Raw genomic sequence first — 72,089 nt, forward strand, 5'->3', positions numbered from 1 at the left:
AATTTTTACTCTTGCCTTGACATCAGAATCTCTTTCCCAAGTAGCTAACCACTCCAAGTTGTTTTGTATGGTTCTAGTGGACCATGTTAAGTCTAAGAAAGGCAATGCTTTTCTATGTTCTGACAACAGACCATCAAACCATGTGCGAACTAGAGGACCATTATCTTCTAGCACCTTCTCAGAAGTGTCATCTATACCACTGTATGCTGCTGCTGACTGGCAAAATCTTTGAGTGTACTCACTAACAGTTTCACCCTTCTTCTGTAAACAACTAGTGATCTTTGACCAGTCAATTTTGGGTCCAACAATGTTCTTCAACGCTTTCAGAACTCCCTCTCTCAATTCATCTTTTCTGGCATGTTGTAGTTCAGAAGTAACAGCAGACTCAAAACTGTTGAATTCAGATTCAGTTAGAATTTGTGACATCAGCTGTGTGACTTCTGCCAACGACATGTCGTAAAGACGCATTTTACTGATCAATGCCCTTCTAAATTCAGAAAAATCTGTGCGTACTGAAGGTAAGCTTTGGGATAGTCTTTCTATGTCTCTAGGTCCGAGTGCTTTGGCAACAGTTTGGTTTTGGACAACAGAAGAGTTGGGAGGAACACTTTCAGTTCTCTCAATTCCCTGAGATCTTCTTGCGACACATACCTTTACTGAATCTACAGGCTTATCAGTTACTGATGGGATGTCTACATCTGTTTCAAAGAATGCTTGTAAGTCAGGATAAATTTCATCTGACTGTTGGTCTTCTGAGTCACATTTGGTTGAGGCCTTGTTATGGCTCACCTTTGTCTTGAAACAGGACACTTGAGTCTGCAATTGTTTGTTTTGTTCATTTAACTTATCAATACACCTAGTTTGTTCTTGTGCAATGGATAAGCTATATTCTCTATGGCAACAGATTATGCCTTTCATGTTTTTCTTTCTGATACATGCACCTAACACCTTCTTGCATTCTTCAATAGACCAAATCTTATCTGGATGAATCTCATATTTCTGTGTTAGTTCTTGTCTAACTTTTTCAGTGACTATTAGATCCATCTGTTCTCCTAACAGTGTTTTAAATTCGCTATCTGACCACAAAGGATTAGCAAGACCACCTTTTTTAGTTGTGGAGATTAGTCTAGCACTTTTCTTAATCATTTTGTGGATTTCTTTGTTACCACACAAACAAACACTAAAAGTTATCTGATCCACAGAAGGGTACACTCGTTAACACAGATTACTGTTGTTAATGCTAACCTTCTCTGCCTAAAGCAAAGGATACACAAATTACTAGCAATTTATGCTAAAATCTTCCCTGCCTGAAAAAAACATTTGCCTCTTCCCTGGCAAAGCAGAGGATAAAACAATATTAACACGTACGTTAATCTTCCCTGCCTGAAAACAGAGGGTACAATATATTAGCACTTGATGCTAATCTTCCCTAATTTCAAAGAGGATAAAACAAACAAAAACACTAAATCTTCTCTGATCAAAAGAGGCTACACTCGATAACACAGTTAACCTTCCTTGCCCAGAGCAAAGGGTAACACACAAAATATTAGCACGTTACACTAATCTTCTCTAAAAGGAAATGCAAAGGATCTTTCACCTTCCTAACTTTTAGAGGATAAACACATCCCTGTTTGAACAGAGGTTCACCAATATTAACACGTAATGTTAACCTTCCCTGCCTGAAAACAGAGGGTACAATATATTAGCACTTGATGCTAATCTTCCCTAATTTTATAAAGGATAAAACACTTCCCTGGCAAAGCAGAGGGTAAACAGTATTAACATGTACGTTAATCTTCCCTGCCTGAAAAACAGAGGATACATTTCATCTCTAAAGCAACTTTAGAGGATAACTTTAGTTAACAAACCCTACAGCTGTCTGTTAACTTCTTCTCTGGCGGCACAGAGGAATGACAAATTTGTACTGGTCTTCAGTTGTTCTTTGAATAGAGTGAAACTCACCAAATCTTTAGTTGTACGGAAAGATTCCATCTGGATCTCAGACAGAAAGATAATTCTTTGTTGAAATCTTTGTTGAGCTTGAAGTTTCAAAATTCAGTCTGGAATTCAGTCAGAAGTTCATTCTTTGTTGAGATTCTTTTTTGAGCTTGAAGTTTCAAGATTCAGTCTGGAATTCAGTCTTTGTTGAAATCTTTTGTTGAGATTCAGTTCTGGATTCAGGTGTTTCAGCTCCATCCGGCTCACGGCACCATCTGTTGTAAACTTCTTCCTTCTTCAGTGTAGAAAAAAACTCAGAAGCGAAAACCAGGAGACTTATTTAAGCAGGATTCTTTATTTGCTGTAGTCTGCTTCGTACCCAAGTCAAGTCAAGTCTAACTAAAGCAGTATACATTTAGTTCATATAGCCTTTCAGGGGGAGGAGTTACATAAAGGTGGAAACAAAAGCATGTAAATGAGGCATACGGGTTAAGGAATGTGCCCTAGACTGAGAGTGTTACCAATCCTAATCCAATCAGCATAACAGTGTAATGTAAATATCCTAATACAATCAGCCAGACTCTTCACCGATACCTTCACATTATCTTAATGGCCAGGCAGTGCATAAAGACAAAAGGTGATAGTCTCAGTGCTCTGACCAATTTGAGAGCTGGACAGACAGGAACAGGCAGGTTTGTGACATCATTTACCTTAGATACAAAATTCACACTAATAAACTTTCTTAGTTTCTATACTATTGTATTGGAAGCTCAATTAAACATTTAAATACAATTTGTAATCCTACAACACATATTTTAACTGTTCATTTTTAATGTTCGCTTTTCATTATATCATCTCTAAAAAGATTTAAATTTTAAGTAAGATTTTAAACTTCACATTTTACTGTAGCTTTTACCTAATTTTACATGGTCTCTTAACCAGTTACAAAGCATGTCTGTTCATTATTCATTTCATCTTAGCAAAGTCAGCTGGGTTGTTTTGGTTCATTATCACTATTTTGTTCTTTAGCAGGCCGATAACAAAAAGACAGACACAGTTACTATCCCTTCCTCCACTCAAGCAGTCTCTCTCACTATAAACAAATAATCTTTTCAACAGCCTCCTAAGACTGTAATTTAGACAAAATGTAATATTAAAGTCATTACATTAACCTTTTACCATTCACCTTTGTTATCCAGACTCTTCTCAAATCTACAAAAGCCTGTCTTCATCTTTAGCCACCACCATGCCTAACGACCTTCAGGAGTTAAAACTATGTTATAGACATATTAGCTCAAAATTAACTCTTCTATACATTTTACTTGCCCATATGGCAACCAACATCATGTCCCTCATATAATTAAGTTTTGTTACTGTCTCCGCAGCAAATAATGGCAATCACCTCATGGAATCAGCTGGCTTTTGAAAGTCCACTCCCGCTAGCTATTTATCTTTAATTTTCTTCTCTTCAGGGTGTCGTCCCCTGGCATAGTTGCAGACACTTGTCACAATGAAAAACAAGCCATACAATCAATGCGGTTTCTGGTGAGTGGTATAGAGGAACTCACATTTCTGGGTCAGACTGCCGTAACATTAATTTTCACCTCACAGCCCATCTCACCTCTCAATGCTCTGCTGACCCCGGTGGCCTCCAGTAATCAGCGCTCAACTCTCATACCTTTCTCACAAATAACACCTCCATCCGGAGTTGCCCAATGGTCGTGACCCCCTGCGTTGGGCTGTCCCCTGGCCAGGAAGATCATCCCGTCATTGAGTAGCCACTCGTACAAACGTACACACTGGTGACCGCTCATTCCCAATACAATCAGTTTTCTTCAACAGAACTCAGCTGTTTTCTGGAGCTTAGGAAAGGCACGTTCAAGAGTCACCAGAGCCATTCCGATTGCCTAATAGTGTTCACAGGGAGACAGGTTAATAACAACAGTATTTAATCACTTAAATCCATTAACTATCTTAAAAGCAGCAACCTAGCTACTTAGACTATACTCAGTGAATTTAGATCACAACCGTACATTCAGTGTACTTCATCTGTAGCCGGAGCAATCGGTCCTGAATGGTGGAGACTAAAATGAGACAAAGTTGTTACTGGTCCTAAAATACGCTAATCAAAATGTCACCTCTATCGTTTAAGGTCTGTATTATTATTTTAAAGACTTCTTTAAAGTCATTCAGTTTTACATTTAAAACATTTACAAATACAAATTGCCCTCTGAACGGCATGATTTCTTTTAACCTCTCCATGTCTATGATTTTCAACTGAAACACTGTGCTTTACTATCAATAATTTATTTTCACTTATGACACAGGCTCAGATAACAGCTTTTAGCTGACATTGAATAAGAGAGACTCTGAGGCATTCAGGACTGGTACACTGCATTTTCATAAAACTTTTAACATCAAACTTTATCTACCATCTTTTAACTCTAGCCCAGCTTAAGGCATCTTTGCCAGAAACTACAAACATTTTCAAATAAACATAATTTTATAGTTGTCTTTTGCCCATACATCAGGGAATTTAGACATTATAAATTTCCACTCAGATTGAGTCTCTGTCGCCCTGGCACTTTCAGCCACAGCACACACCAGATTCAGATAAGCGAACTGTTTCAGCCAAATCACAAGCTTATCTTTTAAAAGCAAAGCATCAGCTTCTAGTTCTTTCATGGTCAACACTTTTCAAGCTGTTTGTTTAATCAAATGCCTTTCTATACATTTTACATTTAGTAAATGTTAACCCAGTACTACTGCTTCTGCTTATTTGATCTTAAATAAAAATAATTATTCTAGTTCTCAATAACATTTCCCATTTTATCTCAATTACCATAGTTTAATATCTGACTTCAAAGTTTTCCTAGGAGTTTATCAATCTCCAATCGGGATTCACACTAACCTTTACGTATCTGTAATTTTACCTCAACCTTTATTCATCAATTCACTTATCAAAATTATTATTATAGATCTTTTCTTCAAAAGGATTCACTTTAAGACTTCAATCCTTTGACCTTGTTTTTATCTCTAGTTCTTTCTCAGACGAAAATGTTAATATCATCATATTAAACACTGATCTACTTTCAAGCCCACATTAACACCAGAAATTTATATCACTTTATTACACTTTGTTTTTTACACCTTCTCGGTGGGCATTTACAGTTACGTGTTAAATTGTCCTGCTGACCACAATTAAAGCACTCTCAGTCGGCTCCAACTTACTGCACACTCTTGAAGCAGTGCGTCCCATTCAGGAATGCAAACAGAGCCACTGATAAGCAGTTCTCTGTATTCTTTTACAGTCCACCAGTGGCGGATTCAATCCCAATAGCCGAATCATATAATCTTTATCATTATTTTTGGCAGAACATTAATTTTCATAAGCTGCATCGAAATGCTCAAAATATTCTAAGTTGTTTTCACAAAGTTTTCGTTTAACTTTAGTCATACTTGTCCAGGGAAATTATCCTGACCCATAATTTCATTTATAAAACAAACAATATCTTTTGCTTCAATGACTTAATATCAACAAAATATCCAACATTATACATTATTGATTTCCAGAATCTTTGGTCAAAGTTGTCTTTACATTTTACTAATTTGGTATTATCATCAACAACCCTAATTACAGAACAAGTACTTTTATCTAACATCCGGAAACCGGGCTGAATAAGCAAACCCTGTTGCTGTACCCCCAGCATAGCTGGACCCTAGGTTCAAACCACAATGGTTGTCAAACTAAAACTAAACCTAATTTCAATCATTATTTTAACATTAAAATATAGAATTTTTCCCCATTTTGCTTAATGAAACATTCCTTATCTTTATATCACATTAATCCCCGTTAATCATACTCAATGCCTAATTTTTATTCTGAAACTCATTTTTCATACCATTTAAACAGTTAATTTGACTTCCATAAATTCTGTCAGACATTTTATTTTCATCACATATAGTTTTCTACTATATTTCTTCCATCTTTCCCTACATGCCAGTTCCTTCTGCATCCTCTGTTCTACATGCTAATTCTTTCTTTTCTCTACATACCAGTTCCTTCATTATCTAACCAGTACATTATTGTTTGCTTACAATCCCCACACACATATCTCACACACCAACCTTTTTGTTTTTCACTTCCCTCTTCCATCAAGTCTCTCACTTACAGTTCCCTCTATTTCACACAGACAGCCTTATAGCTGCTTGCTACTTCAATCCTTATCATGTACATTTAAGTTCTCAGACATCTAATGTCATGCTTCCATTTACTGGATGAAGAAGTAAAAACTTTATTTCTCCTGGCAGTTCAACTTTTTTTATCTGCCTAATCACACATGTTGAATGCAGCCATAACAACCTTTTTGTTTCTCACTACCCTGTTCAATCGATTCCCGCACTACTTTTAATCTCGTAGCGCTCAATGTTCCCTCACCTTGGAAAATCATGATATTAGGTTAAACTTTTCAATGCCCTGCATTCATTTTCTCCCCATAATTCTTTCAGCATTTGACAGAAAACCGGTATATCTAATTTTGGCAAGCTTATTTTGAGATTTCCCCATACTGGCTGTTTTCTGTTCCCTGTGGATTTTGTTCGACGCTCGTCTAGTAATCTGTCAGACGTCTCCGACAGATCCGATTTTTAACCTAAAATCGGACAGGGGTCATTAATTATGGTTCACCCAAAATCAGTATTTCAGTTAGCCTTAATTAACTTTTGGTGTGGCAAAATCTCTTGACCTGTTCGTAGGTCTCAATTTCCCACTTTTGGTGTGGCAAAACCTCTTGACCTGTTTAAAGGTCTCAATTTCCCCCTTTTGGTGTGGCAAAACCTCTTGACCTGTTTAAAGGTCTCAATTTCCCACTTTTGCGAGAGCTCAATCCTTGGTCAAAACTTCTTGACTCAGCCTCAGTTTAGAAAATCTCTTGACCTGTTTAAGGGTCTCAATTTCTTGGTCGAGGACCTCTTGCCTCAGTCTATGCCTTAAATCTCTTGATCTCGCACCATAGAAAACAGTCTCAGCCAGCATGGTTCACTCACTCTTATACCAAAAGAAAAATATTTTACCCCAAAAGAAAATATTTTAGCCGTCTCTTACCAGAGATGTTTTGGGTTGCCACGGGTTCGCTTTCATTCAATTCCAGTGGAGTTTCTCCTGGCCCTGATAGCGGTCGGCCCCTCTCTCTAAAGCTTACGAGGTAGAGCTGGAACTGCTCAGTCCAGGATGATCAATCACCGTCCGCTCTCAGGTCCAGAAGGCACTTCCAAGGAATCCCACTTCTGACACCAAATTGTTGTGGCAAAAATTCTGTTAAACATCATCACTGCGTAAGAGACACTCAGAGTCAAATTAATAAAAAGAAAAGTATTTATTCTTGCAAGAATAGGTTCAGTCTAGTACACAGAAGTTACGCTGTGCAAGAGAGTGACACACAACAGGAAGATATGAGACAGCCTTTATACTCTTTTCAAGGTTCCTCCTCACCCGCTGTACCTTTCACCCACTCAGATAAGGTCCTTACTGCTGTTCAGTTTCTACTTAAAGACACAAACTGGTACTGAAATAAACTGGCCAAACTGACCGTCTCTAAGGTCTGAGGTCCTGTCCCATATGTTCCTGAAAAGTCACGCACAAGCACGTACACACATATACTTTTATACATTGAATAGGTTCTTTCTCTTATGATACCTGTTTGGGATCAATGACTATTAAAATTTCCACTACACCTGCTTTGGTCCTTTATGTTCCTCAGTTCTTGCAATAATAAATGACTCTTTATCATCCGGCGAAGTGCCAGCAGCACTTAAAACTGCTGTGGTTACTCCGGTTTAAAAAAAGCAAAATTCTGAGGTGAAAAATCTGTCAAATTATCGCCCAATCTCAAATCTCTCATTTCTGTCAAAAATCTTGGAGGGTGTGGTCACAGCACAACTAAACAAGCACTTAATTGAAAATAAACTATTTGAGCCTCATCAATCAGGATTTCGAAAATTACACAGCACTGAGACTGCATTGGTGAAAGTCGCTAATGACTTACTAATTGCCTCTGACTCCGGCTCCACGTCTATTCTCATTCTCTTGGATCCCAGTTCAGCCTTCGACACTATTGACCATGCCCTATTACTCAATCGCCTCGAACATGTTTTTGATTTATCAGAGACTGTTCTTGACTGGTTCAAGTCCTATTTCACTGACCGCAGTCAATTTGTTTTTATGGGTGGTTATAGGTCCAAAGTTGGTTCTGTTCATACGGGTGTTCCACAAGGATCAGTCTTGGGTCCTTTACTCTTTAGTATGTACATCTATCCACTTGGTCAATTACTACATTCTCTCAACCTTAACTATCACTGTAATGCTGACGATACACAGATTTATATACATACTAGACCGGGTCAGCAAGTGAACGTTGGGCATCTTTCTAACTGTATTGCTGAGATAAAGACTTGGATGTCGGAATAATTTTGGAACAATTTTCTGTCACTAAACGGCTCAAAAAACAGAAGTCATGCTCCTTGGATCTCCTCATCAACTGCGAAAGGTTGGGTCCCCTACTCTATCTGTTGCTGCCGTTGCATTTGAGTTTAAGACCAAATTAAAAAATCTGGGTGTCATATTTGACGCCACACTGTCATTTGAGCCTTTTATCAAAAATACAGTTAAAACATCATTTTATCACCTCAGAAATATAGTCCGGCTACGTCCCATGCTGTCCTTCTCGGTAGCTGAGAGGTTGATAAACCCGTTTGTCTTTTTGCGCATTGACTACTGCAATGGTCTTCTAGCTGGGGTATCTAAATAATCATTGGATTAATTGCAATATCTTCAAAATTCAGCTGATAGAGTACTGTCTGGGGTCAGGGCCAGGGACCATATAACCCCGGTCTTGGAGTGCCTGCACTGGCTACCTGTTAGGTACCATATTGATTTTAAAATCCTTATGCTGGCCTATAAATCTCTGCACAATCTGGCACCTCAGTATTTGACAAATTTATTAATCCCTTACTCACCACGTCACAATCTTCCCTCCTCGCAGAGTGGTCTTTTGGTTGTTCCGAAGACACGGCTTCATACGTGGGGTGAGCGAGCATTTTCTGTCTATGCTCCTAAGCTCTGGAATTCTCTTCCGGCCGGCATCAGGGAAGCAAAAACTTTAGTGACTTTTAAATCTCTTCTTAAAACATTTTATTTTAGGATTGCTTTTACATGATCATAATGTTATGTGTTTATTTTTTGTATTTTCATTGTCTTACTCCTCTGCTTTTATGTCTGTCTGTAAAGTGCTTTGAGAAAGCTACTTAGACGCTATATAAAATAAATATATTATTAAGTAGGAGTCCTTCGTCCGTGCTAGTCTCACGACAGGGAGCTCAGACTTACGCAGGGCACTGGAAGACAGCCGAGGTGGCGTGATTAGACTGGAAACCCCATTCGTCATCACAAATTAACTCATATTGACTACGAAAGGGAACGTCTCGGTTACGTATGTAACCCTCGTTCCCTGAGTAGGGAACAGAGACGTTACGTCTCCCTGCCACTTCCGCTGTACCGCCTGTACATCCTGAGTTCAGTCTCGGCTCCTCAGCAGGTAACATAATTGCGTGTTGCCAGCGTACTTCCTTATATACCAACGAGGTGGGGCAGAGTTATGCTACGCAAATTCCGCAGACCCATGGCATTTCCTTGCCATTAGCTAATTTTGTAATACTCAAAGTTAATAGGCTTTCTAAGCGAAACCCCATTCGTCGCCACGACTTAACGTCTCCGTTCCCTACTCGGAACGAGTGTTACATACATTACCATGACATTGTCGCGCATACTAATGGCCATTTCACAACACAAGCGTCAGCGGTGCGTGCATATTAATCAATGAGTGCATTCACACCGGGAGCAGGAGCAACGTGTTTTTTTTTTTTTTTTTTTGCGGAGTTTGCAGTCTTGTAAACATATCGAAAGTGATTGAAACGACAAGATTGGAGCTGTTCCCTTTAGAGAGAATTCGAACTGCGTCGACTACGACACTTTGGGGACCTCAGCTTAATGTATCTGAAGTATGAATGAAACTAATCCAATCCTGATTGGTGTGGCGTCATGACGTAACATGTGACGGCATACACGGAAGCTACAAAGGGACGCCGGCACATAACAGAGTTAGCTTTTTGCTCTTCAGCATGCGCTCTGTGTCAAACTGTCTGTACTATTTGGTGGTGTTTGTCCGATGAATTGTCCTAAATAAAGGTCTGCATTGCAATACAGAATCTAGAGGCTCGGATCTCGCTTTTGCCGAGGCAGCCCGTTGATTATGGGACTACTGTACAATAACGATTCTGTGACTGGGATCTCGCGTTGTCGAGGCAGCGCGTAGATTAACGCTCTGGGGTCTAAGGTGTTTTTGGGGTCCTTGAGATGTTTTGAAATGCCCTGACATATGTGCTTTTTTCAGTTGCTTATAAACATATTACCATGTTAACATGGCAAAGGTGTCATTACACTCTATTTAGCACAAACAGGGCTACCATAATATGTGAGCAACATGTATGTACATGTTTGTATTTTTGAGAGGATATTGTTTATGCATGGTTGTTGAAAAAACTAAAACTTAAAGTTTCTGAAATAAGGCCATAAAACACATTCTAAATATGTGTCCACAAGACTTTTGACTAATGGGTGTTGTCGGCTAGATTCTTTGCTTCAAAATGATCTGAAAATCATCCTGTCTAACCATTCACACAAAACAATACATAGATTTGAATTTTATAAGACCCTTTTTGTTTGGAAATGCAATATGCGTGGAGGCGTGTTCACACCTGAGAAGACAATGGCCGCATAATGAGCTGCATAATGAGCTGCATAATGAGCTTTATGATGCATAATGAGCTTTGGTACCCACTGGGTACAAAAGAATGCGAGGACAAAAGCAATTATATATATATATATATATATATATATATATATATATATATATATATATATATATATATATATATATATATATATATCTGTGAAATAATACTGTTTGGGTGCGAGGCATTCACAGTCAGCTCCTGAGGGTGCTGGCAGCTGTTCATTGAGAAATATCTCGACGCGTATATCCGTGCGCTGTCGGATGTTTCAGCCTCGCACCTGTTGACTTTCTTCTTGAGGGATGAAAGCCAAATATATTGTAACGACTCAAATCTCGCATTTGCCAAGGCAGCGTGTAGATTACGTGTAGTATAACACATATTAAAACAGTATTGTCTGGTAATTATGGCTGCATTTAATTTTAAGAAATTAAAATGATTAAATATTATCTGACTTTAGGAAGTTAGATATTTTAAATCAGCCTACCATTCAGACCGCGTTTCACTTATACAGTGTTTATGGCTGCATTTAACCCTCTGAAACCGACGGCATCGTCGACGACGCCACACGACTCCTCCGATAAATATTGATATTATTTGATGAAAAATTGATCGATTTCCTTACCGTTTTTTGCAGCAGAAAGCTAACACGCTAGCCGTCACGGGGGTGTATTTAGTGTCTTTCTAGCCTTTTCAGAAGGTTTTCTATCCAGCCTGGAACTTGTGCGTCCTTTCAGAGTGTTTCAGTAATAAATCCATATGTGTATATCCCAGTTTTGATCTCTGAAGTCCATAATTTATAAATTTTCCGTCATATTTGCTGCTAGCTTGATGCAAGCTGCCATTTTGGACATCTCGCGATGCTTTGCGTGAGGTTGTTGACCAATGACAGGCTGATCCGTCGTCCACGTTGGTGTGCGTCATTACGCATGAACCAAGGGTGATATTTTGGAAAGAGAGAGACGCACGGCACAGTGGTTTCGAGGAGAGAGAGAGAGAGACGCACAGAGAGACGCGAGTTTTGAATAATACACAGAGAAACACGGAGAATAATGGATCCTCAGAGATTGAGAAACATGGATGTAAATCAAGCACTGGCCTTTTTTGATGCCATGGAGGATGATGGATTTTCTGGAGAAGAGAGCTTTTTGACTGATGAGGAACTTGATTACCAGAATCGTCTAGACCCTGCTGAAGAGTAAGTTACATTTATTTATTTACTGTAAAAGTATAAAAATAAACAAAAACTAATATGATAAAATATACATTTTCTAAATATGGAAAAATAAGTTATGTAAAAGTAGTATTTCGTTTTTCTGTGTGTGTTACAGAGTAGTAAGAGTTGTAGATTACACTCTTTGTCTCTCAACCATTGTATGTCTGAGTTTATTTACTGTAAAAAGTATAAAAAAAGAAGAAAAAACTAATATGATAAAATATAAATTTTCTAAATATGTAAAAATAAGTTCTGTAAAAGTAGTATTTCATTTGTTTATGTTTGTTACAGAGTTGTGGATTACACTTTGTCTCTCAGCCATTGTTTGTCTGAGTTTACCTAGAGATACAAACAAAGGATGTTGTAGTGGGGGGTTGGTCACACCTTTTACCTGTGGAGAGAATAGTGGGGGGCCGGTCACACCTTTTGGCTGGAAAGCGAATGGTCATATTATAGCTGTGGTGGGTTGGGGGTACAGTAGCAATCTCAGCCATTGTAATCTTATGTGAAAAATCAAATACAAAAACAGTAATTGATCTAATTTGTATGATCTAATATTTTGCTTTATTTATTTGTTTTACAGTTGTGATAATGATGAAGACACCAGCCCACCCACCCAAGCCAGACAGGAAAGCTCCCATTCTTCCACTGAGGAGGGCCCTTCCACTTCTGCTGCAGCATCCCAGCAGCTGCCAGGAATAGGTCATGGACGGCTGCTGCAGTTTTTTACTTCACAAGGAAGTTTGTGCAGAGAAGCAGCAACAGCCCATGACCCACAGGGCTTTTCTGGAGGAGCTGACAGCCCAACTCTGTGGTGTTACAGTTGCTGTTCCTCCCACCCAGCAACAAAGTAACCATGTACCCGTCCAAACATCGGAACAAACTGAAGCAAGCAAGAAGGCCACCTATGGTAGAAGGCAATGTGTGAACTGCAAACAGACAAGGCAGGTGAAACAGGCCACCCCCTGGAAATGCAAAGCCTGTGATGTGGCACTCTGTGTGATTCCTGATAGGAACTGTTTTGAGGCTTGGCATCAGTGATTTTCATGAGGCCCAAAACGCCTGGACTTCCTTTGGAAAAATTTAAATATTTTTTGTTCTGTTCAAGTTATAATGTTCATTCCTGTGCTCCAGGACTCCAAAGACTTGAACAAACTGTTTTCCAGAGGAAAATTGCTTAGCTTTTATTTATTTGTGTGTGATTTCAATAAATATTTCAGTGATTCAATTTCCGATTTATTTTTTCATTTGTCTTTGTGGTCCCATAACTTATTTTACATTCAGGTGACATCAATGAAACACAAATAAGCTGAAAGTTCAATTTGTCCTGAAAAAAAAGATGTGTGTCAATTGTCTGTGCACAAAAGTGTTGATGTTTTACAAGCTTTTTTAGTGAATAACACCAGACGAAAAATTTATTGTAAAAATACCCTTAGGTCTCAGAGGGTTAATTCTGAGGAACACATTGCTCTTTCTGCCCCACAGACCTGCGGCCATGCAGTGTTCCTTCTGCACATCGAAAATCGTTTTTCGATTTCATTCATACTTCAGATGCGTTACGCTAAGAGAGTTCCCCAAAGTGTCGTGGTCGATGCGGTGTCTCGTTCCCTTCTCAGGGAACAAGAGTTACAGTCATAACGGAGACGTTTTCTGGGTTGATTTGTTGTTTATCATGTATATGCGAATGTTGTACTCCATCTCCTCCCCATAACAAACTTTCAAGACTATCAATTTTATAAATTACCAACTTCTAAAAACTAAATTATAGTTGTCTTTGTAAAGAATTGCTCTCTTATATGTGTAGTTTTGGAGCCGCTGCTGTGACACTGTACAAACACTTCCAATGTGAATACTCTCGCCTCTCACGCTTGTGGTGTGAAACGGCCGTAAGACACTGAAGATCCAGTATTGTTTCTTTCATTATATTGATTTCTTCAGTGACTTTTATTTGTTCAGTTGTGTTGTGATGGTTGATATTTTGGTTTGCAGTTCATTGTTATTCTTTTGCAATGATTTGATTTGTGTTTGACTGAATTCCAAACTTGCCTTTAAGTCTTTTATGTCTTGGTGTAATAATTCAAGGATTGACAGTTTATTGATTGATTCCAGTACACATTTATCTACACTCACTTAAAGGATTATTAGGAACACCTGTTCAATTTCTCATTAATGCAATTATCTAATCAACCAATCACATGGCAGTTGCTTCGATGCATTTAGGGGTGTGGTCCTGTTCAAGACAATCTCCTGAACTCCAAACTGAATGTCAGAATGGGAAAGAAAGGTGATTTAAGCAATTTTGAGCGTGGCATGGTTGTTGGTGCCAGACGGGCCGGTCTGAGTATTTCAGTATCTGCTTAGGATTTTCACGCACAACCATTCCTAGGGTTTACAATAATCGTGTGAAAAGGGAAAAACATCCAATATGCAGCAGTCCTGTGGGCGAAAATGCTTTGTTGATGCTAGAGGTCAGAGGAGAATGGGCCAACTGATTCAAGCTGATAGAAGAGCAACTTTGACTGAAATAACCACTCGTTACAACCGAGGTATGCACCAAAGCATTTGTGAAGCCACAACACGCACAACCTTGAGGCGGATGGACTAAAACAGCAGAAGACCCCACCGGATACCACTCATCTCCACCACAAATAGGAAAAAGAGGCTACAATTTGCAAGAGCTCGCCAAAATTGGACAGTTGAAGACTGGACAAATGTTGCCTGGTCTGATGAGTCTCGATTTCTGTTGAGACATTCAGATGGTAGAGTCAGAATTTGGCGTAAACAGAATGAGAACATGGATCCATCATGCCTTGTTACCACTGTGCAGGCTGGTGGTGATGGTGTAATGCAGTGTTACTCATTGCGCGGCTCGCGAGCCGCATGCGGCTCGCCAAGCTTTCATTTGTGGCTCGCATGGCGGTAAATAATACAGTGATATGATCAAGCAGTCACTACAGTTATTTCATAAAAACATTTATAAAGAAGTAGGACTATAACACAACCCATTAAAAACTCAAAGTGTCAGCTCTATTTTCAAATAATTTTGATCGGATTGAAAGGGGTGGTTTATCGAGAGAACGTGTTCACTTGATCGATTGAAAACCGAAACTGAAAGGACGCCGTCCGTCGGTTTGAACGCGCTGTTCTTCTGATGTATAAAGTGTCGTATAAACGAGTGTCACGTCGTTCTATAATTCTCCTTTCACTCAGTATCTGTGAAGTGAAGCAGGACAACGGCTCACCAGTCCTTGTTTCAGATTCTCATCCACAGACAACTGATTTTGGGCATTTTTACTGCATGATCAATACAAACAGCACGGCATAACGGTTCATCATAGTCTCCAAATTATGACCAGAATTTGATATTAAGTCTGCTCTTTAAAACAAATAAAGAATCAATGTAGGAAAATGGTTATTACGCAACAACAGCGGGACACTTTGTATATTTGTGCAGTGTGCGAATGTCAAAAAACCTATTCCCAATTTAAATCTTTTGACTTATAAACGTGCACATCACCCCGATCATGCATCATATCACGATGTTAAGCATTCATGTAAACTACAATACGTTCAGATTAATCAATCAAAATGAATTCAGACCGATTGAAACAAAAGTTGTGCATGTAAACATATCTTGTCTAACAAGTTGCCAGTTATGGCGGTATTTCCAGCTCTTAACGCCGCATGTGCTCTTGGATGATTAGATACATGAGGGGCTAATGTAGAAAAAAATAACTTAATGTCATTCTGGGATGAATCTATTCTGGAAATCCTGTTTTTTTTGTCATTAAGGGAAATCATCTTGTCTCAGTTACAAATTTGACTGATAAATCATTAAAAAATATATATTTATTGCATTGCATATTGAATGTTCAGGGGTGACATTAATAAACAGACATGGTATTTATGACTGGATGTAACTTGTTATACTTTCCTGTAAAAATGGCTCTCCTACTGACTTTGTCCTATCAGTGCGGCTCTCATGAAAAAAATAGTGAAGACCACTGGTGTAATGGTATGGGGGATGTTTTCTTGGCAAACTTTAGGCCCCTTAGTGCCAATTGGGCATCGTTTAAATGCCACGGCCTACCTGAGCATTGTTTCTGACCATGTCCATCCCTTTATGGCCACCATGTACCCATTATCTGATGGCTACTTCCAGCAGAAAGGGGGTCAAACACAGTATTAGTATGGTGTTCCTAATAATCCTTTAGGTGAGTGTATGTTAGTTGTGTTGTATTCTGATTCTGCGCAGTCTTCCCAGGGTGGTTGGTTTTTTTTCCCCCGGCTGGGGCATGGTGAGTAATCCAACAAAATAACTGTCTATAAAGTGTTTGAGGTGCTCCAACGTTTCTGTGGCTTCCGTGGTGTTTAATGTTGTGGCTTGTAAAAGGAGAGTGTATAGACATCGGGTTTACTTTCAGCGCATTGCCATATTGGATTTTGTCCCTCTTCTCGCAAGTTCTCAGTATTCACGCATCCCTCAGTGTTCTTGTTGGTTTCTCACGTTGGTTTCCTAATGTCTAGCATTTGATGGCTTCTCTGTCAAGTCTTCACTGTCAGTTAGGGACCTGGGTGTGCTGTTTGATACCAATCTTTCGTTTGAAAGTTACATTTCAAGCATTTGTAAAACCGCATTTATTTCCCCCATTTTAAAAATATATCTAAATTACAACATATGCTCTCAATGATAAAAGCAGAAAAGTTAGTTCATGCGTTCATGACCTCAAGGCTAGATTATTGTAATGTTCTACAGGGTGGTTGTCCTGCACGCTTAATAAAAAAACTCCAGCTGGTCCAAAATGCTGCAGCTAGAGTTCTTACTACAACCAGGACGTTTGACCATATTATCCCAGTTCTGTCAACACTGCATTGGCTTTGCACTGCAACAGTGCATTGCACTGCATTAATTTTATTATTAATAATAAAAGATAAGCTAATGTGGATTGTAAACGTCAGTAATTTATCTTTTTTGACTCATTCTTTTTATAAAAATGATTAAAAGGCTGAAATATGCAAGGTTTCTTTTTATAAATCTTTTTTGTCAAAACTTTATTTGAACTTGTAGGTTACATACTAGTAGATAACATGTCCAGTACTCCTTTAAAATCTGGCCATCCTTTTTAATGTTGTTATTTTAATGTTTATGTAAAAAAGAAGTGCATATTAATGCTAAATATATTTGTTATTTGCTGGTTTTCGACATAAAACTTGGTGAATTTATTTTATTGTGTAGTATTAGTACTTTTTGAACAGGATTCTGTGATAATTTTTGGCTGTTCCTGATCCTGATCGATTGCTCCTGTCTGCCTAGCTGCCTGCTGTGTTTTGTTTGCTTCAAGGCTGTAAGCTCCATCTAAGCCTCGTATAAGCTTTGTATTTCTTTCTGTTTTGAACCATCATTTACTACCATTTCTAGTTGTTTCTGCTACTAAATACAGCTTAGACAACATCTCAGATTAACCTGACATCGCTAGCTTCCGTTATTGTTAGAACAACACGCTAGTAACTCGCTAGCCTGTTAACGCGCCACCCATGCGCTCAGTTATTTATTTATTTTTCTCTCGCGCGCCTGCGCCTCTGAGTTCATAAAAAGCCCAGGTGAGTAAGAATCAGTCAACAAACACGGTGAGTAATGTCTTGTCCTGTTATTGTCGGCAATATAGGGTTTATGTGATAAATGCAAGGAAACAGTCAGGCTGACGGAGAATATTTCAGAATTAGAAACACGCATCCAAACTTTAATTGAGGATAGTAACTGTACTAGAGCTTTAGATTCTACTTTGGATGCGCCCAGCATAGTGAACTCTTTACATGATTCGGTTCCGGCTGAATTATTGCCTGTGCAGCCAGGCAGATGGGTGACAGTGAGGGATCGCTCTAGTCACGGATCAAAAAACCACTCTTCCGTTCCGATTACCACAACAAATCTATTTGCCCCACTCAGTGAAACACCCACTGAGAATTCTGTTGATTGTGCCCTGGTAATTGGCGATTCTATTAAACGGAACATGAAAATAGGGACACCAGCCAACATAGTCACATGTTTGCCGGGAGCCAGAGCGCCTGACATCAAAGCAAATGTAAAAGTGCTGGCTAATGCTAATCGTAAATTCTCTAAGATTGTTATTCACGTCGGCACTAATGATGTTCGACTCCGCCAGTCGGAGATCACTAAAATTAATATTAAAGAGGTGTTTGAACTCGCAAGTACGATGTCAGGCACTGTAATTTGCTCTGGCCCCCTTCCTGTTCGAAGGAGTGATGAGATAGTTAGCAGATTGTCATCACTCAATGGCTGGCTGTCTAAGTGGTGTCCGCAAAATAATATAGAATTCATGGACAATTGGAAAAGTTTTTGGGGCAAACCTGACCTGTTGAAGAGAGATGGTATTCATCCACCTGGGATGGTGCTGCTCTTCTCTCTAGTAATTTGGCTCATAGTCTTAGAGACAAAACATGACAATCTGGGGCTCAGGTCAGGAAGCAGACAAACTGGCTAAACCGACCGTGTGCTAGCGGCCTCGCGTCACCAAAGTCAGATAAATCCCATCACATAGAGGCTCTTTCACCTAGATATCATCATATAGAGACAGTGTCATGTCTGCTGCAAGGAATACTGGAAGCAAAAGCGAGTTACTATTTTATTTATGAAATAGTCAGAAAAACACGGGAACAGCAACAGTGCAGCCGATGGTGAGTGACGCAGGGACTAGATGATCAGGATCCGTGGTAGGGTGCAGTGAAGAGGTGAAGACAACGAAGACTCAAAACCCACACGACACAATGACGAAGACGATGATGGTGAAGACGACGAAGAACTGGAAAATCAAACCTTCCCAGTCCACCAAGTACTGAAATCCGCATCCCCTCCGTCTAGAGTCCAGAATACGATTGACCGAATATGTGGTCTCTCCATCTACGAGCCGCGGTGGAGGAGGGACCGGGACAGGCGGGTTAATGTGTGAATGAAACACTGGTTTAATTTTGGAAACATGAAACACGGAATGAACCCTCCTGTACGCTGGAGGTAATTTGAGGCGGACTGCCACCGGGCTAAGGATCTTAGTGACAGTAAACGGGCAATGAATTTGGGTGCTAGTTTATTAGACACGGTACGGAGAGGAATATTTTTAGTAGAAAGCCACACTTTTTGAGCAACGACGTATACGGGAGGCCTTGACCGGTGGCGATCGGCCTTGGCCTTGGTGCGCGCTCCCACCTGGAGTAGAGTCTCTCGGGCTCTAGTCCACGTGCGGTGACACCTCTGGACGAAGGCGTGAGCGGAGGGGATCACAACCTCGGATTCCAGACTGGGAAATAAAGGTGGCTGGTAACCTACACTACACTCAAACGGAGATAGGCCCGTAGCCGATACTGGTAACGTGTTGTGTGCGTACTCAACCATAGACAGTTGTTGGCTCCACGAGGAAGGATTCTTGGAGACCAAACATCGCAACACTCTCTCCAAATCCTGGTTGGCTCTCTCGGTTTGACCATTGCTCTGGGGGTAAAACCCAGAGGTCAAACTAACCATCGCCCCCAGTAACCTACAAAACTCTTGCCAAAATTTGGACACAAATTGGGGACCCCTGTCGGAAACCACGTCTGTCGGGAGGCCATGTAACCGAAAGACGTGATCTACGACTGCCACCGCCGTTTCCTTAGCTGAGGGTAATTTGGGTAAGGGAACAAAGTGAGCCGCCTTCGAGAACCGGTCCACCACAGTTAAAACCACTGTGTTACCCTGAGAGGGTGGGAGGGCGGTAACAAAATCTAGAGCGATATGGGACCAGGGTCTCGAGGGGACCGGCAGTGGCTGAAGTAACCCGTCTGGAGGTCGATTGGAAGTCTTACCAGTGGCACAAACCGAGCAAGCCAAAACAAAACTGTGAATGTCCCGAGCCATAAGTGGCCACCAGAATCGTTGCTTGACTAAAAACTTAGTCCGATTAACTCCTGGATGGCAAGAACCATGACCCCACTGAATAACGTCAGACCGTAATCCCTCCGGCACAAACAATCGATTCGGTGGACAACCGGGCGGAGGCGTTACCCCTTCTAGGGCTTTAGTGACCCTCGATTCGACCTCCCATGTGAGTGTTGAAACAAATAGGGTTTCAGGCAAAATACACTCGGGAGTAGACGGGCGCTCCGAAAAATCAAATATACGGGATAGTGCGTCGGGTTTGATGTTCTTAGACCCCGGCCGATAGGACAAGGAAAAATCAAAATTCTCCAAACGACCGAAAAACAGAGCCCACCGAGCCTGCCTGGAGTTCAATCTTTTAGCGGTTCTAATGTATTCAAGGTTCTTATGATCGGTCCAGACAATAAAAGGTACCCCCGACCCTTCTAACCAGTGGCGCCATTCCTCCAACGCTAACTTAACAGCCAACAACTCTCTGTTACCAATGTCGTAATTACGTTCGGTGGGTGATAGTCGATGTGAAAAAAACGCGCAAGGATGCATCTTGTCATCCACAGGAGAACGTTGGGACAGCACTGCACCTACTCCCACCTCTGATGCTCCCACCCTCCTCTGCAGGGCCTTGCGGGAATCTGGGTTTGGCCACTCCACCACAGCCTTAATCTTCTCAGGGTCCATACGCATTCCTTCAGACGACACAATGTAACCTAAGAAAGGGACAGACTGTGCATGAAAATCGCATTTCTCCGCCTTGACAAAAAGCCCATTCTCTAGCAACCTCTGAAGCACTCGTCTAACGTGTTGCACATGTTCCTGGAGAGAAGAGGAAAAAATCAATATGTCATCCAGGTAGACATATATGAACTGATCGATCATATCTCGCAACAAGTCGTTGACCAGTGCTTGGAAAACCACTGGGGAGTTGGACAGTCCGAACGGCATGACCAAGTATTCAAAATGCCCCCTGGGGGTGTTAAAAGCAGTTTTCCACTCATCCCCCTCCCTAATGCGAACCAAATGATAAGCGTTATGCAAATCCAATTTTGTGAAGATGGACGCTCCCTGTAATCTCTCGGAGGCTGAAGACATCAACGGCAAAGGATAAGTATTATTTACCGTGATGTTGTTCAGCCCCCGGTAGTCAATACAAGGTCGCAGAGAGCCGTCCTTCTTCCCCACAAAAAACAACCCCGCCCCCGCTGGAGAAGAGGAAGGACGGATGAACTTGGTTGCTAGAGAATCAGAAATGTATTTCTCCATAGCCTCTCTCTCCGGAATAGAGAGAGCATATAACTTGCCTTTAGGCGGAGACTTACCTGGCAGTAAATCTATAGCACAGTCGTAGGGACGATGCGGAGGTAGAGAAGCAGCACGAGACTTATTGAACACTTCCTTCAGGTCCAGGTACTCCATGGGCACGTTAGATAGATCCCCTGCTTCCTCCTGTAACACAGACATAGGCACAGACGAACAAGCAGACACAAGACAAGACTTATGACACTCCTTGCTCCACTCCAACACGGATTTGTGATGCCAGTCCACTCGGGGATTGTGTTGGATGAGCCAAGGGTGTCCCAGGACAACAGGTGACAGGGGTGAGTCCATAATATAAAATGAAATAGTCTCGGAATGATTGCCAGAGGTAATGAGGGTGACGTCTTCAGTGGAAAGGGAGATGGTGGGTAGTTCTTGTCCGGTGAGGGCGTGAACAGCGATCTTGTGAGTGAGTGGTTTGCAGGGAATCTGAAACTTTTTAGCAAAACTGTAGTCCATAAAATTACCTTCGGCGCCTGAATCCAGTAGTGCGTGACAGTCGTGCTGGTGGACTGACTATCTTAGTCTTAACGGGAGAAGGGTGGAGGTAGATGTCACAGCTGATGAGGTCTTCCTGGCGGAGATCCCACCCGATAGTAGCCTCAAGTTTACTACCGGGCTGGGCCTTTTACTGGTAAGTTGTGGCCAAAATGTCCTGATCCTCCACAATAGAGACAAAGGCCCTGGGACCTCCGCTTCTCCCTCTCCTCCCGGGCAAGCCGAGCTCGACCCACCTGCATGGGCTCTGGATCGTAGTTGGGGCTGACCACGTCCCTGCCACTGGACCGAGGAACATCGATACCAACGAGGGTACGGGTGGACTGGGCTCGACGTTCGACCCTGGACAAACGAGCGTCCACCCGCAGAGCCAGGTCTATCAGTCCATTAAGGGTGGTGGGTAGGTCCAGGGCGTAGATCTCCTTCTGGACGTTATCAGCCAGCCCATGCAGGAACATGTCCCACTGCGCCTCCTCATTCCAGCCGCACTCCGCCGCCAAGGTCCGGAACTCTATCGAAAAATCAGAAACAGATCTTCCTCCCTGTCGCAGCTCTGCCAGAGTTCGGGCTGCCTCACGACCCGAAGCAGACCGGTCGAACACCTTCCTCATCTCGGCGGCGAGGGTCTGGAACGAGGCGCAGCATGGGTTTTGGTTTTCCCACACCGCCGTCCCCCATAAAGCCGCTCTCCCAGTCAGCAGGGTTAGCGTGAAGGCTACTTTGGCTTGTTCTGTATTAAACGTGCGAGGTTGCAGTGCGAAGTGCATGGAACATCGGGTGATGAATGCTCTGCAATAATTAGGATCTCCTCCATAAGCCTCGGGTACAGGTAGGCGTGGTTCTGACTGGGATGGGTTGTCTGGTGGTGTGGGGGGAACGGCCGGTGTGGGCGGCGCAGTGGGAACATGCAGGTGTTGGAGCTGCCGGGTGAGCTCGGACACCTGCGTCACTAAGGCTTGCACTGCGCGACCCGTGTCGCCGATCTCTCTTTCCTGGGCGTCCATTTGCCGAATGCTGTGGTGGATAAAATCCTCTAATGAAGACGGTGATGCGCTCACTGCTTCCATTTGACGGTCAGATCGTTCTGTCATGTCTGCTGCAAGGAATACTGGAAGCAAAAGCGAGTTACTCTTTTATTTATGAAATAGTCCGAAAAACACGGGAACAGCAACAGTGCAGCCGATGGTGAGTGACGCAGGGACTAGATTATCAGGATCCGTGGTAGGGTGCAGTGAAGAGGTGAAGACAACGAAGACTCAAAACCCACACGACACGATGACGAAGACGATGATGGTGAAGACGACGAAGAACTGGAACATCAGGCAGGACAGGATACAGGAACACCAACACCGAGGACATCAAGACAAACGATCTGACAATGATGAGGAAACAGTGGTAAGAATATATAGGGTGATGATATTGCGTACAGCTGGTGACGAAAGGATGATCAGCTGGAGCGGATCAGGAGTGCCAATCATTCACGCCCACACGCACGTGCAATCATACAACAACATAAACACAAGACTAGAAGAGAGCAGAAAATACATCTACCGTGACAGACAGTGTCTGTTCCCCGAATTTGGAAATCCCAAAAACGTCCAAACCGATCTAAGGTTAAAAATGTAATTGATATTCAACAAATAAAAAATAGATATAATACAGATGAGCAAACGATAAAGCTTGGGTTGCTGAATATTCGATCCCTTACTTCAAAAGCACTCATAGTTAATGATATGATTTCAGATTATAACCTAGATGTGCTGTGTATGAAAGAAACCTGGCTAAAACCAGACGATTACATTACTTTAAATGCGTCCACCCCCCATGATTACTGTTATAAACATGAACCTCGCCTGAAAGGCAAAGGGGGAGGTGTTGCTGTAATTTATAGTAATATTTTCAAAACCACAAAAAAATCTAGTTTAAAATATAATTCTTTTGAAGTGTTGGTGCTTAATGTAAAAATATATAATGTAAACGATAAATCGTTTGAGAAGTTTGAGAATTCTGCTGGCAACTGTCTACAGGCCACCAGGGCACCATAAAGATTTTATCAAAGAATTTGCTGACTTTCTATCAGAATTAGTATTGACTATAGATAAAGTCCTAATTGTTGGTGATTTTAATATACATGTAGATAATGGAAAAGATGCAATGGGATTGGCATTTAAAGACATTCTTAACTCTATTGGAGTTAGACAACACATGTCAGGACCTACTCATTGTCGTAATCATACTCTAGATCTAATATTATCACATGGAATCAATGTTGATGCTGTTGAAATTCTGCAGCAGAGCGACGACATCTCAGATCATTATCTAGTCTCATGTAAATTAAATTTAGCCAAGGCTGCAAAGCTGCCTACACTAATGAAAGTGGCTACACTAATGAAAAAGAAAGCTTCAAGCCCAGAAGTTTCCAAGAAACACAGCAGTAATGACTTTATGAACTTCTTCACTTATAAGATTGATAATATTAGGGACAAAATTATAACTATGCAACCGTCTACTACAGCATCACATCAGGGAGTGCATTATAGTCTCCCCGAGGTAAAATTTGATTCATTTGTTGCCATAGGAAGGAAGAATTTTGCAAACTCGTTAATTCATCTAAATCGACAACATGTATGTTAGACCCTATACCGACTAAACTACTGAAAGAGATGCTTCCAGAAGTCATAGATCCTCTTCTTAACATCATTAATTCATCTTTGTCTCTAGGATACGTACCAAAAACCTTTAAGCTGGCTATGATTAAACCGCTTGTTAAAAAAACGCAACTTGATCCTACAGAATTAGTCAATTACAGGCCGATCTCAAATCTACCTTTTCTGTCAAAGATACTAGAAAAGGCAGTATCCTCACAACTGTGTTCCTTTCTTAAAAGAAATGGTATCTGCGAGGATTTCCAGTCAGGATTTAGACCGCACCATAGCACTGAGACTGCTCTCATTAAAGTCACAAATGATTTGCTCTTATCATCCGATCGTGGTTGTATCTCTCTATTAGTGTTACTTGATCTTAGTGCTGCATTTGACACCATTGACCACAACATTCTCTTAAATAGACTAGAAAACTATGTTGGCATTAGTGGAATTGCACTAGCATGGTTTAAATCATATTTATCTGACCGCTATCAGTTTGTAGCAGTAAATGAAGAGATGTCTTATCGATCACAAGTTCAGTATGGCGTACCACAAGGCTCAGTACTAGGACCGCTGCTGTTCACTCTGTACATGCTACCTTTAGGAGATATCATTAGGAAACATGGAATTAGCTTTCACTGTTATGCTGACAATACTCAGCTCTATATTTCTTCCAAACCTAACGAAACTCACCAATTCACAAAATTATCGGAATGCTTAGTTGATATTAAAAATTGGATGACTAGTAATTTCCTACTACTAAATTCTGAAAAAACAGAGATTCTAATTATTGGACAAAAAACTTCCACACGTAATAACCTAGAATATCGTCTAACACTTGATGGCTGCTCTGTTAAGTCTTCGTCGTCAGTTAGGAACCTGGGTGTGCTCTTTGATACCAATCTTTCATTTGAAAGTCACGTGTCTAGTGTCTGTAAAACCGCATTTTTCCATCTTAAAAATATATCTAAATTACGTCATATGCTCTCATTGACAAATGCGAACCAACTAGTTCATGCGTTCATGGCATCAAGGCTAGATTATTGTAATGCTCTACTGGGTGGTTGCCCTGCACGCTTAATAAACAAACTACAGCTAGTTCAAAACGCAGCCGCTAGAGTTCTTACCAGAACCAGGAAGTACGACCACGTCAACACTTTATTGGCTCCCTATTAAACATCGTATAAATTTTAAAATATTGCTGATTACTTACAAAGCACTAAATGGTTTAGCTCCCCAGTACTTGAGCGAGCTCTTAACGCATTATAGGCCTTCACGTCTATTGCGATCTCAAAACTCCGGCCAGTTGATAATACCTAGAATATATAAATCGACTGCTGGCGGTAGAACCTTTTCCTATTTAGCACCAAAACTTTGGAACAATCTTCCTAACATTGTCCGGGAAGCAGACACAGTCTGTCAGTTCAAAGCTAGACTAAGAACACATCTCTTTGACCTAGCATTCACATAACACTCTATAGACTTCTATAATTCAATATTAGGCTGCTTAGATTAGGTCAGCCGGAACTGGGAACACTTCCCTCAAATCCTGATGTACTCGTTACATCATAAGAAGAATGGCATCTACGCTAATTTTAGTGTCTTTGTTTATCCCGAGGTTTTCCCGCAGCCTGCTGGATCCAGGCCGTTTCCAGATCTGACGAAGGACTTTCGCCTGGACCCGATGACAATGCAGTGCTGAAGTGCCAACTAGCCTCTCCCTATGGAGGATCCCTATACCACTCTACAGATAAAGCGTTGTGGAATTTTTCGGTTCGCGTACCTACCCAAAGTGATAAGATAAAATAAAAATTCTGCATCCAAATTTATAGACAAGTAGTTTGTTTAGGCATGGTTTGTAAGGAATTACAAACCTGCGCACATATATTCAAATGCACATAACTATAGAATAAATTCTTAATGCGCATGTGAACGCCATCAGCGTCTATCACAGGTTCACGTTTAAAGTCTGTTTAGAGAGAACGGTGTCGTCTTACCGGCCCCTAATTTAATAACAAATGATCATTTAGACGGAAGTGAATCAATCAAAACTAACTTTAGCTGGAAAAAACATTTTTCAAGAGCCACTATAAAACCAAACCAATCTCTGTTACCTTAAATTATATCTTTATCTCTGTAAAGCTGCTTTGAAACAATCTACATTGTTAAAAGCGCTATATAAATGAGGATGACTTGACTTGACTTGATAACCGTGATTATTTTGGTCACTATAATCATGAAATGAAATTTCCATTCCATTTCATCTCGTTAAGATGCACTATAAAATCAACTATAATTATGTTTTGTTTTTACAGTATAATATGCAAAGTACAATTTTCTTTAAAAATGTGTCTCTGATTCTGTTCTTTTCTCTGACATTTAAGGGTGACATATATGGGCCTACAAAAACTCCTTTAGTCAAGTCAAGTCAAGTCATCCTCATTTATATAGCGCTTTTAACAATGTAGATTCTTTCAAAGCAGCTTTACAGAGATAAACATATAATTTAAGGTAACAGAGATTGGTTTAGTTTTATAGTGGTTCTTGAAAAATACAAACCATGCCTAAACAAACTACTTGTCTTGTCTATAAATTTTGATGCAGAATTCTATTTTATCTTATCACTTCGGGTAGGTACGCGAACGTCTCGGTTACGTATGTAACCCTCGTTCCCTGAGTAGGGAACGGAGACGTTACGTTGGATGACGACGATTGGGGGTTTCGCTTAGAACACCTATCGACTTCGAGTATTACAAAACGAGCCAATGGCGATGAAATGCCATGGGTCTGCGGAATTTGCATAGCGTATCTCCGCCCCACCGCGTGGGTATGAAAGGAGGACGCCGGCAACATGCAGGTATGTCTTCGCAGAGGAGCCGAGACTGAACTCAGGCGTCTGCCCAGCAGTACAGCGGAAGTGGCAGGGATACGTAACGTCTCCGTTCCCTACTCAGGGAACGAGGGTTACATACGTAACCGAGACGTTCCCTTTCGTAGTCACTCCGAGTTACGTCGGATGACGACGAATGGGGGTCCCCGTGAAATCACGCCACCTTCACAGCTGTCTTCCAGTGCCCTGCGAAAGTCTGATCCCCCTGTCGTGATACTGGCATGGACGAAGGAGTCCTACTTAACACAGGAATACCAAGGTACACTGGGAAGCATATCTCAGAGGAGATATGCCGCAGCATGCCTACCCGTAGGGGGGACTTAAGAACACACATAAGGCCGGAGGGCTTCATATGGAGGAACGCTGGAGTGACCAGCCCGAGGGGTGGCAACTTTCAACTCCAGGAGTGGCAAGGTGGCTTGCCAAGGGAAGACACATGCTCAAGGAGGCATACAGTGGAAATACACATGTGGGGGTTACTCAGGGAGGAGCCATACACACGGAGGCACCTAGCCGACACACAGTCAATAGACACTGGCGCCAGCGTCAACAGTGCTGGAGGAACTCAGGGCTTCAGAGAGGAAGGCTCACCTGAGGAATAATCGCACGTATCCAGTCCGTGGAGTGGAATGGCGAGCAAGCGAAGACACCTGAGCAGGTCCAGTACTAGCTGACTGAAGCAAGTACACGAGAGGACACAGGCTCCACTCGGAGATTATAAAATCTGGCGAATGTGTTGGGTGTCGCCCAGCCTGCAGCTCTACAGATGTCTGCCAGCGAGGCGCCATGCGCTAGAGCCCAAAGGGAAACCACACTCCGGGTGGAGTGGGCTGTCACACCAAGGGGGCACGGTCGGCCTTGCTGTTGGTAAGCCAAAGCAATGGCGTCCACTATCCAGTGGGACAACCTCTGCTTTGAGAGAGCCTTTCCCTTCAGTCTCCCACCATAACAGACAAAGAGCTGATCTGAGGTCCTGAAACACTGCGTCCTGTCTACGTAGGCACGGAGAGCGCGTACTGGACAGAGCAGTGCCAAGGCTGGGTCTGCCTCCTCCAGGGGCAGCGCTTGCAGGTTCACCACCAGCTCCCGGAAGGGAGTAGTGGGAACCTTGGGGACATATCCAGGCCGGGGTCTCAGGATCACGTGAGAGTGACCGGGCCCGAATTCCAGGCACGCTTCATCAACGGAGAATGCGTGCAGGTCCCCTACCCTCTTGATGGAGGCCAATGCAACCAGGAGCGCTGTCTTTATAGACAGGAATTTAAGCTCAACTGATTGCAGAGGCTCAAAGGGAGGCCTCTGTAAGGCATTTAACACCACTGAGAGGTCCCAAGAGGGAAAGAGAGGAGGACGAGGAGGATTCAGTCTCCTCGCTCCTCTCAGGAACCTGACGATCAGGTCGTGCTTCCCCAGAGACTTACCTTCAACTGCTTCGTGATATGCGCCGATAGCGGCCACATACACCTTCAGGGTGGAGGGAGTCAGCCTTCGCTCCAGCCCATCTTGCAGGAAGGAAGCACGACAGTGATCGGGCATCTCCTGGGGTCTTCTCGGCGAGAAGAGCACCAGTTGACGAAGAGGTTCCACTTCAACGCATAGACATGTCTCGTGAACGATGCTCTAGCGGAAGTGATGGTAGCCGCCACCGCAGGTGGCAGGGTACTCAAACCTGCCTCGTCCCATCCAGAAGCCACACGTGGAGCCTCCAAAGATCGGGTCGAGGGTGCCAGAGGGTGCCCCGTCAATAAGAAAGGAGATCCTTCCTCTTAGGAATTGGCCAAGGAGGTGCTGTCGCGAGGAGTATCAGTTCGGAGAACCAGGTCCGGGCGGGCCAGTACGGCGCGACCAGAATGACCTTTGATACCAATCTTTCATTTGAAAGTCATGTGTCTAGTGTCTGTAAAACCACATTTTTCCATCTTAAAAATATATCTAAATTACGTCATATGCTCTCATTAACAAATGCGGAACAACTAGTTCATGCGTTCATGACATCAAGGCTAGATTATTGTAATGCTCTACTGGGTGGTTGCCCTGCACGCTTAATAAACAAACTACAGCTAGTCCAAAACGCAGCCGCTAGAGTTCTTAACAGAACCAGGAAGTACGACCATATTAGCCCGGTTCTGTCAACACTGCATTGGCTCCCTATTAAACATTGTATAAATTTTAAAATATTGCTGATTACTTACAAAGCACTAAATGGTTTAGCTCCCCAGTACTTGAGCGAGCTCTTAACGCATTATAGTCCTTCACGTCTATTGCGATCTCAAAACTCCGGCCAGTTGATAATACCTAGAATATATAAATCGACTGCTGGCGGTAGATCTTTTTCCTATTTAGCACCAAAACTTTGGAACAATCTTCCTAACATTGTCCGGGAAGCAGACACAGTCTGTCAGTTCAAAGCTAGACTAAAAACACATCTTCTATAATTTAATATTAGGCTGCTTAGATTAGGTCAGCCGGAACTGGGAACACTTCCCTCAAATCATGATGTACTCGTTACATCATAAGAAGAATGGCATCTACGCTAATTTTAGTGTCTTTGTTTATCCCGAGGTTTTCCCACAGCCTGCCGGATCCAGGCCGTTTCCAGATCTGACGAAGGACTTTCGCCTGGACCCGATGACAATGCAGTGCTGAAGTGCCAACTAGCCTCTCCCTATGGAGGATCCCTATACCACTCTACAGATAAAGCGTTATGGAATTTTTCGGTTCGCGTACCTACCCAAAGTGATAAGATAAAATAAAAATTCTGCATCAAAATTTATAGACAAGTAGTTTGTTTAGGCATGGTTTGTAAGGAATTATAAACCTGCGCACATATATTCAAACGCACATAACTATAGAATAAATTCTTAATGCGCATGTGAACGCCATCAGCGTCTATCACAGGTTCACGTTTAAAGTCTGTTTAGAGAGAACGGTGTCGTTTTAGCGGCCCCTAATTTAATAACAAACTATCATTTAGACAGAAGTGAATCAATCAAAACTAACTTTAGCTGGAAAAAACATTTTTCAAGAGCCACTATAAAACCACTACAAAAAGAGATTGGTTATCTCTGTTACCTTAAATTATATCTTTATCTCTGTAAAGCTGCTTTGAAACAATCTACATTGTTAAAAGCGCTATATAAATGAGGATGACTTGACTTGACTTGACTTGCTCCTCGTCCTCCTTGATCTTGCACAGGGTCCGTGTGAGAAGGCTCACTGGGGGAAACGCATATTTGCGTAGGCCCCGCGGCCAGCTGTGCGCCAGTGCATCCGTGCCGAGGGTGCCCTCGGACATGGAGTAATACAGGGCGCAATGGGATGAGTCGTGGGAGGCAAACAGGTCTATCTGTGCGTCCCCGAACTGGTCCCAGATCAGCTGGACCGACTGGGGATAGAGTCGCCATTCGCCGGGAACGGGCCGAAACCGTGACAGCTCGTCGGCTGCAAAGTTCCGATCTCCCGGAAAGTAGATAGCACGAAGGGACCTCAGGTGCTTCTGACTCCATAAGAGGAGGTGGCGTGCGAGTTGCGACATACGGCGGGAGCGTAGACCACCCTGACGGTTGATGTACGCTACTGTCGCGGTATTGTCTGAAAGGACTAGTATGTGTTGACCCTTGAGCAACGTGCGAAAACGGTGCAGGGCAAGGCGTACTGCCGGCAACTCGAGGCAATTGACATGCAGAAGGCGCTGGGGTCCTGTCCAGGAGCCCGCGGCAGCATGTCCGTTGCACATGGTGCCCCAGCCCGTGGTATATGCATCTGTGGAGACAACAACATGCCTGGAAACTCGTTATAGGGGAACACCGGCCCGTAGAAAACTGAGATTCCTCCACGGGGTGAAGGTCTGACGGCAGGTCAGAGTTACTGGAACTCGGAGCGTGACATGATGCCATGCCCACCAGGGGACTCGATCGCGAAGCCACAGCTGAAGCGGTCTCATATGAAGCAATCCGAGCGGCGTTGCCGCGGCTGCAGAAGCCATATGCCCCAGGAGCCTCTGAAACAATTTCAGTGGGACCGCACTCTTGCCATCAAACTGTCGAAGACAAGTCAGCAGTGAGTGTGCGCGCTCGCTCGTAAGCTGCGCTGACATAGCGATCTAGTCGATCTCCAAACCGAGAAAAGAGATCCACTGCACGGGGCAGAGTTTGCTCTTCTCCCAGTTGACCCGAAGGCCCAGACGGGCTAGGTGCCGGAGCACTAAGTCTCTGTGTTCGCAAACCTGATCTCGAGAGTGAGCCAATATTAGCCAGTCGTCGAGGTAATTCAGGATGCGAACCCCGTGTTCACGTAGGGGAACAAGGGCTGCCTCAACGACTTTCGTAAAGACATCATCCTCTGTAGCTTCAAATGAAAACACACGGGCCACCCGAGGGTAGACTCGTGGAATCATCAATTCGCTAGCGGGCACCGTCATTAAAGAGGGGGGCTGGGGTCGCGGACACAGAGTTTGCGCCTTGTTCCAGACCAACACCCTCAGGTCACCCTGGCCACTAGCCGAAGATCGGGTGGTGGATGAGGGGACTCTCACTCTTGCGAGTTCACCGAGTCTCGACCTATATATGACGCGATGATCACGTTCCCAGAGAGAACATGAGTGATCCACGAGCGCTGTTCAAGCATGATCAAAGCCCAAACACAGTAGACAGCGCTCGTGCCCATCAGAGTCCGATACCAGTCCGCTGCAACTAGAAATGCACGGGCGAGCCGTCTTTAAAAAGACGCGCCGCGTGCAAGCTCTTTTATGAGAGGGGAAAAAACTCTGCGATGTTGAAGCGCACAGGGAGACACACACACACACTGGCAGATCACTGCACAGATCAGCAGGCACTGTGAGCTCGCTGCAGATCGGCGTCACACCAACACCGGAGAGAGAAGCTCGTCTCGTAGAGCGAAGTCAGAGATGATTGTGGAGTAAAGAAATATTCTTGGCTCCGAAGCGAAAACATACCTGCATGTTGCCGGCGTCCTCCTTTTATACCCACGCGGTGGGGCGGAGATACGCTATGCAAATTCCGCAGACCCATGGCATTTCATCGCCATTGGCTCGTTTTGTAATACTCGAAGTCGATAGGTGTTCTAAGCGAGACCCCCATTCGTCGTCATCCGACGTAACTCGAAGTGACTACGAAAGGGAACCAAAAAAATCCACAATGCTTTATCTTTAGAGTGGTATAGGGATCCTCCATAGGGAGAGGCTAGTTGGCACTTCAGCACTGCATTGTCATCAGGTCCAGGCGAAAGTCCTTCGTCAGATCTGGAAACGGCCTGGATCCGGCAGGCTGCGGGAAGACCTCGGGATAAACAAAGACACTAAAATTAGCGTAGATGCCATTCTTCTTATGATGTAATGAGTACATCAGGATTTAAGGGAAGTGTTCCCAGTTCTAATCTTAGCAGCCTAATATTGAATTATAGAAGTCGATAGACTGTTATGTGAATGCTAGATCAAAGAGATGTGTTTTTAGTCTAGCTTTGAACTGACAGACTGTGTCTGCTTCCCGGACAATGTTAGGACGATTGTTCCAAAGTTTTGGTGCTAAATAGGAAAAGGATCTACCGCAAGCAGTCGATTTATATATTTTAGGTATTATCAACTGGCCAGAACTTTGAGATTGCAATAGACGTGAAGGACTATAATGCGTTAAGAGCTCGCTGAAGGACTGGGGAGCTAAACCATTTAGTGCTTTGTAAGTAATCAGCAATATTTTAAAATGTATACCATGTTTAATAGGGAGCCAATGCAGTGTTGACAGAACCGGGCTAATATGGTCATACTTCCTGGTTCTGGTAAGAACTCTAGCGGCTGCGTTTTGAACTAGCTGTAGTTTGTTTATTAAGCGTGCAGGGCAACCACCCAGTAGAGCATTACAATAATCTAGCCTTGATGCCATGAACGCATGAACTAGTTGGTTCGCATTTGTCAATGAGAGCATATGACGTAATTTAGATATATTTTTAAGATGGAAAAATGCGGTTTTACAGACACTAGACACGTGACTTTCAAATGAAAGATTGGTATCAAAGAGCACACCCAGGTTCCTAACTGACGACGAAGACTTAACAGAGCAGCCATCAAGTGTTAAACAGTATTCTAGGTTATTATGTGTGGAAGTTTTTTGTTCCAACTATTAGAATCTCTGTTTTTTTTCAGAATTTAGTAGTAGGAAATTACTAGTCATCCAATTTTTTATATCAACTATGCATTCCGATAATTTTGTGAATTGGTGAGTTTCGTTAGGTTTGGAAGAAATAGAGAGCTGAGTATCATCAGCATAACAGTGAAAGCTAATTCCATGTTTCCTAATGATATGTCCTAAAGGTAGCATGTACAGAGTGAAAAGCAGTGGTCCGAGAACTGAGCCTTGTGGTACGCCATACTGAACTTGTGATCGATAAGACATCTCTTCATTTACTGCTACAAACTGATAGCGTTTTTATGTCTAAAACAGGTCCTTAGAGCTTTCAGACCTTTAGACCATTAGACCTTTTAGGTCTTAAACAGTTTAGATAGTTGTTAATATGAGAGTTATGAGACATTATTTAAGCGATTAAAGTATTGTATTACATGAGTAGCTCTCGGCCACTATCTTTTTTCATTTGAGAGCTACTGTTAGTAGCTCTCAAATAAAAAAAGGTTGGAGACCCCTGATCTAGAATATGAAAATATAGATCCTTTTCCTATTTAGCACCCACACTCTGGAACAGTCTTCTTAGCCTTGTTCGGGAAGCAGAAAAACTCACCACATGATTACATAACTTTGTTCATTATGTGCTCATGATGAGTCTGACAAACAGTATATAAACAAACTCATTATCATTAGAAGAGTATGGGAGGTCCAGAGTCTCTGTGATGCTTGTCTTTGGGTTCTTGCTGCTCTGCAGCATTGAAACAAAGGGGGAAAAGGCTAACTGTAGTATTATAGGGCAACCAGAGTACCCCCTGCTGTCCAAAGACGGAGAAATTATCATCGGAGGAGCTTTTTCAATTCACGGCAAAATAAATTTGGAAATGCCATCATTTACAGAAAAACCTCATCGTCTATTGTGCACCAGGTTGGCCACTTCTCTGCTTCTAGTTTATTAATTTAACAGTGTAAATATGATATGTCCTATGCAATGTATTTTATTTTGTGAAATAAGACATTAGTTAATATTTTAATTAGTTAATATAAGACAATCTTCCAACCTTACTGCAATTTTTTAAAATATTTTTGTTAAATCTCTCTCTCTCTCTCTCTCTCTCTCTCTCTCTCTCTCTCTCTCTCTCTCTCTCTCTCTCTCTCTCTCTCTCTCAACAAATTAGCCTTGATTTGAGAGAATTCCGCTTTGCTCAGACCATGATCTTTGCCATTGAGGAAATTAACAGCAATCAGATGTTGCTCCCAAACATTTCATTTGGATACCAAATATTTGACAGCTGTGGTTCCACGTTAGCCTCTATGAGGTCATCAATGGCTCTGATAAATGGCCAGGATTTGACAGCAGAACACACCTGCTCTGGAAAAACAGCAGTTAAAGCTATTATTGGAGAATCTGAGTCTTCCTCAACCATTGTACTGTCCAGAGCAACAGGGCCCTTCAAGATTCCTGTGGTGAAATAAATATACATAATATGTCCTATTGTAAGCTATATGTGGATAAAAATAAATATATTTTCCCATTCCTTTTATCTGTTCTGTTTGACAGATTAGCCATTTTGCTACCTGTGCCTGCCTGAGCAACAGAAAGCAGTTTCCTTCTTTCTTCAGGACTATTCCAAGTGATTACTACCAGAGCAGAGCACTGGCACAGCTAGTCAAACACTTCGGCTGGACATGGGTTGGAGCAGTGAGAAGTGATAATGACTATGGAAACAATGGCATGGCAAACTTTGTAGAGATAGCAGAGAGAGAAGGAGTATGCATCGAGTATTCAGATACCATATCGAGGACAAATTCCAAAGAGAAGACTGCTAAGGTTGTTGAAGTAATAAAAAAGGGCACTGCTAAAGTACTTGTGGCATTTCTGGCACAGGGTGAAATGGATGTGTTACTGGAGGAAATTATCAGGCAAAATGTAACTGGGCTACAGTGGGTAGGCAGTGAATCCTGGATAACAGCGAGATACTTGGCAACTGAAAGAGTTTCAAAAGTTCTTGGTGGAGCAGTTGGCTTTACAATTAGCAAGTCAAAAATCCCAGGGCTGAAAGAATTTCTGCTTAAAGTAAATCCATCTCAGAACCCTTCAAATGCTCTTCTGAGGGAATTTTGGGAGATGACATTTGGATGCCGTCTCTCTTCGACAATCAGTTCTAGATTTGAGTATGTCAAGTTTTGTGATGGATCTGAAAATCTGAGTAATGTGAGTAATGCGTTCACAGATGTATCAGAGCTACGGATTTCAAATAATGTATATAAGGCAGTCTATGCTGTAGCTTATGCACTTCATAACACAATTGCTTGCAAAACCTCAAACAGTTCATACAGTGAAAACATAACATGTGGAAATAAGGATTTAATGGTTTCCAGCCAAGTAAGTACATATTGGAAATATGTAATTTTATGTTTTTATTTATTTATTTATTTATTTATTTATTTATTATTATTAACACATTTTGGTTTTAATAATGTTAACAGGTACTGCATTCCCTTCAAAGTGTGAATTTCACAATGGCTTCCGGTCAGACGGTATACTTTGACCAAAATGGAGATCCTATGGCAAGATATGAGTTAATAAACTGGCAAAAAAACGGAGCAGGGGAAACAAAATTTATCACTGTAGGACACTATGATGCCGCACTACCTAGTGAACAGCAGTTTGTCATGAATTCTATCAATATAATTTGGGAAGGAGACAGTTACACGGTATGTACAAAATAACATTAGTATGTTGAGTGCCTGGTATATGTCAGTTAAATAAGAAAAAAATAAAGTGCAATAAAGTAAGAATGTGTAAACATGGCAGAAACCAAGCTCAGTGTGCAGTGAGAGATGCCAGCCAGGTTTCAGACAAGCTGTGATCAAAAGCAGACCAATATGCTGCTTTGAATGTTTGCAGTGCCCTTCTGGAGAAATCAGCAACACTACTGGTGAGATGACCATCACTATGATAGAAAGTGACAAACACATTTTAATGTGCAAATATATGAAAGTCACACCAATAAATAGATGTACTTATTCCCACAATGTCATATATACCAGATTAGGCTGAATGTATGAGGAAAAACATAATAATGTTATGCTCTATTTGTCTTTTTAGATTCTGCTGATTGCGTAAAATGTCCTTTAGAGTACTGGTCAAACGAAAACCACAGTATGTGTGTTCTTAAGAAGGTGGAGTTCCTTTCATTCGAGGAAAACATGGGAATACTGTTGACTGCATTCTCATTAACCGGGGTGTCTTTAACAACTGCAGTAGCACTGGTGTTTTACAGCTTCCTAGACACACCTCTTGTGAAGGCCAGCAATGCAGAGCTGAGCTTCCTGCTTCTCTTCTCATTGTCTCTGTGTTTTCTTTGTTCACTTACTTTTATTGGTCGGCCTACTGAGTGGTCCTGTATGTTGCGTCACACAGTATTCGGGATCACTTTTGCCCTTTGTATGTCTTGTGTTCTGGCAAGGACCATAGCAGTGGTAATGGCTTTTAAGGCTACAGTGCCTGGATCAATTGTCCCTCAGTGTTCACTGCCCTTACAAAGAATTAGCGTTTTCTGTTGTACTCTTTTTCAGGTAATAATATGTACCCTGTGGCTGGTATTAGCCCCTCCAATGCCATTTAAAAATATTACTCATTCATTAGATAAAATAATATTAGAATGTGATCTAGGCTCAGCTATAGGTTTCTGGGCTGTACTGGTTTATATTGGGTTGCTCTCTGTCATATGTTTCATTTTGGCTTTTCTGGCTCAAAACCTGCCAGATAACTTCAATGAAGCCAAATTCATCACATTCAGTATCCTTATTTTTTGTGCTGTTTGGATCACATTTATCCCAGCCTATGTCAGTTCTCCTGGAAAATTCACTGTAGCTGTGGAGATATTTGCCATCTTAGCTTCTAGCTTTGGTTTGTTATTCTGTATATTTACACCAAAGTGCTACATTATCTTACTCAAGCCAGATAAAAACACAAGGAAACATATCATGGGCAAAACCCATAATAAATCACAATAAACTAATTATCCACTTTCAAAGAAATTTACTCTAGAACTATGTAATTTAACTTTAAATACAAGTGTAATAATGTGTCACTATATTTTGATAGTCCCAAGTGGAAAAAAAGTATACTTTATTGTATTTGAAATATATTCCTTTTTTCAATAGTACATTGCAAATATAATAACAAAAAACGTGCTATCTTTACATACTGTATATTAAAAGTATATTAGCATCATACTTTTACCTATTTTAACAAAACAACTTTTAACACACTTTAAAATAATTGTACTTTAGTATATTTTCTTAAATATATTTAAAACAAGCATACTTTTAACATATTTCTAAAAAGTGCACTATAAGTACATTTGTAATAAATATATGCTTAGGTACACTTTTAAGAAATATGCTAACCACAAGCATACTTTTAATATATTTCTTGAAAGTGAATTAGAAGTACATTGGTAATAAATATATGTTTAAATGTACTTTTAAGAAATATTCTAAAAACAAGCATACTTGTAATATATTTCTAAAAAGTGCACTATAAGTACATTGGTAATAAATTATGCTTAGTTACAATTTTAAGAAATATGCTAACCACAAGCATACTTTTAATATATTTCTTACTAGTGCACTAGAAGTACATAGGTAATAAATATATGCTTAACTGTACTTTTAAGAAATACTCTAAAAACAAGCATACTTTTAATATATTTCAAAAAAGTGCACTATAAGTACATTGGTAATAAATATATGCTTAGTTACACTTTTAAGAAATATGCTAAACACAAGCATACATTTAGTGGAGTTTTAGTGTATTTAAAGAAAACATGCTTATGTTGCTCTTACTTAAAATACATTTTATGAGTACTTTCATGGGCGTAGGTTTGGTCTCAGGTTTGGTCTCAGCTTTGGTGGGACTTCCCCCCCATTCTATTCTTAAAAAAAAGTCCATTAGATTAAACTGGGAAGGGTCATAAAACTTGCATATTGTTATCCTAGGTTTACTGCTTCTATTGTTCTCAATTGTAAGTCGCTTTGGATAAAAAGTGTCTGCTAAATGAATAAATGTAAATCGGTTGTGGTTTGATGCGGTCTTTCCTGCATACAAAATGGTTAATTCATTTTGTAGTCTATCCTATGGCTAGCAAGTTTAACCCTCCTACCAGATATTGTTATTTGGATATTATCAATCAAGTAATGATTCATTATATTTGAATAACCAACAGTGTTCACTTTCGCTTTTTTAACATTGCCAACATGTTTTTCCAGCACATGTGTCTAGCAAGTGGGCTACACTCACAAATACATTACATAAACAGAATGTAGAAACGAAAAATGTCTCAGATGATCCACTGTTTATGACTGCAAGATTCGAAGTTAAGGTAGGCTAATTAACATTCAGTGACTTCGTAGCATTCTATCATGATAGCGCAACTTCTATGAGTCTATCCGTGCTGCACACCCCTAATTAATGCTCCTAACCTTGAAAGATTGCAGAAGCTAGGTTTAACTGTAACAATATCCTGGGTAACCAGGATCACCAGTTAATACTATTTTCCACAGTAGAATCTCCATTTGAAAGCCTGGTCAGTCACTGCTACTGCTAGTTATTTGTGTGGCTAGTTATTTTTGCCTACTTACACTCTGCTTTATGAAAAAGCTTCGTATGTCCCTTCTTCTTCTTGGGTGACATAGCTGATCTACAAAGTACAAAAAGGGGCAAAAAAACGGAATATTAAAATGTTTTACTCTGGCCTTTATATATGGCAGGCAGAGAGACAGCCCTGGTAACTTACCATCGGCGTCGTCACGCGCGCACACACGCATAAACCACCCGCTCGCTGCCAGTGAGTGCAAGCACAAAAAGTAGTCCCGGCCCGCGCGTGTAGCCTGCCCGTCAGATAACCCGCCGCCAATCAAATTACGGCGTATCTTGTACTGTCGTCGTCCTGGCCGTTGGAATCGATCCAAATGCAGCGCAAATATCAAACTAGCAGTTCAAAGGAGCTTGCTAAATATTGGTGGGGACAAATTTGTCATCTCAAAATATTGATTGGGACTAGTACCCAGCGTCCCCCCCTAAACCTACGCCCTTGAGTACTTTGTGTAAGAGCATAGCAAAATTAGTAAGCTTTTAGTGTTTAAAATATATGTACTTTATAAGCACTTCACTACTGCAATATATTTTAATTATTTATGTATTTATTATTTTAATATTTTGGAGAAAAAATTACAATATATTACTTATAATGTATTAGAAACACTTGTCAACTATTATTTAGCATTGCAATAAGCATACCTAAAATTAATGTTGTTCACTTTTATTTGTTTGTAAGTTACTGTAAAAGTCTACTTAAAAGGCTGTTGTCCATTACATGATACGTTGTGTAGTACTGAAATTCCCACAAGGATTTCAACATAATATTATTTGAAATGCATCATAGATATATTTTCCAAAGAAGTTTAAAAAAGTTGGTACTTGTTTAAATATAAACAATAGCATAATACACGTGACTAGTCCTGATTGGTTCCAGAGTCGTTGAATGGTTGTGATTGGTTCTTATGATAATGAGCTCGCTCGCACCTCACTCAGAGTTTATCTGATATGCTCTGCGTGCGTGTGTATACATTACTTGAATGTGATTAGATTTAGAAGTCTAAATCTAACCTGTTACAAATATATAGTGCGGCCGTGTCTCTTTAGAGGACTAGGAGGAAACCAAGCGATTCATATGGATTAGGTGATGTTTTTTGCGATTAACGATGCAATGTAAATCTCTCAGGGTTAATTAAAATATGTCAGTTTTTCTTAAATGGTTTGGAACTACTTACTTGTACCCAGCTTCTTCAAGTTTGCATGGCGTGTGACATTTGGAAACTCATTATATTGTTATTCTAGTTAAGATATGTATTACATTATTAATGTTACTTGTCGGTGTCATTCGTATTTTTGACAAAGTGTAACAACACGTCTTTTTCAGTTCAGCTACATTCAATTTGACCAATCGCAGCCAAGCTTTTCAAGTCGAAGTCGAAGCAGACTCGGGGCCCTATCTTGCACCCGGCGCAAATGACTTTGTACACTGACGCATGTATCATTCCTATTTTGCACCCGCGCAAAGCGGACTTTTCCCTCCACAGACACATGTCGGTTAACTAAGAAATACACTTGCGCTCGCCGGGGCGGTTCAGCGCAAAGAGGAGGCGTGTTCCGGCGCAAACTTTTCCCTCATGCTATTTTGCTGTTCTATAAAACAATTGCGCCACTGACCAGAAAAAAAACCTAGTCCAAAGTCCGTGGAGCGTTGCCTGTTGTTCATTATGCTATTTTAAGGGCGCTTGCTTGACCATAATGTATAGCATGCACAACGCGCATACACTTTGCTCATGTAATCTACACAGATGCAACAGTTATTTTTGCAAATCATAAATTGTTACAATAAAAAATATTAACACATGAGATGACGGAAATCATTGTAGTGTGCACGAAAATGTGAAAAAAAATCGGAAGACTGTGAAATCACCTTTAATGTAAGTACATTAAAAACCTTAGTCTTCAACTTACCAGTTAAGTTGAGCTTGCTCATATTTTTTTCTTTTGCACAATGAGATGGAGTATGTCTTGGGAAAAATAATTAGACGCCGGAGGGAGAGGGTAAACCGGCCCAGACAGACCTATCTCTCCCTCAGTGAGGAGGAATGCATACATAAGTTACGCCTGACCCGCCAGGCTGTGACAGACATCTGCCATCTCCTGGCAGATGAGCTGGGGACTGATGCAGCCTGTCCCTATGCCTTTCCCATTGCAGTAAAGGTTACAGCGGCATTGTATTTCTATGCATCTGGGTAGTTCCAGCACCCCATTAGCTCCATTGGAGGCACTTCACAATCTGCCATAAGTTCGGCTATACATGCAGTTACATCAGGTCTAGTCCGACATGCTGGGGAATACATCAAATTCCCCGTCACACCTGACAGCCAGGAAAGAGCAAAGCAGGCATTTTGTGCGAAGTATGGGTTCCCTGGTGTCCTTGCTGTTATAGACTGCACCCATGTGCAGCTACGTGCCCCATCAGAAAACGCACTTGTATACATCAACCGCAAGGGAACCTATTCAATCAGCGTACAAGTCATTTGCGATTGCTTACAGTAAAATCACCCATGTCTTTGGGAATTATCCTGGCTCGAGCCACGACTCATTCATGCTGGCAAACTCTGCCATTCCTGCCATCTTCGAGGGGAATCCCCCGTTGGATGGGTGGCTGTTAGGGGACAATGGGTATCCGTTAAAGACATGGCTGATGACACCATTTTTGATGCCAGCAACAATTCGTCAAATGCAGTTTAATTGAAAACACACACAAACACGCTGTGTAATTGAACGAACGTTCGGCATACTGAAAATGCGCTTCAGGTGTTTGGATAGATCAGGAGGCACTTTACAGTACAGTCCTCAAAAAGTCGCAGCATTCTTTGTGGCGTGTTGTGTTTTACACAACATTTCCATAAATCAAGGTTGTGTTGTTGAAATAGATGAGGAAATAGTAGAGGAGTTAAGGAGACGTGATGGTGAACTGCAGGTGCCGATGCCACTTAACCTAAATGCCCCAGCAGCAGCACGGGAGAGGAGAGCTTATTTGGCAGAAGAGCTGCTGCATCGTCTATAGTGAGGTAAGCAAAGTTATCTCGGTCTAATGTTATAGCCTACTACATTGAAAAAATATAACCATACTCGTGATTCAGAGAGAACGAGTCCAAAACATTCAAAAGTATTTATTTGTGACATTTCTTTATATTTTGTCAAAAAGAAAAATCAAAAGCAAACAGTAATTGATAAAAAAAAAATACAAATGGAAAATGAGGTTAAAAATATTTAAACAGAAAAACTTTATTTCTTTTTCCCTCCTCTGGTAGTTTTGCGACGCGCGCCACTGCGGGATTGGACACCTGAGGGTCCGGGAATGGCATTGTGCGATGTGTGCCTGGTGGAACGGGTGGACGGAGATGGAGTGGGCGAAGGAGGAAGAGGCACCACCGGAGGTGGTGGTGCGCTTAAAGGCCACGCTCCATGGCTGCAGCAATCCTCTCCAAGCTTGAGGAGATGCGCCCGAGAGGCCGCAACAACATCCCCATCCGATCAAGACGGTCATTCACACTTTGCCGCATCCCAGACAGCTCCCGCTCCAGCAGTTCAAATCCAGTTTGCTGGCGCTGCAGGAATGGGTGGTCCTCCGGTCTAGCGATGCTGCCACGGCGTGTAGTGGGTCTGGACCTTGATGGTTGCGCTGTTCCCTCCTCAGATGGCCCGTGCGCACGGCTCGCGAGGCCAGGGTCTTCCTGCGAAGCTGTTACATAGTTTTTATTTATTGTGTGGCTGCGTAAAATTTTTTTCATGTAAATAACGATTAAAATATTTTCATAAGAAACCTTAATGTATGTGAACTTGTGTACCTTGGGGTTGGACTGCTTGCGTTTCTGGTTGGGTGCCGATTTCAAAGCCCCCAAATCCTTCAACGCTTTCAGCGGTGAGGGTGGACGCAGCGATGTCCTCTGCTGGCGTCAGGTCCTGAGTAGATGCAGATCCACCTCCCGTTACACGGCGTGCCCGATTGATGCTGGCAAGCTTGGACTTCCCCCGTCTTCTGATGTCATTGTAGCGCTTGCGGCACTGGTGCGACGTCCTGGGGATGCCAGTTGATGAAACAATTGTGGCTATTTCCTCCCACGCCTGTTTAACCGACGCTGATTTGGGTTGATTTCTCCCATCCCCATACAACATAACTTCTCTAGCTTTCACTGCTCTTACAAGAACATCAGTGTCCTCGGCTGTGAACCGCTCCTGGCGTGCGCCTGGTAAATCCGCCATAATAATAGCAATCTGTAATGGAACTTGCGCACCTGCTCTTAAAGGGAATGTGAGATGACGCTCTGATTGGTTTATTTCACGTTACGGCCAAACCACACCTATGAATAATGAAGCTACTTCAGACCAACCCCTTTTAGATTTGCGCCAGGCGCAAGAGGCATTTATCCCACCGGGAAAATAGCAATAGCGCCGGGATCCACTTACAAAGTTACTTGCGCTTTGACACTTGCATTTCAGATCGTTAAAATAGGGCCCTCGGAGTTGAAGATCTGCCCTCAGAAGTTACTGGTAAGTTTTATTTGCTGTTTGCATAAATAAATAACTCACTGTTTAGTTTTTTCCTAGGTAGATAGGTCTGCTATGCATTTGCTAATATGAGTTACACGAGGAATACTGATGTTAACCGCCGTAACATGAGGCTGACACTGATTTCTGACTTAAGCACTGGGTATTTAGTAAAAGTCTTAAGTCTTTGATAAATGTGTTTAAAATCTATGTGGATACATTTGTCTGATGTTATCAACATAAGGTTACTTTGTCTTGAGAGGAACTGCCAATTATGGTACTGTGTGTTGATTGGTGTTTATATCTGTTTAAGCTTGACAACCTTATTGCCTTTTTGATTACTTTCTAAGTATATATTTATAATTATATACAAATTACAAATAAGTACAAATATTAAATTGTTAAAATGGATGCTTATGAGAGAGCATACATTTGAAACTGCTGAGTCTGTGAAGGGTTTTGATTATATTACCCACCAAGTACATTGTACTCAGCGTAATGTCATTCTTACAAAGAAAACAATTTTTACCAAAAAAAGAATTTGCCTGCCTTGTGTGTATGTGTGTCTGTGTGTATATATAATCTCTCCTTTTTTCATATTAATATTTGTTGTTTTTCAAGCCAGCTGCTATAGAAGAAAAACTGAAATCTGAGTGCAGAGACAAGCAAAGAAGAGAGTAGTAAGTAGTAAGTGTTGGGCTTCTTCTAATCTCATGTTCAATGTAACGTACTCGGTTACCTAACGTAACCTCGGTTCTCTCTAGAAGAGGGAACGAGCATTGCGTAAGTATAGCTTACGCTACGGGAAAGATTCATCTTTTCGAGATATTGAAGCCAAAAAATTATCCTTAATTTTTGTATCCATTGTCAACGCAGTGCAGCAGCTAGCAGACCTAGAGCAGGCTGTCTAGCGTGCTCATAGGCTGCCCTGCGGGAACTTCAGCAGCCTATCACTGAACCCATCGTGACGTCACGTCCAATGAAGGTGCTCGCGTCTTCACAGTGTTAAAGCCCGCCAATATGGGCGTGGCTTAGCGTATATAAGCAGGGTTCGTAGGCTGTTTTCACTGGTTTTCATCGACTGAAGCAAAAAACGTTCGTGGCGCAAGCACGGCAGGCTACGCAATAACCGTTCCCTCTTCTAGAGAGAACCGAGGTTACGTTAGGTAACGAAGTACGTTCTCTTACGAGAGGTTCTCTCGTATTGCGTAAGTATAGCTTACGCTACGGGAAGCCCTTGTCAACGCCGTGCGCGCCAGCATCCACTTATGAGTCCCAGAAAAATCCGGGGATCCCAGATCAGCGGGAATAAGCGCATGTGTACATATAAGCGCATGTATATAAGCACTCACAGGGAATACAGAGCGGCGATGCTGGTCAATGTATAAGCATAAAGCACATAACCTGATACAGTGCAGCTCATCCAGAAGAGCTAAGCCATATGAGAGTAGTTTGCGCACGATAGTACCTGGGCAGAAATGACCTCTCACTTAGACTGATAGTAGTTTTCCAAACTTCCAGATTATAGAAACTGACAAAGGTGGAAGCGGAGGCCCAGCCCGCCGCCACACATATGTCATGAATAGAAATTCCATTGGACCATACCCACGAAGAGCCCACGCCTCTGGTGGAATGAGCCCCGACGCCCAAGGGGTATTGCAGCCCTTTTGCTGTATAAGCAGCTGCAATCACGTCTATTATCCATCTAGATAGACTCTGTTTCGAGGCGGCGAGACTTCTGGTGCGCCCACCAAACGAAACAAAAAGCTGCTCAGAACGCCTGAAAGGGGCGGAGCGGATAATGTAAACTCTCAGCGCCCTGACAGGGCAGAGGAGATTAACATCACTCTCACTATCGGATGCTGGCAGAACCAGAACGACAGAGCGATCAGAAAAACGTTTTTAAGTGATAAGTATTTTAGATCCGCAGAGTCTAAAGTTTCAAAGGGGTATGCTTTCAGGGCCTCAAGGACCAAAGAAAGATCCCGCATAGGAACTGAAGGGGGGCGCGGGGGATTCATCCTCCTGGCTCCTCTGAGGAAGCGGATGATGAGCTCGTTCCTGCTTATTGACTGGCCGCGCGTCGATTCTGAGAACGCTGCGACGGCTGCCACATAGACTTTGAGCGTGGAAGGGGACCTTCCTTTTTCCAACAGCTCTTGAAGGAAACTAAGCAACCGCGAAACCCCTCACTTCCCTGGGTCCAGATTTTTGTCAGCGCACCATTTAGAGAAAACAGACCATTTAGATGCGTAGAGCCTTCTGGTAGAAGGAGCTCTAGACTGCGTGATTGTGTTTTCATTACTGCGTCTGGCAGGGCAATGGGTAACCGTTGGTCAACCATACGAGCAGAGACCAGCGCTCTGGATGGGGCTGCCAGATCAAGCCGCGAGCTTGAGAGAGGTGATTTCTGCTCTCACCGGAATTGGCCACAGGGCTGTCTGTGACAGCTGCGTCAGCTCCGGGAACCAAGTCTGGTTCTCCCAACGCGGGGCTATGAGGAGCACTGATTGGCGCGTTTCCCTGATTCTCTTGATCACCTGTGGTAACAGAAAGACCGGAGGGAAAGCATATAGTGGGCGGCTGGGCCAGGTCTGGGCCAGTGCGTCCTCGTTCTTTGAAAAGAACTTTGGGCAGTGAGTGTTGTCCTGTGACGCAAATAGGTCGATCTGCTTTGCCAAAAAGGCGCTATAGCAACTGGACTGTTTCGGGGTGCAGGGACCATTCCCCCGGGGGAACATTGTTCCTGGACAGTCTGTGCCGTTGTTCAGATGGCCTGGCACGTGCGCCGCTCTCAGCGAGCGCAGATGGTGCTGAGACCAAACGAGGAGGTGTTCTGCCAGATTGCAGAGATTTCTCGATCTGACACCGCCCTGGCGGTTCACGTAGGACACTACAGACATGTTGTCCGAGTGGACTAGAACATGGTGGCCCTGCATAAACGGGAGGAAATGCTTCAGCGCATTCTCGACCACTATCATTTCCAGACAGTTTATATGGTATATATGGAGAGGTTTTTCCCGGTCTGACCACAGGCTAAAGACTGGTCTGCCCTCGAAGAGCGTGCCCCAACCCGTGTTGGACGCGTCTGACGAGATGACCTTCCGGTATGAGACAGTTCCCATGACTGTGATACAGCTCTGAGTCACTCTGATCCGGGAGCAGCCTGACTCCCAAGCTCAGTGAGACACACGAGCGGCCAGCCAGCATTGTAGCGGGTGCATACGTAGCAAACCCAGCTGAAGTACCGCAACAGCTGAAGCCATGTAACCCAGCATCCTCTGGAATGTCTTCAGAGGGGCGGTGCTGTACTTCTGGAAAGACGCGGCCAGTTGCTGAACACAGCGCGAGCGCTGTGTTGACAAGCGGGCCGTCATAGCCACGGAGTCCAGTTCTAGTCCTAAAAAGGAAATTGACTGACTGGGCATTAATAAGCTATTGGTCCAGTTGACCGTGAGACCCAGGCTTTCCAGGTGACTGAGGAGCACAGCTCTGTGAGACAGTATTTCTCACTCTGATTGTGCTAGAACCAGCCAATCGTCCAGATAGTTCAGAATTCGTATGCCCTGATTTCTCAAGGGGGCGAGTTCCGCGTCCATGAACTTCGTGAATGTGTGGGGTGTAAAGGACAGACCGAACGGCAGGACGGTGTACTGATAAACCTGACCGTCGAAGGCGAATCTCAAGAATGGCCTGTGACAGGGTATTATCTGAATCTGAAAATAGGCATATTTTAGATCGAGAGATATAAACCAGTCTCTCGGGCGAACGTGCGCTAGGAGTTGTCTGGTTGTAAGCATTTTGAACAGTCTTTTCATAAGAGCTTTGTTCAAATGTCTAAGATCTAGTATGGATCTGAGACCCCCGTCCTTCTTGGGCACGAGAAAATAACGGCTGTAAAAGCCTGACTCGCTCAGAGAAGGCGGTACCAGTTCTATGCCCTTTTGCACAGTAGTTTTGCTATTTCTGAGCGAAGTAGATTCCGCATTCACTGTTGTTGCGGTCCGTGCTCGAAAGCGTGGGGGACGGCGAGCGAACTGTAATGCATAGCCCTGCTTTATTGTGCTTAGCACCCATTCTGATACCCCTGGAATCGCTTCCCATGCTTTTATATGTGTAGCTAGGGGCAGAATGGCTTCTGGGTTCTGATCGCCGCGCTGTGCGGGCTCGAGAAACTGGACCGGAGGAATGAGCGTGGTGCGCGCGCTCTCTGTGCTAGAATGGGGCGGCTCGCTGACAGCAACAGCAGGCTGTTTCATATATAGCGTCCCGATAGCTGTGAATGGGGAGCGCTTTATAATAACTTTATGATGCGGGAGCGGAGCCATGGGTGGCGTGTATATTAGTAAGCGGGCTCGTGAGTGGGCACGGGACTTACATTCATAACTTGACCGATATGAGGCTGCACTTTGTGACACGCGTTTAACGCCGTGGGCGAAGTGCATGTTAGTAAGCGTGAGCGCTTGCAAGCAGGCACGAGACTTACGTTCATATTCCTACTCATATAAGGCTGCACTTCGTAGTGCGCGCGTTGCGCTGCGTGCGAAGTGCTTGTTAGTAAGCGTGAGCGCTTGCGAGTGGGCACAAGACTTACATCCACAACTTGATTGATATGAGTCTGCACTTTGTGATGTGCGTGACTTGGCCGTGTAATAGAGCGGGCAGATAGTAGATGTGGGCACGGACACGTGGGCACATCTCCTGCAGTCAACACTCGAGCGGCATTTGCCTGCTTTATGAGAGTGGGCTCTGTGGGTGACACAGGAAGTGCTGTGTTTGAGTGTAGGGGTGAGCACTGTGGTTTGGGCACTTTTTCTACACTTAAAACACCACCGGCGTGAGACGGATAACCAGACATTATGCTCTTTTTGAGATTTCTCTGGTTCGCCGTGAAAACGGTGGTTGCGAGCAGGCGAGCGGGTTGTGTTACCGACTCGTTGGCTGCTAAATGACTCACTGCAGTAGCCTGTGTTAAGGGGACTGACAGGGCGAAAAGCTTTGAGCTGCAGCCTTGGTAGCACGAAGGGAAAGATCCGTCGCGCTTCTCAGGTCCGTTATGGCAGCTGGATCTCGGCCTTTCTCGTCCCATTCACGGAGGAGATCGGCTTGTAGGATATGTAAGACAGCCATGGAGTGCAGGGCGGAAGCTGCTTGTCGACAAGAGAGGATGTGGTCCTGCAGGCTTTAGACGGCAAAGCAGACTTTGAATAGCAAAGGTGTGCCGCAACCGCTTCCTCAACATTGGGGATTGAGCTGTATCCTTTCTCGGCGGCGCCGTCCACTTGGGAGAGCGACGCGGAGACAGAGGATTGGAGCCTTGCGGAGAATGGAGTGTTCCACGATTTAGAAAAGCTCAGAGTGCAGCTCTGGGAGGAAGGGTGCAGGCCTGGCAGCGGGCGCTTGACGGCGGTGACTCTGGAGAAAGCAGCCGTCGAGTCTGTTGTGCGCGGGCTCCTTAGGCGGCGACCACTCGAGCCTGAGGCGGTCAACGGCCTGCGAGAGGAGGCGCATCAGCTCAGCGTCCACTCAGGCACGGGTCCTGCCGGATATTCTCGATCGAGGAGGCGGCGGAGTGCTGAGAACTCGACCATTCCTCACAATCAGAAGCCAGGATAGAACAGCTGTCAATAGCGGCGGGTCCTTCCGCCTCATCATCAGACGCGGGGGCAGAGCAGGCCGTAGCCGGCGGCTGCGCGTCGGTGAGGGGCGGCGGAGAAGGCAAGGCTCGAGGGAGGGACTCCGACGAGCGTGTCGCAGCGGCCGCAGGCTCAATGTCTTTGGGAATGGTGATAGTGATAGGCTGCTGCAGTTCCCGCAGGGCACCTTATGAGCATGCTAGACAGCCTGCTCTAGGTCTGTTAGCTTCTGCACTGCGTTGACAATGGATACAAAAATTAAGGATAATTTTTTGGCTTCAATATCTCGAAAAGATGAATCTTTCCCGTAGCGTAAGCTATACTTACGCAATACGAGAGAACCTCCCGTAAGAGAACTCATAGAGTGTTGTATAGTGACGACAGACAACAGGATAAAAATGGACATTCATGTCTAGCTTGATTAGGATATAGCTAAAGCTTTTAAAGGTAAACTGAGAAGTCAACTGAACCACAAGCCCTCAGTTGCATAAAATGAGACGTACTCAAAGAAATGGCCGTCCACTTGAAGATGAAGATGTGACATTCAAACTCTTCTGTGTATTTGGTTCAGCCATTTGTAGGCCTAAGTTTGTAAATAATGCATTATTCACTTCTGCAAATTGGTTTTCTGTAACTTTTATTTTTATTTTTTCAGAAAATTGCATTGTGATTTAGTGATGTAATATTCATAGTGTACTCTCAGTAATACAGGTATAACTGAAATGTTCTAGAAAAAATATATAAATATAGCTCTGCCATTGCATTTCATTGATCTTTGTTATGTATTTTGTTCAAGACACTATATATGCTGCTGTACTTTTTTAATGTACTCTTTTGTATTCATTTTGTAATTAACACAAAAAGATACTATATTAAAGTTTTCTTGATTTGAAAGTCTTTATGTCTTCACATTTATATTTAACTAAGTTGGCTTGACAAAGCCAACTTACTGAAATCATATTCAAACTTATTAAGTTGGCTTGTGAAAGCCAACTTACTGAAATCCTATTTAAACTTATTAAGTTGGCTTGTGAAAGCCAACTTACTGAAATCCTATTTAAACTTCTTCTTTTTCTTCTTCTTCTTTTTCTTCTTCTTCTTCTTCTTCTTCTTCTTCTTCTTCTTCTTCTTCTTCTTCTTCTTCTTCTTCACCAAAATTTTCTGACTCTAACTCCTCCAAGAGTTTTAACTCTACAAACTCCAAACTCGGGTCAGACCTTCAGACTGTTCTGACTCGAGTTGCTATATCTTTTCAGACTGATTTGACTTTCAGTTTTCTTAAAAATTAATATTAAAAACCATAAAAATCCCATTGACTTTCATTGCAACAGTTCAAATTGAGCCAAGGCTACGGTGGCCCAGTAGTGTACAACACATAAAGTCAAATCTAAGCTCCCTGAAGCCCTAGATTCAATTAAACAACCATTCTATATGTACTAATGAACATATCTATCTATCTATCTATCTATCTATCTATCTATCTATCTATCTATCTATCTATCTCTTTCTTTCTTTCTAACTAATCTATCTATCTTTCTTTCTAACTAATTTTTCTTTCTTTCTTTCTTTCTTTCTTTCTTTCTTTCTTTCTTTCTTTCTTTCTACTTTATCTTTCTTTCTAACTAATCGATCTATTTTTCTTTCTAACTAAGCTATCTTTCTTTCTAACTAATCTTTCTTTCTTTTTAACTAATCTATCTATCTTTCTTTCTAACTAACTAATCTTTCTTTCTTTCTAACTAATACATCTTTCTTTCTAACTAATCTTTATTTCTTTCGAACTAATCTTTCTTTCTTTTTAACTAATCTATCTATCTTTCTTTCTGACTAATCTATCTATCTTTCTTTCTAACTAATTTTTTTTTCTAACTAATCTTTCTTTCTTTCTAACCAATCTATCTTTCTTTCTTTCTAACTAATCTATCTTTCTTTCTAACTAATCTATCTTTCTTTCTTTCTAACTAATCTTTCTTTCTTTCTTTCTTTCTTTATACTTATCTATCTTTCTTTCTTTCTAACTAATCTATCTTTCTTTCTCTTTCTTTCTTTCTAACTTATCTTTCTTTCTTTCTAACTAATCTTTATTTCTTTCGAGCTAATCTTTCTTTCTTTTTAACTAATCTATCTATCTTTCTTTCTAACTAATCTTTCTATCTTTCTTTCTAACTAACTAATCTTTCTTTCTTTCTAACTAATCTATCTATCTTTCTTTTTAACTAATCTTTCTTTCTTTCTAACCAATCTATCTTTCTTTCTTTCTAACTAATCTATCTTTCTTTCTAACTAATCTATCTTTCTTTCTTTCTAACTAATCTTTCTTTCTTTCTTTCTTTCTTTCTACTTATCTATCTTTCTTTCTTTCTAACTAATCTATCTTTCTTTCTCTTTCTTTCTTTCTAACTTATCTATCTTTCTTTCTAACTAATCTTTATTTCTTTCGAGCTAATCTTTCTTTCTTTTTAACTAATCTATCTATCTTTCTTTCTAACTAATCTTTCTATCTTTCTTTCTAACTAACTAATCTTTCTTTCTTTCTAACTAATCTATCTATCTTTCTTTTTAACTAATCTTTCTTTCTTTCTAACCAATCTATCTTTCTTTCTTTCTAACTAATCCATCTTTCTTTCTCTTTCTTTCTTTCTAACTTATCTATCTTCCTTTCTAACTAATCCATCTTTCTTTCTAACTAATCTATCTATCTTTCTTTTTAACTAATCTATCTATTTTTCGTTCTTAATAAATCTATCTATCTTTCTTTCTAACTAATACATCTTTCTTTCTAACCAATCTATCTTTCTTTCTTTCTAACTAATCTATCTTTCTTTCTTTCTAACTAATCTATCTTTCTTTCTTTTTAACTAATCAATCTTTCTTTCTCTTTCTTTCTTTCTTTCTTTCTTTCCTTCTACTTAATCTATCTTTCTTTCTAACTAATCTCTCAATCTTTCTTTCTAACTAATCTATCTTTCTTTCTCTTTCTTTCTTTCTAACTTATCTATCTTCCTTTTTTCTAACTAATCTTTCTTTCTTTCTTTCTAACTAATCTTTCTTTTTTTCTAACTAATCCTTCTTTCTTTCTTTCTAACTAATCCATCTTTCTTTCTTTCTAACTAATCTTTCTTTTTTCTAACAAATCCATCCTTCTTTCTAACTATTCTTTCTTTCTAACTAATCTTTCTTTCTTTTTAACTAATCTAACTATCTTTCTTTGTTTCTAACTAATCTTTCTTTCTTTCTAACTAATCTATCTTTCTTTCTAACTAATCTTTCTTTCTTTCTTTCTAACTAATCTATCTTTCTTTCTTTCTAACTAATCTATCTATCTTTCTTTATTTCTAAGTAATCTTTCTTTTTTTCTAACTAATCCATCTTTCTTTCTAAATAATCCATCTTTCTTTCTTTCTAACTAATCTATCTATCTTTCTTTCTAACTAATCTATCTTTCTTTCTCTTTCTTTCTTTCTAACTTATCTATCTTCCTTTCTTTCTAACTAATCTTTCTTTCTTTCTAACTAATCTTTCTTTTTTTCTAACTAATCCATCTTTCTTTCTAACTAATCCATCTTTCTTTCTTTCTAACTAATCTATCTATCTTTCTTTATTTCTAAGTAATCTTTCTTTCTTTCTAACTAATCCATCTTTCTTTCTAACTAATCCATCTTTCTTTCTTTCTAACTAATCTATCTATATTTCTTTCTAACTAATCTATCTTTCTTTCTCTTTCTTTCTTTCTAACTTATCTATCTTCCTTTCTTTCTAACTAATCTTTCTTTCTAACTAATCTTTCTTTTTTTCTAACTAATCCATCTTTCTTTCTAACTAATCCATCTTTCTTTCTTTCTAACTAATCTATCTTTCTTTATTTCTAAATAATCTTTCTTTCTTTCTAACTAATCTATCTATCTTTCTTTCTAACTAATCTATCTTTCTTTCTCTTTCTTTCTTTCTAACTTATCTATCTTCCTTTCTTTCTAACTAATCTTTCTTTCTTTCTAACTAATCTTTCTTTTTTCTAACTAATCCATCTTTCTTTCTAACTAATCCATCTTTCTTTCTTTCTAACTAATCTATCTATCTTTCTTTATTTCTAAGTAATCTTTCTTTCTTTCTAACTAATCCATCTTTCTTTCTAACTAATCCATCTTTCTTTCTAACTAATCCATCTTTCTTTCTTTCTAACTAATCTATCTATATTTCTTTCTAACTAATCTATCTTTCTTTCTCTTTCTTTCTTTGTAACTTATCTATCTTCTTTTCTTTCTAACTAATCTTTCTTTCTTTCTAACTAATCTTTATTTTTTCTAACTAATCCATCTTTCTTTCTAACTAATCCATCTTTCTTTCTTTCTAACTAATCTATCTATCTTTCTTTATTTCTAAGTAATCTTTCTTTCTTTCTTACTAATCCATCTATCTTTCTTTCTAACTAATCTATCTTTCTTTCTCGTTCTTTCTTTCTAACATATCTATCTTCCTTTCTTTCTAAATAATCTTTCTTTCTTTCTAACTAATCTTTCTTTTTTTCTAACTAATCCATCTTTCTTTCTAACTTATCCATCTTTCTTTCTTTCTAACTAATCTTTCTTTTTTTTCTAACTAATCCATCTTTCTTTCTAACTAATCTTTATTTGTTTCTAACTAATCTTTATTTCTTTTTAACTAATCTGTCTATCTTTATTTGTTTCTAACTAATCTTTCTTTCTTTCTAACTAATCTATCTTTCTTTCTAACTAATCTTTCTTTCTTTCTTTCTAACTAATCTATCTTTCTTTCTTTCTAACTAATCTATCTATCTTTATTTCTAACTAATCTTTCTTTCTTTCTAACTAATCTATCTTTGTTTCTTTCTAACTAATCTATCTATCTTTCTTTCTAACTAATCTTTCTTTTTTTCTAACAAATCCATCTTTCTTTCTAACTAATCTATCTATATTTCTTTCTAACTAATCTTTCTTTCTAACTAATCTTTGTTTCTAACTAATCTTTCTTTCTTTCTAACCAATCTATCTTTCTTTCTTTCTAACTAATCTATCTTTCTTTCGTTCTAACTAATCTGTCTTTCTATCTAACTAATCTATCTTTCTTACTAATCTCTTTCTATCTAACTAATCTTTGTTTCTTTATTTCTTTCTTTCTAATTAATCTATCTTTCTTTCTAACTAATCTATCTATATTTCCTTCTAACTAATCTATCTTTCTTTGTCTTTTTTTCTTTCTAACTTATCTATCTTACTTTCTCTTTCTTTCTAACTAATCTTTCTTTCTTTCTAACTAATCCATCTTTCTTTCTTTCTTTCTAATTAATCCATCTTTCTTTCTAACTAATCCATCTTTCTTTCTTTCTTTCTTTCTTTCTTTCTAACTAATCTTTCTTTCTAACTAATCTATCTATCTTTCTTTGTTTCTAACTAATCTTTCTTTCTAACTAATCTATCTTTCTTTCTTTCTAACTAATCTATCTTTCTTTCTTTCTAACTAATCCATCTTTCTTTCTAACAAATCCATCTTTCTTTCTAACTAATCTTTCTTTCTTTCTTACTAATCTATCTATCTTTCTTTCTTACTAATCTATCTATCTTTCTTTCTTTCTAAAGCTATCTTTCTTTCTCTTTCTTTGTTTCTAACTAATCGTTCTTTCTTTCTAACTAATCCATCTTTCTTTCTAACTAATCCATCTTTCTTTCTAACTAATCCATCTTTCTTTCTTTCTTTCTTTCTAACTAACCTTTCTTTGTTTCTAACTAATCTATCTATCTTTCTTTGTTTCTAACTAATCTTTCTTTCTTTCTAACTAATCTATCTTTCTTTCTAACTAATCAATCTTTCCTTCTTTCTAACTAATCTATCTTTCTTTATAACTAATCCATCTTTCTTTCTAATAAATCCATCTTTCTTTCTAACTAATCTTTCTGTCTTTCCAACTAATCTATCTATCTTTTTTGTTTCTAACTAATCTTTCTTTCTTTCTAACTAATCTATCTTTCTTTCTAACTAATCTATCTTTCTTTCTTTCTAACTAATCTATCTATCTTTTTTCTTTCTAACTAATCTTTCTTTCTTTTTTTCTAACTAATCTTTCTTTTTTTCTAACAAATCAATCTTTCTTTCTAACTAATCTTTATTTCTTTCTAACTAATCTTTCTTTCTTTCTAACTAATCTATCTATCTTTCTAACTAATCTATCTATCTTTCTTTCTTTCTAACTAATCTTTCTTTCTTTCTAACTAACCTTTCTTTCTTTCTAACTAATCTATCTATATTTCTTTGTTTCTAACTAATCTTTCTTTGTTTCTAACTAATCTATCTTTCTTTCTAACTAATCAATCTTTCCTTATTTCTAACTAATCTATCTTTCTTTCTAACTAATCCATCTTTCTTTCTAACTAATCCATCTTTCTTTCTAACAAATCCATCTTTCTTTCTAACAAATCCATCTTTCTTTCTAACTAATCTTTCTTTCTTTCTTACTAATCTATATCATCTTTTTTTCTAACTAATCCATCTTTCTTTCTTTCTAACTAATCTATCTTTCGTTCTTTTTTTCCTTCTTTCTTTCTTTCTAACTAATCTATCTTTCTTTCTAACTAATTATCTTTCTTTCTTTCTATCTAATCTATCTTTCTTTCTTTCTTTCTTTCTAACTAATCTATTATTCTTTCCAACTAATCTATCTATCTATCTTTCTTTCTTTATTTCTTTCTAACTAATCTTTCTTTCTTTCTAACTAATCTGTTTCTTTCTTTCTTTCTAACTAATCTATCTTTCTAACTAATCTATCTATCTTTCTTTCTAACTAATTTTTCTTTCTTTCTTTCTTACTAACTACTAACTAATCTATCTTTCTTTCTTTCTTACTAACTAATCTATCTTTCTTTCTAACTAATCTATCTATCTTTCTTTCTTTCTTTCTAATTAATCTATCATTCTTTCTTTCTTTCTAACTAATCTATCGTTCTTTCTAACTAATCTATCTATCTTTCTTTCTAACTAATCTATCTATCTTTCTTTCTAACTAATCTATCTATCTATCTTTCTTTGTTTTTAACTAATCTTTCTTTCTTTCTAACTAATCTATCTTTCTTTGTTTCTAACTAATCTATCTATCTATCTATCTATCTATCTATCTATCTATCTATCTATCTATCTATCTATCTATCTATCTATCTATCTTTCTTTCTTTCTAACTAATCTATCTTTCTTTCTAACTAATCTATCTATCTTTCTTTCTTTCTAACTAATCAATCTATCTTTCTTTCTAACTAATCTTTCTTTCTTTCTTTCTTTCTTTCTTTCTTTCTTTCTTTCTTTCTTTCTTTCTTTCTTTCTAACTAATCCATCTTTCTTTCTAACTAAACTATCTATCTTTCTTTCTAACTAAACTTTCTTTTTTTCTAACAAATCCATCTTTCTTTCTAACTTATCTATCTTTCTTTCTAACTAATCTATCTATCTTTCTTTCTAACTAATCTATCTATCTTTCTTTCTAACTAATCTATCTTTCTTTCTTTCTAACTAATCTATCTATCTTTCTTTCTAACTAATCTATCTTTCTTTCTAACTTATCTATGTATCTTTCTTTCTAACTAATCTATCTATCTTTCTTTCTAACTAATCTATCTTTCTTTCTAACTAATCTATCTTTCTTTGTAACTAATCTATTTCTTTCTTTCTTTCTTACTAATCTATCTATCTTACTTTCTAACTAATCTATCTATCTTTCTTTCTAACTAATCTATCTATCTTTCTTTCTTTCTTTCTAACTGATCCATCTTTCTTTCTAACTAATCTATCTATCTTTCTTTGTTTCTAACTAATCTTTCCTTCTAACTAATCTTTCTTTCTTTCTAACTAATCTATCTTTCTTTCTAACTAAACTATCTTTCTTTCTTTCTAACTAATCTTTCTTTCTTTCTAACTAATCTATCTATCTTTCTTTCTAACTAATCTATCTATCTTTCTTTCTAACTAATCTATGTATCTTTCTTTCTAACTAATCTTTCTTTCTTTCTAACTAATCTTTATTTCTTTCTAACTAATCTATCTTTCTTTCTAACTAATCTATCTTTCTTTCTTTCTAACTAATCTATCTATCTTTCTTTCTAACTAATCTATCTATCTTTCTTTCTAACTAATCTATGTATCTTTCTTTCTAACTAATCTATCTATCTTTCTTTCTAACTAATCTATCTTTCTTTCTAACTAATCTATCTTTCTTTGTAACTTATCTATTTCTTTCTTTCTTTCTTACTAATCTATCTAGCTTACTTTCTAACTAATCTATTTATCTTTCTTTCTAACTAATCTATCTATCTTTCTTTCTTTCTTTCTTTCTATCTAATCTATCTATCTTTCTTTCTAACTAATCTATCTATCCTTCTTTTTAACTAATCTATCTATCTTTCTTTCTAACTAATCTATCTATCTTTCTTTCTATCTAATCTATCTATCTTTCTTTCTAACTAATCTATCTTTCTTTCTTTCTAACTAATCTATCTTTCTTTCTTTCTTTTTTTATAACTAATCTTTCTTTTTTCTAACAAATCAATCTTTCTTTCTAACTAATCGTCTTTCTTTATTTCTAACTAATCCATCTTTCTTTCTTTCTAACTAATCTATCTTTCATTCTTTCTAACTAATCTATCTTGCGTTCTTTCTAACTAATGTATCTTTCATTCTTTCTAACTATTTTTTTTCTTTCTATTTTTTCTTTCTTTCTTTCTATCTTTCTTTCTTTCTTTCTTTCTTTCTTTCTTTCCTTCTTTATTTCTTTATTCTAATCTATAATTATTTCTAACTAATCTATCGTTCTTTCTTTCTAACTAATCTTTCTTTCTAACGAATCATCTTTCTTTCTTTCTAACTAATCTTTCTTTCTAATGAATCATCTTTCTTTCTTTCTAACTAATCTATCAATCTTTCTTTCTAACTAATCTATCAATCTTTCTTTCTAACTAATCATCTTTCTTTCTTTCTTACTAATCTATCTTTCATTCTTTCTAACTAATCTATCTTTCTTTCTAACTAATCTTTTTTCTTTCTAACTTTTCTTTCTTTATCTTTCTTTCTTTCTTTCTAACTAATCCATCTTTCTTTCTTTATAACTAACTAATCTTTCTTTCTAACTAATCCATCTTTCTTTCTTTCTAACTAACTAATCTTTCTTTCTAACTAATCCTTCTTTCTTTCTTTCTTTCTTTCTTTCTTTCTTTCTTTCTTTCTTTCTTTCTTTCTAGCTAATCTTTCTTTCTTTCTAGCGAATCTATCTTTCTTTCTAACTAATCTTTCTTTCTTTCTAATCTATGTATCTTTCTTTCTTTCTAACAAATCTTCCTTTCTTTCTAATCTATCTATCTTTCTTTCTTTCTTTCTAACTAACTAATCTTTCTTTCTTTCTAACTAATCTATCTTTGTAACTAATCTATCCATCTTTTTTCTAACTAATATATCTTTCTTTTTTCTTACTAACTAATCTATCTTTCATTATTTATTCTTTCTAATCTATCTTTTTTTTCTTACTAACTAATATATCTATCTTTTTTCTAACTTATCTATCTATCTTTCTTTCTAACTTATCTATCTATCCTTCTTTCTAACTAATCTATCGTTCTTTCTTTCTAACTAATCTATCGTTCGTTCTTTCTTTCTAACTAATCTATCGTTCGTTCTTTCTTTCTAACTAATCTATCGGTCTTTCTTTCTTCCTTTCTAACTAATATTTATTTCCTTCTAAATAATCTTTCTATCTTTCTTTCTAACTAATCTATCTTTCTTTCTTACTAACTAATCTTTCTTTCTTTCTTTCTCTTTTCTAATTAATATTTCTTTCCTTCTAACTTATCTATCTTTCTAACTAATCTTTCTTTCTTTTTTTCTTTATTTTTTTGTAACTAATCTATATTTCTTTCTTTCTTTCTTTCTTACTAATCAATCTTTCTTTCTTTGTAACTAATATATCTTTCTTTCTTCCTGATCTTTTTTTCTTTCTTTCTTTCTTTCTAACTAATCTATCTTTCATTTTTCTTACTAACTAATCTATCTTTCATAATTTTTTCTTACTAATCTATCTTTCTTTTTTCTTACTAACTAATCTATCTATCTTTCTTTCGAACTAATCTATCTTTCTTTCTAACTAATCTATCTTTCTTTCTTTCTTTCTAACTAATCTTTCTATCTTTCTAACTAATCTTTCTTTCTTTCTAACAAATCCATCTTTTTTTCGTACTAATCCATCTTTATTTCTTTCGTACAATCCATATTTCTTTGTTTCTAACTAATCCTTCTTTCTTTCTACCTAATCTTTCTTTTTTTCTAACTATCGTTCTTTCTAACTAATGTTTCTGTCTTTCTAACAAATCCATCTTTCTTTCGTACTAATCCATCTTTATTTCTTTCTAACTAATCATTATTTCTTTCTTTCTACTTAATCTTATTTTTTTCTAACTATCGTTCTTTCTAACTAATCTTTCTTTCTTTCTAACTAATATATCTTTCTTTTTTCTAACTAATCTATCTTTCTTTTTTCTAACTTATCGATCTATCTTTCTTTCTTCCTTTCTAACTAAAATTTCTTACCTTCTTACTAATCTTTCTTTCTATCTTTCTTTTCAACAAATCCATCTTTATTTCTGACTAATCCTTTCTTTCTTTCTCTTTCTTTCTTTCTTTCTAACTAATCTATCTTTCTAACTAATCTATCTTTCTTTCTTTGTAACTAATCTATCTTTTTTTCTTTCTTTGTAACTAATCTATCTTTTTTCTTTCTTTCTAACTAATCTATATATCTATCTATCTACAAATCCATCTTTCTTTCTTTCTAACTAATCCTTTCTTTCTCTCTTTCTTTCTAACAAATCCATCTTTCTTTCTAACTAATCCATCTTTCTTTCATTCCAACAAATCCATCTTTATTTCTTTCTTTCTTTCTTCCTTATCTTTTTTCTTTCTTTTTTCTTTCTTTCTTTCTTTCTTTCTTTTTTTCTTTCTTTCTTTCTTTCTTTCTTTCTTTCTTTCTTTCTTTCTTTCTTTCTTTCTTTCTTTCTAACTAATCTTTCTTTTCTTTTCTAACTAATCCATCTATCCGACTTCATACAACTTTAAACTCCTTCAAACTCTCTGGTCCGGCTTTCTCAAGCCAACTCAAAGTTTGTCTAATCAAACTTTTTTCTAGTTATTCTTCTTCTTCTTTTTCTTAACCAAAATTTTCTGAATCTAACTCCTCCTAGAGTTTTAACTCTACAAACTCCAAACTCGGGTCAGACCTTCAGACTGTTCTGACTCGAGTTGCTATATCTGTTCAGACTGATTTAACTTTCAGTTTTCTTAAAAATTAATATTAAAAACCATAAAAATCCCATTGACTTTCATTGTAACAGTTCAAATTGAGGCATGGCTACAGTGGCCCAGTAGTGTACAACACAAAAACTCAAATCTAAACTCCCTGAAGCCCTAGATTCAATTAAACAACTATTCTATATGTACTAATGAACTTATCTATCTATCTATCTATCTATCTATCTATCTATCTATCTATCTATCTATCTATCTATCTATCTATCTATCTATCTATCTATCTATCTAATAATCTTTCTTTCTTTCTAACTAATCTTTTTTCTTTCTAACTAATCTATCTTTCTTTCTTTCTAACTACTTTTTCTTTCTTTCTTTCTTTCTTTCTTTCTTTGTTTCTACTTAATCTATATTTATTTCTAACTAAGCTATCTTTCTTTCTCTTTCTTTCTTTCTAACTAATCTTTCTTTCTAACTAATCCATCTTTCTTTCTTTCTTTCTAACTAATCAATCTTTCTTTCTAAATAATCTATCTTTCTTTCTTTCTTTCTAACTAATATTTCTTTTTTCTAACAAATCCATCTTTCTTTCTAACTAATGTTTATTTTCTTCTAACTAATATTTCTTTCTTTTTAACTAGTCTATCTATCTATCCATCTATATTTCTTTCTAACTAATCTTTCTTTCTTTCTAACCAATCTATCTTTCTTTCTAAGTAATCTATCTTTCTTACTAATCTTTTTCTTTCTTTCTAACTGGTCTTTCTTTCTTTCTTTCTACTTTATCTATCTATCTTTCTTTCTAACTAATCTGTCTTTCTAACTAATCAATCATTCTTTCTTTCTTTCTTTCTAACTAATCCATCTTTCTTTCTAACTAATCCATCATTCTTTCTTTCTTTCTAACTAATCCATCTTTCTTTCTAACTAATCCATCATTCATTCTTTCTTTCTTTCTAACTAATCCATCTTTCGTTCTAACTAATCCATCATTCTTTCTTTCTTTCTAACTAATCTATCTTTCTTTCTAACTAATCTTTCTTTCTTTCTAACTAATCTATCTTTCTTTCATTCTAACAAATCTATCTTTCTTTCTTTCTAACTAATCTTTCTTTCTAACTAATCTGTCTTTCTTTCATTCTAACAAATCTATCTGTCTTTCTTTCTAACTAATCTATCTTTCTTTCTTTCTAATTAATCTTTCTTTCTTTCTAACTAATCTATCTATCTTTCTTTCTAACTAATCTATCTATCTATCTTTCTTTCTAACTAATCTATCTATCTATCTTTCTAACTAATCTATCTTTTTTCTTTCTAACTAATCTCTTTCTTTCTTTCTAATCTGTCTTTCTTTCTTTCTCACTAATCTATCTTTCATTCTAACAAATCTATCTTTCATTCTAACAAATCTATCTTTCTTTCTAACTAATCTATCTTTCTTTCTTTCTAACTAATCTATCTATCTTTCTTTCTAACTAATCTATCTTTTTTCTTTCTAACTAATCTCTTTCTTTCTTTCTTTCTAATCTGTCTTTCTTTCTTTCTTTCTCACTAATATATCTTTCTTTCATTCTAACAAATCTATCTTTCTTTCTAACTAATCTTTCTTTCTTTCTAACTAATCTGTCTTTCTTTCATTCTAACAAATCTATCTATCTTTCTTTCTAACTAATCTATATTTTTTCTTTCTAACTAATCTATCTATCTTTCTAACTAATCTATCTTTTTTCTTTTCTAACTAATCTATCGTTCTTTCTTTCTATCTTTCTTTCATTCTAACAAATCTATCTTTCTTTCTAACTAATCTTTCTTTCTTTCTAACTAATCTATCTTTCTTTCATTCTAATAAATCTATCTTTCTTTCTTTCTAACTAATCTTTCTTTCTAACTAATCTGTCTTTCTTTCATTCTAACAAATCTATCTATCTTTCTTTCTAACTAATCTATCTTTCTTTCTAATTAATCTTTCTTTCTTTCTAACTAATCTATCTATCTATCTATCTATCTATCTATCTAACTAATCTATCTTTCTTTCTTTCTAACTAATGTATATATCTATCTTTCTAACTAATCTATCTTTTTTCTTTCTAACTAATCTCTTTCTTTCTTTCTAATCTGTCTTTCTTTCTTTCTTTCTAACAAATCTATCTTTCATTCTAACAAATCTATCTTTCTTTCTCACTAATCTATCTTTCATTCTAACAAATCTATCTTTCTAACTAATCTTTCTTTCTTTCTAACTAATCTATCTATCATTCTTTCTAACTAATCTATCTATCATTCTTTCTAACTAATCTATCTATCATTCTTTCTAACTACTCTATCTTTCTTTCTTTCTAATTAATCTTTCTTTGTTTCTAACTAATGTATCTTTTTTCTTTCTAACTAATCTTTCTATCTTTCTAACTAATCTATATTTTTTCTTTCTAACTAATCTATCTATCTTTCTTTCTTTCTTACTAATCTTTCTTTCTTTCTAACTAATCTTTCTTTCTAACTAATCAATCTATCTTTCTTTCTAACTAATCAATCTATCTTTCTTTCTAACTAATCAATCTATCTTTCTAACTAATCTTTCTTTCTTTCTAACTAATATTTCTTTCTTTCTAACTAATCTATCTATCTTTCTTTCTTTCTAACTAATCTTTCTTTCATTCTTTCTTTATTTCTCTTTCTTTCTAACAAATCCATCTTTCTTTCTAGCTAATCCTTTCTTTCTTTCTAAACTAATCCATTCTTTCTTTCTAACTAATCTATTTTTCTTTCTATCTAACTAATCTTTCTTTCTTTCTAACTAATCTATCTTTTTTATTTCTAACTAATTTTTCTAACTAATCTATCTTTCTTTCTTAACTACTCTATCTTTCTTACTGATCTTTCTTTCAAATCGATCTTTCTGTCTTTCTAATTAATCTGTCTTTCTATCTATATTTCTTTCTAACTAATCTTTCTTTCTATCTATCTTTCTAACTAATCTTTCTTTCTAACTAATCTTTCTGTCTTTCTATCTATCTTTCTAACTAATCTTTTTTTCTAACTAATCTTTCTTTCTAACTAATCTTTCTTTCATTGAAACTAATCTTTCTATCTATATATTATTCATCTATCTTTCTAACCAATCGTTTTCTTTCTTTCTAACTATTCTTTCTTTCTGACTAATCCATCTGTCAAACTTCAAACTACTTTAAACTTCAAACTACTCGAAACTTATTCAAACTCTCTGGTCTGGCTTTCTCAAGCCAACTTAAAGTTTGTCTCATCAAACTTTTTTCCTAGTTACATTTGTTGTTTTATCGCATTTATGAGGGGCGTTGACACTTTGCATGTGTTGCTTCAGATCATTTGCGTTTGAATAACGCGTGCTCTCCGTGGGCGTGTCACATTAGCAGAATAATGAGCTGAGAGAACGATAATGAGATCGGCTGACACCTGTCTTTTTTTTATAGATTACATAAACAGAGAATATTTATTTTAGTGTTGAATTAGATATTTTAAAAGTACAAAGTTAAATGATTATAAAGATATATTGCTCATGCTTGCGTGAATAGTATTCGCTGAGCTTTGTTTAAGTTTAGAGACGTTCTCCAGAAAAAAAGTTAACGGAGACAGAGAGGCAGAAAGCACACCCTGTTTGTTTTCTTCATTTTACAAAACCACACGGTTTTGATGTTAAAGTGAGTGTACACAAAAAAAGAAGACCCTCTATAGTTTATAATCATGTATTGATTTTATTTAAATGACCAAAAATGACGGAGTATTTTAAGTCTATGTTGCTGCTATGTGGAAAAAAAAACAGCAAAACGCACCGGCGCGTTTTTGGACCCCAGAGGGTTAAAGAGGTCAGTGGCAACGGTTCCGTATGGCATACTACCGCAAAACACAGTATCTGTCCAAACACCAATCCTCATTCACGCAAAATACACAGGAACGTAATAACTGTAATTACTATGCAAACTATACAAATAAACCAATAGACTCTTAAAATGTCAAGAATTTTTAGAAACCGTAGTATGGCGGCCTGTACACAGTGAAGGATTACAAATGTATTAAATGTTTTATTTAAGTTTCTAATACTGTCATATATAAACTGAGAAAGTTCTGTTTGTTGAAGTTAGCATTTCAGGTTAGGATGGAAAATGACATCAGCTGTGAAACAGTTTCCAGCAAGAGAATCTGGCAAATCCTGTTTTCCCAATTGTAAGTTAAATGAGTCTGATCACTGAGACTTTCTTTAATGGCTCTGGGATGGCTGTTGGAACCAGAGTTCCTGGCCACTATCAGCATTTGAATAGTTATGCTGATTCCATTGGATTGGTAATGCCCTCAGAGTAGGATGTGTTCGTACTACATTTGCATGCTTTGTTTGAATTTGTTTCCAACTCCAGATTTCCCTCCTCTTAAAATGCCTATAATATACCATGTAAAGTTACTTTAATTTAGACTTGATTGAGATGACTACAGCGACGACATAAAGAACTTATACCTCAACAATCTCCTGGTCTGCAACTCTATCTTTTCTACACTTGAGAAGAAAAAGTTCACAACAGATGGTGCCGTGACCCGGATATAATTAACTTCACCTGAATCCAGATTGGAATTCAAGCTCAAAGATCTGACTGCATTCCAGAGAGAATCTTACCTGAATCCAGAACTGAAATCTCCACTCAACAAAGACTGAGTTCCAGAACTGAAATCTCCACTCAACAAAGACTGAGTTCCAGAACTGAATCCTGAAACTACAAAGCTCAACAAAGAACAAACTTTTTTTGACTGAGTTCCAAACGGAATCCTTTCCGTATAAACAACGATTTGGTGACTTTCACTCTATTCAAAGAACCACTGAAGACCAGTACAAATCTCTGCGCCGTCAGAGAACAGTTATCAGACAGCTGCAGTGTCTGGCTAACAAAGATACCCTTTAAAAGTTTATTTCAAAGATGAAAGTATAGCCTCTACGTTGCTAGAGAAGGTATCCTCTAAAGTTAGGGAAGGTTAACATTACGTGTTAATATTGGTGAACCTCTGTTCAAACAGGGATGTGTTTATCCTCTAAAAGTTAGGAAGGTGAAAGATCCTTTGCATTTCCTTTTAGAGAAGATTAGTGTAACGTGCTAATATTTTGTGTGTTACCCTTTGCTCTGGGCAAGGAAGGTTAACTGTGTTATCGAGTGTAGCCTCTTTTGATCACAGAAGATTTAGTGTTTTTGACGTTTAACAAGATTTGATCTGTGTTAACAAGTATACCCTCTGTTGATCAGAGAAGTTATTTTTTGATTGTGTGGTAACAAAATAAATCCACAAAATGGTTAGAAGAAATGCTAGGCTAGTTCCATCAACTGAGAAAAATGGACTAGCTAGCCCTTTATGGACAGACAGTGAGTTCAAGTCATTGTTAGGAGAGAAAATTGATTCCATAGTGACTGAGTCAGTTAGATTGGATTTGACAAAGAAATTTGGTATTGATCCAGACAAAGTTTGGTCTATTGAAGAATGCAAGAAGGTGTTAGGTGCATGTATCAGAAAGAAAAACATGAAAGGCATAATTTGTTGCCATAGAGAATATAGCTTATCCATTGCACAAGAACAAACTAGGTGTATTGATAAGTTAAATGAACAAAACTAACACTTGCAGACTCAAGTGTCCTGTTTCAAGACAAAGGTGAGCCATAATCAGGCCTCAAACAAAATGTGACTCTGAAGACCAACAGTCAGATGAAAGCTATCCTGATTTACAGTCTTTCTGTAGACTAGAAAACACTAGAAATTCTGGTTTGATAGATAAAGATGTAAATGCATTTGAAGTGTGTGGAGCAAGAGAAAAGGCTCAGACTAGGGCAAAAGGGATTGACTCTGTTCAATCTGTAACCCCCATACTGCAGCTACAAGCAGTCAAATTATCTTTAGGTCCTAAAGAAATCGAGAGAATCACTGAAAATTTGCCATCAGTGCAAAGAAATTTTTCTGAGTTTAGGAGAGAATTGTCCAGAAAGATGCGGCTCTACGATATGTCTCTAGCTGAAGTCACCCAGCTAATATCATAGATCTTGACTGAGTCAGAATTCAGTGATTTTGAAAATGCTGTAAACTATTTTGAGTTTCAAAATGCCAGAAAAGATGACTTGAGAGAGCGAGTTATGAGAGTGTTAAAAAGCATTGTTGGACCAAAAGTGGACTGGTCAAAGATAACTAGTTGTGTACAGAAGAAGAATGAAACTGTTAGTCAGTACACAGAAAGATTTTGTCAGTCAGCTGCTGCATACAGTGGAATAGCGGACACTTCAGAGAAGGTGTTAAATGATAATGGCCCCTTAGCTCGCACATGGTGTGATGGTCTTTTGTCAGAGCATAGAAATGCATTGCATTTCTTAAATGTCACATGGGTCACTAGAACCCTGGAAAACAACTTGGACAGTTTAGTTACTTGGGAAAGAAACTCTGATGTCAAGGCAAGAGTGAAAATTGCAGCAGTATCCTTTAAGGTCAACGCATAGAAGCAACATAAACGCAAATGTCCTAAGAGAGAGGGCAGCAGTTGTTATTATTGTGGTAAACATGGACATTGGGGAAAAGAGTGGAGAAAAAACAAAAAGAATGTTAGAGAAACTAACAATGTAACTCAGCTTCTGCTCAGCCTGCTGGCTGCTCTGAAGCAGCCCCTCCCCTCGTCATTAAGCTCGTTGGGCAGCTGTTTTAGTTGTTAACCAGTTGGGCTGTGAGTGCTTTATTTCCCCACTAACTTGCAACAGAGATAAAAGACTTCTGTTTTTGTTTAATAGAACAAAAGGAAAGTGACTATCTCAGGTTTTCCTTTGGGGGACACTGGTTAAAGTAGACTCACAGCCTTAAATGTTATTTTACAGCACAGGCCTTTCATCATTAATAGTGTTAGGTCAGACTGTAAACGTAAAAAAAGCCCTCATGCAGTGTCCACAATAATGCCAAATATTGTCTTACAGCGTGCACCTGTCACAAATCCGTCCTCATGTATGATGTCTGCTATGACTGAATTTTGTTAGAGGATGAAGGAGAAATTACTCACGATTGTGTTACGCTTACATATACACCTATGAGTGAAGTAAAAGAAAAAGGTAACAGACGAGCAGGTTGTGCAGTAACGTCCACCACGGAGGTGTTAGCTTCAGGACGTCTTCCAGATCATTTTTCAGCTCAAGCTGCAGAACTAGTAGCCCTAACAAGAGCATGCACGCTAGCTACAGGATCGGTTGCTAATATCTACACAGATTCCAGACATGGTTTTGGGGTAATTCATGATTTTGGTGTCAGGTTGAACGTGCAAACAGAACAATCAAAATCAGGCTAAACAAAATGCATCAGGAAGGAGTACCATGGGTTGAAGCGTTGCCAGCAGTACTGTGTAGTATAAGAGCCTCACCTAACAGATCAGTAGGACTGAGCCCTCATGAGATTATTACTGGACGCCCAATGCAGATGCCAGGTGTGATTGATCTTAGAAATGCTGATGTACACATTGCCTCAGATGCCCTGATCACTTACTGTGAAAACCTCACAAAGGCAGTACAGAGTGCCAGAGAGAGAGTTGAGTCGTGTTGGCAGACTCCACCAGAAGGTGGACACACTATCATCCCAGGTCAATGGGTTATGATAAAGTCATTCAAAAACAAGCCATTAGAGCCTAAGTGGCACAGACCATATCAAGTGATGTTGATTACAGCTGCTGCAGTGTTATGTCAGGGAAAGAAAACCTGGACTCATGTGTCACACTGTAAGGTTGTTCCTGCTCCAACAGGGATAGGATAGGACACGAACCAGTGGGGAGCCGAGGGAAGAACCGATTGCAACAGGCGTCGGAGGCCAACCCTTCAGTGAAGAATCCCTCATGGGCCATTCCCATACATTAATCAATCCTCACCTCACTGCATTCTTTAGGTGTCATAATTAAGAAATAGGGAAAGAGGGAACAACAATAGCAGACTCAGAAAAAGTTCACAATCCTAGTGTTTGAACAAATACTGCTCTACTGTTTTTTGTTTTTCTTTCTTGCTCTGTGCAGATACCATTGATGACTGTCTGGGACCCATACGCACCAACCTCCTCACTTGCGTATGAAGCCACAACCTCCAGAAAACAACTAGACCCACTGCCGAACCAACTATCACAAAAGAAAAAAAAAATACACAACGCAGAGACTCACATACGAAACCTTCAGTCATCCATCAACATGATCAAGATTGTCGTTCTACTAAGCATCATAGACATCGCACAAAGTGTGGACTCCAGAAACAACATTTTTTTAATTTTTTTTATTAAACCTTTATTTAACCAGGGAAATAAACACATTGAGATAAATATCTCATTTACAAGTGTGCCCTGGCCAAAATAGCAGCACACAATATACATAACTACATAAAACAGATTTCACAACACACACATATATAAAAATAAAACAAGATTAAACGTTAAGAGCAAGTGCAGACAGATTTGAATAATTTGTTTAAATGTAACTTGAACACATGTACTGAAATAAGTTCATCAAGTTTCAATGAACTTTGGATCTCATTCCAAGCAGCTGATGCACTATAAATAAAAGCAGTTTTTCCAAACTCTGTCTTCATTAAAGGAACATTTAACAGAATATATCTACTTGAACGTAGATTATACCCTTGACTATTAAAAGTTAATAAGCTATTGATATATTGAGGAAGCTGGCCGACTAATGCCTTGTATACAAGTATGAGCCAGTGTTTGTACCTTCTTATGTGAAGTGAAGGCCAACCTACCATTTCATACAGTGCACAGTGGTGAGTGTGATATTTTGTGCAAGTTATAAATCTTAAAGCAGAGTGATAAACAGAATCTACTGATTGTAAGAGAGCTTTAGTGGTATTTCTGTAAAAAACATCTCCATAATCTAAGATAGGTAAAAAGGTAGATTCCACCAACTTTCTCTTGGCTGACTGTGAGAAACATGCACTGTTCCGAAAATAAAAGCCCAGCTGTAACCTTAACTTAGACAACAGTTGTTTAACATGTAACTTAAATGATAAGTCCTCTTCCAACACAAACCCTAGGTATTTATAAGAGGAGACCAATTCTATAGAGTTACCCTGCAAAGTGTAAATAGGTGGTGGAGAAGAATCAGTCTTATGTTTCCTAGAAAAGACCATGTATTTTGTTTTCTTATCATTTAGGACTAATTTTAAAGAAGATAGGTTACGCTGAACTAATTCAAATGCTTCCTGCAACTTTAAAATGCAATTTTCAATAGAAGATGCAAAACAATATAAAATGGTATCATCGGCATATAAATGGATACTTGTATCTGATAGATTAGCACCAAGGTTGTTAATATATAATGTAAACAACAGGGGACCCAAAATGGACCCCTGTGGCACACCAGATTCAATGGTGAGCTTATCAGAAAGAGACCCCTTAATTTGCACTCTTTGACACCTATTATTTAAATAATTCCTGACCCAGCCTAATGCGGTTTCAGAGAGACCGATACAATGTAAACGCGACAAAAGGATACCATGATTGACCGTATCAAAAGCTTTAGTCAAATCAATAAACATTGCAGCACATGATCTTCCAGTATCTAGGGCGCAGGTAATGTCATTTAAGACTTTCATAGTAGCAGTTACTGTACTATGATTTTTTCTAAAACCGGACTGAAACCTAGATAAAATACTATTGTTAGTTAAAAATTCCTTTAGCTGTTCAGTGACAATAGATTCTAAAATTTTAGCCACAGCTGATAGCTTCGAAATCGGTCTGTAATTATTTAGAATGGTTGGATCACCGCCTTTCAGCAGGGGTACAACCAAAGCAGATTTCCAAACATCAGGAACAATATTCTGCTCCAATGATAGATTAAAAATATAGGCTAATGGGCCAGCAATGATCTCGGCAGCCAATTTCAAAAAATGTGGCTCAATTTCATCAGGCCCTGCAGACTTCTTAGTGTCTAGATTTTTTAAACCTTTTAAGACCTCACTTCTTGAGATTGGAGAAAAATTAAAAATCGGACTATCTTCTCTCAGAAGAGATGGATTTGGTGTAACACTCACCGGAGGTTCTTTAAAAATAGAACTTGAAGAAATAAAGTGCTTATTAAAAATATTTACCATAACCATATTATCATTAATGAGAATATCGTCTGCTAAAATTTGGTCAGGAAAATCATTAGATAATGTGGAGGGAGACAGTGATTTGATGGTTTTCCAAAATTTTGTAGGATTATTCAAACTTTGTGAAGTTTCTTTTAAATAATATTCAGATTTAGATCTGCGTATAAGAGCTGTGCATTTATTTCTCAATACTCTAAACGCTACCCAGTCTCTTTCTGTATCTGACTTCCTCGCAGTGGCCCAAGCCAAATTTCTTTCATGCAGGAGTTCAGATAATTCATTTGAAAACCATGGGTTATCGCGGCCTTTTACTCTGAAAGTCCTAACTGGTGCGTGCCTATTCACAATCTTCAAGAACAAGGTGTGAAAATACTGCCATGCAATGGACACATCAGGTATTAAAAACAATCTGTCCCAGTCAGATGTAAACAATTCATGTAAAAACCCCTGAGTATCAAACAATTTAAAGTTTCTTTTAGTAATAATTCTAGATTTGACTTTGGGAATTTTACAATTTCTTATAACCGCTATAGTGCAATGATCACTGACATCATCAGGAAAGACCCCTGTATAGGTGTATTTATGGGGTTTATTTGTTAGTATAAAATCTATTAAAGTGGACTTACTTGGGTTCTTATAATTCGGCCGTGTTGTTGATTCAATGAGTTGAGTGAGGTTCACAGAATCACAATATGCTTTGAACTGATCTGAATTTGAAGTCAGCCAATTCCAATTCAAATCGCCCAATAATACAAGATCTTTAGAAAGTATGTCGTTTAGGACAGCTGACAGTGAGGTGAGAGCATCACTGATGGCTGCTGGTGGTCTATAACAACCTACTATACATAAATGACAATCCTTTCCATATTCCAGGTCGATGGCCAGTAATTCAAACTGTTTAGGGAAAGAGACTGATTTAAGAACAGTTGCATGATAGTTCGATTTAATGTACATTGCAACTCCACCCCCTTTACTTTTACGATCAACTCGAAACACATTATACCCTTCTAATGCAATGTCATGGTTTGAAATAGATTTTTTAAGCCACGTCTCAGAGATAACCAAAACATCTGCTTTAGTCGTCTTAGCCCATATATGTAATTGATCTAGTTTTGGCAACAGACTACGAACATTTAGATGTACCATTTTAAGGCCTGATCTATTTGAAAAATCTAGAGGAGTTGAAACTAATCCCGCTGGACCAGGATTTGGATTTATACCGGCCAGCAAAAGCAGCAACATTATCAAATATCGCTGCCTTACATTTTTAGATGTAATACTACATTGATCATTTCGAGAGTCCGATACAGAAATCTTAGGGATAAAAGCAAAGAAAAGTAAGTTCTTTGTCCTTGTGTCCATTTGCGTGGAATTAATAACAGCCCGGAATGTAAAAGTAGTGTCCGTACATTTGGAGGGAAGAAACATATGGAAATGCGACAGATACATCGCTTTTTCTTCCGTTTTTGTTTGTGTGTCCCATAGTC

At 38.8% G+C, this 72,089-nt stretch overlaps 1 protein-coding gene across 1 annotated transcript; it reads left to right on the top strand.

The window, feature by feature from the left end:
• The first annotated feature begins 34,134 nt into the window (after window positions 1-34,134).
• LOC143697130 (extracellular calcium-sensing receptor-like) lies at window positions 34,135-37,432 on the top strand. Its single transcript, XM_077194046.1, has 6 exons — window positions 34,135-34,337; window positions 34,588-34,876; window positions 34,971-35,795; window positions 35,900-36,127; window positions 36,228-36,351; window positions 36,522-37,432. Exons 1-6 carry the CDS (start codon window positions 34,135-34,137, stop codon window positions 37,430-37,432), a joined length of 2,580 nt encoding a protein of 859 aa, XP_077050161.1.
• The last annotated feature ends 34,657 nt before the right edge of the window (window positions 37,433-72,089 follow it).

This window comes from Siphateles boraxobius, unplaced genomic scaffold (genome assembly GCF_051911475.1).
Source record: "Siphateles boraxobius isolate OS27281-9 unplaced genomic scaffold, OSU_SipBor_1 31, whole genome shotgun sequence".
Lineage (NCBI taxonomy): Eukaryota > Metazoa > Chordata > Actinopteri > Cypriniformes > Leuciscidae > Siphateles > Siphateles boraxobius.

Excerpts from the sequence above, each read along its gene's own strand:
- LOC143697130 (XM_077194046.1), top strand. The coding sequence starts at position 34,135 with ATGCTTGTCTTTGGGTTCTTGCTGCTCTGCAGCATTGAAACAAAGGGG. Across the intron at positions 35,796-35,899 it reads ATTTAATGGTTTCCAGCCAA|GTACTGCATTCCCTTCAAAG; the intron begins GTAAGTACATAT and ends TAATGTTAACAG. Across the intron at positions 36,352-36,521 it reads AGAAATCAGCAACACTACTG|ATTCTGCTGATTGCGTAAAA; the intron begins GTGAGATGACCA and ends TTGTCTTTTTAG.